Below are 72,089 nucleotides of genomic sequence, written 5' to 3' on the forward strand. Positions count from 1 at the left end.
CCCCAGTTTAAGTCCCTTTTCCTCCCCAGCACTCTTGGTCAAAAAGAAAGATGGTACCTGGAGGTTTTGCGTGGACTATCGAGCCCTCAATCAGGTAACAGTAGCCCACAGTTTCCCTATTCCCACTGTTGAAGAGATGTTGGATGAGCTAGCAGGAGCTACTGTATTCTAAAAGATAGACCTCCGATCAGGTTACCACCAGATACGCATGGCAGAACAAGACATTTACAAAACTGCCTCTCGCACACACGAAGGCCACTACGAGTTTGTGGTCATGCCCTTTGGGCTCACTAACTCCCCGGCTACTTTTCAGGGAATAATGAACTCAATGTTGATGGTATTTTTGCGGAAATTTGTAATAGTTTTTTTTTACGATATTCTGGTCTATAGCAGGACCTTGGAGGATCACTTGGCTCACCTGCGGACAGTTTTAGATTGCTTGCATAATAATCAGTTTTATGTGAAAATGGAGAAATGCGCCTTTGCACAAACTGAAGAGGAGTATCTCGGCCATGTTATGGATGGATCAGGAGTCCGACCCGATGAAGGCAAAATAAGAGTTATCAAGGAATGGAAGGAACCAATTACAGTGAAGCAGCTGCGTGGATTCCTTGGACTAGCAGGCTACTACCGCAAGTTTGTGCGGGGATTTTCACAAATCGCAGCTCCCTTAACTACTCTCCTGCAGAAGGATGCATTTACATGGAACCCCACGGCTGCACACGCTATGTCTAGGCTGAAGGAGATTTTGTCTAACCCACCTGTAAGAACCTGCAACGTTAATTAAGAAAATTAATTATATAAATATGAGAATTAGGAAATAATTCCATAAATGACCCTAATAATTACGAGAAGGCTTAAATAAATATAGAAAGTGATTAAGAATGCTGAAAGTCGCTTTTCGGATGAAAAGTGCAGATACTGGTTCTGCTACTCGGTATAAATGCGTACCAAAAAAGTATCCCGAAAAATTATAATAAGTGCATGAATATTCCTAGAATAATATATAAGACTTGTAAAACAAGTTTCAAGTTAAAATAATGAGAAATGATGCCAGAACTGATACTGGTTATGGAAAAGCGCGTACCGAAAAGGTGCTGCAAAAAATATAAGAAAAATATGATAAATCTTGCAAAATTGAGTAGGTTCAGAATCTAAGTTTGGGATTAAAATGCTAAGCGTAGCTATTTATGATAATATTGTGTGTTTAATTGTTAAGTGACTATATATACATTAGTTTGGCACGAAACCCTAAGCCACACACTCTTCATATGTGACTCTTGAGGGGATGGTCAGCTGGTGCTTGGTTCTATTGTCTCCCTTCACCATTTTCTTGACCAAGTTGTCACCTTTGCTTGAGTTCTTCACCTTTGAGCTTGTATACACTTGAGAGCTATCATTGTGAGGGGGTGAAGGTGCATATTCTGAGTTCTTGCCACTGTGTGAAGTCAGTTTTGAGAGCTGAGTTTGAGAGTTGGGTTGTGGGAACCTTGGTGATGGCATTTTGAGCTTCAAAGTATCACCTTTGTGAAGAAAGAACTCATATTGTGTGCCATTTTCGTGCACCTTCTTGGTCTGCATCTTTGGGAGCTTCAAGTGAGCTCCAAAAGCCTTCTTTTTCTGAGTTTGAAGCCTTGGGTAAGTGTTGAACCTTTGATCATGAGTTTAGTTGATTAAAGATGGTGTCTTGACATGTTTGATGAGTTAAAAAAGTAACCAACTGATATATGAACCTAGAACAGAGTAAAAATGCATGTTTTAACGTTTTAATGGGTGAAAAACCCAACCTTTGGAAGAATATCTCGCGAAATGCAGAAACTGCATTCTGTCGCGAAATATCCGGGTATGATATCCGGATATGTATATCTGGATATGATATCTTGATATTGATATCCGGATATGGGCTTTGAGATATCCGGATATGCATATCCGGATATGATATCTGGATATCGATATCCGGATATGGCCCCGACATATATCCAAATATTCTGGGATTTCGAAGAACAGTAGTTGCATTGTTCATACATAAGGTTATTGGGGGTTTATGGACCCTAGTTTGAGGAAGTTGAACTTCTGTAACAATTAATCTAAGTCAGAATCTAAGTGATTAAGGGCTTGTGGCTTTGTGAGAAGCCTTAAGACGTAAAACCTAAAAGAGAAGCGTTGTCTCTATGTTGTATGCTTGTAGAGTATGGATATTGATATATTGTTGATCCGAAACAGATTGTGAATCTGCTGTGTTTTGGGCTTTGAGCTTGTGTGGACTCTGAGATTGGATAGCTAGCTTACAAGGTAAGCTTTTGTGTCCTTGGTTTAGCGATTGTTTGGTTCCACCATACCCCATGGGGGAATGGTTTATATGCATGCTGTGTTTTCATGCTTTGATGATTGGAATGCTGTTGAAATGTTAAGTGTAAGGGTCTTATAATATGCATGTGTTGTTCCACTTTGACGGTAAACCTTAGTATGTAACGTCATACAAGATGGTGAGACTGGGGTGGATGCAAGTAGCGCCTTGCACTATGTGTGGGTAATAGACATATTCCTGCATTTTCTCTGACCAGTAGATTATATTGACACACATGACATGGTTATCTGTGCATTACACCGACTTTGGAACTTATATATATTGTGTGAACTGCTTTAGAACTTATATTGCACATGTAAGTGAGCTTGGGGTGGAAGATCTTTGAGGACCCCTTGTCTTACTTATATTTCTTTTTAGAGATCTCACCCCACGTTTGGGGCACCGTTTCAGGTTCAGGTAATGCGAGTGTTGAGACCTCTAGCGGCAGGTGGCCGGAGCTTAGCTGATATTGCTGTTTATATGCTGATTATGATTGGATGCTGGATATGCCTGTTGCTATTATGTTATTAGCTTCTTGATTATGTTGTTGCTGTTGAGACTTATGTTGGGCTTTGTTGCCTTATTTGGGTGAGCATGGGATTTGTCCATGCCACTTGGTCGTTAGTACTTTTAGTTGGAGTTGTATAAACTATCAGGATTTGTTCGGTCTACGTATTGTAGTTCCGTGACTAGAGACATATTTATGCTGTTTAATTAATGAGGTATTTCAGTTAGATGTCTTTTGCAATTTACATACAGGCGATGTTTTATGAAAATGATTAAGTAATCAACTTGGCTAAGTATAAGGACGTCATAACTGAAAAGAAAAAAGATATTTTGCATTTTTAAATTAAGCGTGGCTTAATACGATGACATGTTAACAAATCGGGTTAACACGGGGTGTTACATTTTATGGTATCAGAGCACTTTCTAGGGAAAAGCCTGTATATATTGCAATAACTAGGATGCTTGGTTGTGTCTGTCTTGTGTGTTGCTCCATTGAGTTTTATTATGATGATGCACATGTGATCACATTGCGTGGGCCTGATCAACTCATAAAGTGTGTAACTTGTGCAGAGTCATGGTAATACCCAGGAGAACTCACGAGACTATTGAGGGTCAACCCGACCTAATCCTGACTGCATTGGCTGAGATACAGGAGGCCAATAGATTGGCCAACGTGGCAATGATGGACGCCGCTCGTGAAGCGAACCGGAAGGCCACGAAGGATGCTCTTGAGGCGAACCGGCTGGCGAACACGACCATGATGAGGGTCATGTTGGAGGAGATGAGGGCGGGTCCTGCTGTTGGTCAGCTCCCTCTGCCACCACCTCCACCGCCACCACCGCCGCCTCAACCTAGTCTTCAGGGCGAGAGCCAGAGCCCTGTTGGGGGCACTGGTCGACTCACTGGGGTGATGGAACCCTATGTGGAGCCTGCTGAAGACCGTGATGTGATTGATCGCCGGCTTAATGCTTTTTGCAAGCATAAGTCACCTTCCTTTAATGGGTCTTATGATCCTATTGCTGCGGCGAGATGGCTTCAGGCGCTTGATAAGATCTTTCGGGTCATGCAGTGTACTGATCCGCAGAAGCTGATGTTCGCCACGTACATGCTGGAGGGCGATGCCCACGAGTGGTGGATGAACACCTCTCACGCTTTCGAGATGCAGGGTCATGTTATGACATGGCCATTCTTTGAGGATTGCTTTCTGGGTCAGAACTTCCTGTATGATGCGCAGGAGAGGAAGCAGGGGGAGTTCGACAGGTTGGTGCAGGGCTCGTTGTCTGTTGACGAGTACATGGCCAAGTTCAATGAGCTAGTGAAGTTTGCACACTTTTGGATGGCTATGCCTACTCCGACCTTTTTGGCTGCTAAGTTCCGTAGGGGACTTAGCGAGGAGATAGTTGTACCTCTTGCTGGAGCGGCTTCTAGAGACTTCGGGACACTGGTGCAGCAGTGTCAAGACATCGAGGATGTCTGTTTGACGAGTAAGGCCAATAGGGCCAAGATTGCTGATGTGAAAGGAATTGGCAGTTCCACTTCCTGGAGAGATGGGAAGTTTGCTGGAAAAGGGAAAAGAGAGCAGTTAGCTGCTAGGCGGGCACCTAGTCAATTCAAGAGGACTTCTTCACAGCAGGGAGGTTTTTCTATACCTCATTCCACTCCTAGATGTTCGGGGTGCAGAAAGGAGCATGCAGGATGTTGTGCTACCAGTCAGTTGATCTGTTTTCGCTGTGGCCAGGAGGGCCACTACTGTCGAGACTGTCCGTCGTCGACGGCGAGAATGGAAGCGATTCAGGCAGTTCCGTTACAGATGATTCCTATGGCACCTACAGCGGCACCTGTTGTGCCGCCTACCACGGGGAGAGTTTATACTTTAGATCGGCAGCAGTCGGACCGAGCTCCGAACCTTGTCAGAGGTACTGTTTCCATTGGGGATCGTTGTTGATGTTTTGTTTGATTCCGGGGATACGCATTCGTTGTTGTAACCCCGATTATTGTGGACGTGAGTTGCCCATGTTTGTGCATTCTCCACCATTGCGGGTGATTACCGCCACCAGAGAAAAGTGTGATACTACCACTGTACATCGAGATGTCGTGCTTTAGTGGGGTGGTCGTGAGTTCTCGGTAGATCGAATGGGATTACCAATGACTAAGTTTGGAAATCATCCTTGGCGTGGATGGATTATCCAATAGTTGTGTGATGATTGATAGATTGTTGTGCCTAGCGGGTGATGATGTCTCTGTGTGGTTCCACAGTCAGTTCCTCGCCTTTTATCTCATTGCTGCGGGCTAGGAGAGCCTTGTGAGCAGGAACATTAGTTATGTCATGTTGGGAGGTTTGGCGAGTGGGACACAGGAGGATCTCACTAGCATTCCTGTGGTGAAGGAATTCCTTGAGGTGCTTCCTGAGGAGATTATTGAGTGTCAGCCACAGTGGGAGATAGCGTTCTTCATTGAATTATTGCCATGTGTGAGGTCTATTGCATTAGCTCCATACCGGATGTTCCGCCAGAATTGGCTGAGTTGAAGAAATTTTGTTGGGAGTCTTTCGGCGAAAGACTTCATTCGACCGAGCGTGTCTCCATGGGAGCACTGGTCATTTTGTCGTAAGGCAAGATGCCTTACGCCATTACTTAACCGTGATGGTGCTTTGTTTGAGAATGTGAACTTCTCTTTAGGGAAACTGAGTGTGGAACACTTGGAATTGTGGCAAGCCCACGCGTAATCTTGTGTATGCGAGGCAGTGCATGTACAAGTAGTTGGGAGTTGAGTGGTCTCCATGACTCTAGGATTTTGTGATTATTGATATGTGTCTTGAGTAGTTGGCATGTTAACACCATGGATAGTGTTAAGCATGATATGAGTACGATGAACTGTGGTAATATATCAATGTTATTTCACCTTTGACTTACTCTCGATTTTGCAGATACCATGGAGATTGAGGTATACCGTTACTTAGAGTTTTTTGTTTATTATGTTACTGAATTGAAAATTTTGCAGGTGTACGTGAACTGAGGTACGTTACTATGTAAATGAGTATGTTAACTAACATGTATTGGTTGAAATGAACATGATGATGATTTAGTACAGTGAAATGAATATGAATTTATTTGGAAGATATTGTTTATAAATTGTAAGTCTTGTTGAGGTTAGAGTCATGGAATAAGACCAAACTCACTCGTGTGTTGCGTAGTTTTGAGTTGTGGGGTCAGGTCACTTTTTTGAGAAGGTGACTGGTGATCCCATAAAATCGTTTGGTATTCGGATGTCAATAAGGAGTTTCAAGATTTGAAGGTGACTTCCTTGTTTGAGGATGCACTTCTCAAAATTGAGACTATGAGAGTCGAGAATGAGCTTTTGGAGAAGAACCAGGACGGTGTGTCCTGGAATGAGGAAGGACATTGTTTATGCGTGTCTTTTGTCGTGACGCCTGAAGGTGAAGAGAATGAACACGAGAAGCCGTTTGGTAAGCTTCAACCTTTTGAGGTACTGTAGTGGAAGTGGGAAAGTATTTCCATGAACTTCGTGATGGGTTGGCCTAAGACTCAGGCTGGTATTGACTCTTTTTGGGTCATTGTGGACAAATTGTCAAGTCTGCCCATTTTCTTCCGGTAAAGGTGAGCTTCTCGTCAAAGCAGTTGGCCAAACTGTAGTTCGCGAGATCGTGAGGCTTCACGGGATGCCCGAGATTATCATAAGTGATAGGGACCCAAAGTTCACATCTCGATTCAGGGAGGCGCTGCAGAGAGCTTTTGGGACTCAGTTGCTACTGAGTACAACCTATCACCCTCAGACTGCTGTACAGACTGAGCGGACCATCCAGGTCTTGGAGGACATGTTGAGAGCTTGCACTTTGGTGCAGGGCTCAGCATGGGATAGGTACCTGCCATCGGTTGAGTTGGTGTGCAATTGTGTTTTCCTTGCTAGCATGGGCATGGAACCCTACTAGGCGCTGTTTGGTAGGAGGTGTAGAACTCCTACCTGTTGGTCTGAGGTTGGAGATAAAGAGTTGTTTGGCTTGGACCTTGTCCAATTTACCACCAGCCGAGTCAGATGATCAGAGAAAAGAGGAAAGCTGAAGCAGGCGCAGTATCGCCAGGAGAACTACGTTGATGTTAAGCATCATCCACTGGAGTTCAATAAGGGTGAGCACGTGTTGTGATACTTTCACTGTCACAGGTGTTGTTCGGGCACCCGGAGTGAGGAAGCTGAGCCCGCGATTCTTTGGGCCATACCAGTTACGTGGTAGAGTAGGACCTATTGCCTACCGGTTTGCCTTGCCTCCGAACTTGGCCAGCACCCACGACGTGTCTTACGTGTCTCAACTTCGCAAGTCTGTAGCGGATCCTTCGCACATGGTGCAATCGAACGTCGTGGAGGTTCGAGAGAACCTGAAGATCTCCCGTCGACCACTCAAAATTTTCGATCGTGGCGAGAAGCAGCTGAGGAGAATGATCGTTTCGATGGTCGAAATACGATGAACGGGAAGAATTCCTAAAGGGTAATTCTGGGAGCGAGAGGACGAGCTTCTCCGGCAGTATCCTGCGCTTCAAGATAGGTATATTTCTGATTTTGAGGACAAAATCCTAAAAAGGTGAGGTGAACGTAAGAACCTGCACCATTAATTAAGAAAATTAATTATATAAATATGAGAATTAGGAAATAATTCCATAATTGACCCTAATAATTATGAGAAGACTTAAATAAATATAGAAAGTGATTAAGAATGCTGAAAGTCGCTTTTCGGACGAAAAGTGCAGATACCGGTTCTGCTACTCGGTATAAATGCGTACCGAAAAAGTATCCCGAAAAATTATAATAAGTGCATGGATATTCTTAGAATAATATATAGGACTTGTAAAACAAGTTTCAAGTTAAAATAATGAGAAATGATGCCAGAACTGATATTGGCTATGGAAAAGTGCGTACCGGAAAGGTGCTGCGAAAAATATAAGAAAAATATGATAAATCTTCTAAAATTGAGTAGGTTCAGAATCCTGAGTTTGAGATTAAAATGCTAAGCGTAGCTATTTATGATAATAATGTGTGTTTAATTGTTAAGTGACTATATATGCATTAGTTTGACACTAAACCCTAGGCCATACACTCTTCATATGTGACTCTTGAGGGGCTGGTCAGCTGGTGCTTGGTTCTATTGTCTCCCTTCACCATTTTCTTGACCAAGTTGTTACCTTTACTTGAGTTCTTCACCTTTGAGCTTGTATACACTTGAGAGCTATCATTGTGAGGGGGTGAGGGTGCATATTCTGAGTTCTTGAAGTCAGTTTTGAGAGTTGAGTTTGAGAGTTGGGTTGTGGGAACCTTGGTGATGGCATTTTGAGCTTCAAAGTGTCACCTTTGTGAAGAAAGAACTCATCTTGTGTGCCATTTTCGTGCACCTTCTTGGTCTGCATCTTTGGGAGCTTCAAGTGAGCTCCAAGAGCCTTCTTTTTCTGAGTTTGAAGCCTTGGGTAAGTGTTGAACCTTTGATCATGAGTTTAGTTGATTAAAGATGGTGTCTTGGCATGTTTGATGAGTTAAACAAGTAACCAACTGATATATGAACCTAGAACAGAGTAAAAATGCATGCTTTAACGTTTTAAAGGGTGAAAAACCCAACCTTTGGAAGGATATCTCGCGAAATGCAGAAACTGCATTTTGTCGCGAAATATCCGGATATGGATATCCGGATATGATATTCGGATATTGATATCTAGATATGGGCTTTGAGATATCCGAATATGGATATCCGGATATGCATATCCGGATATGATATTCTAATATTGATATCCGGATATAGCCCCAACATATATCCGGATATTCTGGATTTTTGAAGAACAGTAGCTGCATTGTTCATACAGAAGGTTATTGGGGGTTTGTGGACCCTAGTTTGAGGAAGTTGAACTTCTGTAATGATTAATCTAAGTGATTAAGGTCTTGTGGCTTTGTGAGAAGCCTTAAGACGTAAAACGTAAAAGAGAAGCGTTGTCTTTATGTTGTATGCTTGTAGAGTATGGATATTGATGAAAGTAAAATGGCCTTGAAGGCCGTAGCATGTGAGAGGGAAAAACAAAATTTTTCATATGCAGAATTACACATGCAATCAAGAATCATGTTTTATGGCATGTGATGTTACCTTTGTTTGTGAGTTGAAAACTCCAAGACAATCAGTGTTAGGTTTGAAGGGTTCAAACCCTCTAACGTTGATCCACACCACCCACGTCAAGATGCAAGAACGCTTTCTTGAAAGCCACCAATTGACCACCATAGAGAGGCTTGCTATGCACTCAATAGATGAAGAAGGAGGCTAGGTATATGTGTTTAGAAGAGTGAAGTCTCCAGCATGAAAACTTCACAAGAGTGGGAATGGTATATAAAAGAATTGGCTAGGTTCTTTTGAAAAACCTTAAGGAGGAACTCACCAACTAGGCGCACAAGAGAGGGAGAGAATTAGTGTATCAAATCAGAATTTTTACTTTACTTATAATGAAAGTGGCGCACAAGTGAGTGAGACAAAGGTGGAGTTGTTGCAATTCAAAAATCCCAACAACCTCCCATTTGAATCCTCATAAGACTAGGTCTTTATCTAGTCAAAATTCTGAACCAATGGTCATCATATGACCACCAATTCATGCGCCCCTATTCAGCCCAAAAAGGGTCCAGATACATTTGAGCTGTTGCATTCAAGTTTGAACCAACTAGTTCACTGATTCTCTCAACAACCAAATCTGATTGGAGTTTGTTGGTTTGAGAAGATGACAATCATCTCCCACCAAAATGGCGCCCCAAATCAGCCCTTGGAGATCTCCATAGATCTTCTCTTGATACAAGGGATTTGTTCCAACAATATCTCATCTTATCCTTTTGTTATGAAACAACTTTTCATAGCCAATTCAAATTCGAATTCAAACATTTAAATTCAAACGTTCAAACATTTAAATTCTAAATTCAAATTCAAATTCAAATTTCAAATTCAAATTTCAAATTCAAAATTCAAATTTCAAAATTCAAATTTCAAATTTCAAATTTCAAATTTTAAAATTCAAATTTCAAATTTCAAATTCAAATTCAAAATTCAAAATTTAAATATTTGATAATTAATTTAACTAATTAAATTAATTAGTAATGTCTTGGACCATCCAAGCCCATTAACAATACCATGCGCCCTCTCCCTCTTAGGTGGGCTTCCAAACTTCATCTTGGGTTAACAACCATTATTAGGCCCAATACCTTTAATGCTATATCATCATGACATTAAGGTGTTAGTGTGTGACCCATTAGGTCCAACATAGCCACCGACATAAATGGGCTCGGGCCCAACAAGCCCACAACCCATTTAATGACAACACAGAGCACTAGCAATGCTTTGTTGCCCCAGAGCTAGTTAGATTAATGACTTGATCATCCTATTACACATATTTGGTTGCCGTATGTATTTCTTTTCGTCTCGATTACCTTCCCATAAAACCTAGGGTAAGGAAGCGTATCAACCCTTGCGGTTTAGGGTAAACTTTATTCGAAATAGGGAATCTTCAATTTACTGACTCTAAAGGCAGATCATCTCATGATCTCTTTTACTATGCATAGATTCCCGAGTCCCTGTAAATGTCATCCCGATTTCTCCGGTTTACAGATAACCTAATCTCTCACAGAGATTTGACGAATTCCTTCAGCTTATCACCCTAGCCCTGTGCTCTTTCAGGACAAGCCCAACAGTATACCTATGAGTCTCCATGTTTCAGGCAGACGAGGTATACAGTCAAAGCATGCCTTCTAGAACACAGTCTAGGTAATAATTTCTGGTCTAAGGAAAGACATACCCGAATATAAAGAGACTACTCTAATGATACTCTCTGTGAGATTTCCTCATAGAGTCTCTTTTGTGGGTCTGTTCAGTGCGAGCTATACCCGTATAGATCCACCCACGACTTTAGCTAAGACATCTCCATATCTGTAGCTCATGAGGTCTTTACCTTGCATCTGTATACAAGTAGATAAGTCGTGCTAGTCTTACCCGAGATCATTGATCCCCATTCTCAGTGTCTCTAGACTAGGAACATAAAATTAGGAATAAATATCCAGTATCCTTGAATCCTCATGATCGTGATCTCATCACAGATACTCAAGAGATACCTATTTTATTCCAAGGGGTTTATCCAGTTACTCATATAAAATATTAACAGTAATATTGAGACAAAATATGAAACAGGATAAATAGTGCTTTTATTTATTTGCGACAATACAAAGGTCCACATATGTCCTAATCTAATTAAAAGATTGTCTCTAGGACATCCATATACTAACAATTGATATATTGTTGATCCGAAACAGATTGTGAATCTGCTGTGTTTTGGGCTTTGAGCTTGTGTGGACTATGGGTTTGGATAGCTAGCTTACAATGTAAGCTTTCGTGTCCTCGGTTTAGCCATTGTTTGGTTCCACCATACCCCATAGGGGAATGGTTTATATGCATGCTGTGTTTTCATGCTTTGATGATTGGAATGTTGTTGAACTGTTAAGTGTAAGGGCCTTATAATATGCATGTGTAGTTCTACTTTGACGGTAAACCTGAGTATGTAGCGTCATACAAGATGGTGAGACTAGGGTGGATGCAAGTAGCGCCTTGCACTATGTGTGGGTAATAGGCGTATTCCTGCATTTTCTCTGGCCAGTAGATTATATTGACACAGATGACATGGTTATCTGTGCATTACACCGACTTTGGAACATATATATATATTGCGTGAACTGCTTTAGAACTTATATTGCACATGTAAGTGAGCTTAGGGTGGAAGATCCTTGAGGACCCCTTGTCTTACTGAGATTTCTTTTTAGAGATCTCACCCCACGTTTGGGGCACCGTTTCAGGTTCAGGTAATGCGGGGGTTGAGACCTCTAGCGGCAGGAGGCCGGAGCTTAGCTGATATTGTTGTTTATATGCTGATTATGATTGGATGCTGGATATGTCTGTTGCTATTCTTTTATTAGCTTCTTGATTATGTTAGTTCTGTTGAGACTTATGTTGGGCTTTGTTGTCTTATTTGGATGAGCATGGGGTTTGTCTAAGCCACTTGGTCGTTAGTACTTTTAGTTGGAGTTGTATAAACTATCAGGATTTGTCCGGTCTACGTATTGTAGTTCCGTGACTAGAGATATATTTATGTTGTTTAATTAATGAGGTATTTTCGTTAGATGTCTTTTGCAATTTACATACAGGCGATGTTTTATGAAAATGATTAAGTAATCAACTTGGCTAAGTATAATGACGTCATAATTGAAAAGAAAAAAGATATTCCGTATTTTTAAATTAAGTGTGGCTTAATACGATGACATGTTAACAAACCGGGTTAACACGGGGTGTTACACCACCCGTATTGGCCTTACCGGACTTCAGCAAGCCTTTTGTGCTCACCACTGATGCTTCCGGAATAGGCTTTGGTGCGGTGCTCAGTTAAGATAATAGGCCAATTGCGTATTTCAGCCGTAAGCTTTCCCCTAAGATGCAACAATCCTCCACCTACGTCAGGGAGCTTTTTGCTATCACGGAGGGAGTAGCCAAATTCCGGCTATACCTGCTAGGCAGTAAATTTACAATTAGAACATATCAACATAGCATCAGGGAACTAATGGCTCAAGTAATATAGACACCAGAACAACAACGTTTTCTGGTTAAATTACTGGGATATGATTATACCATTGAATATCATCCAGGCGCTATCAACAAGGTAGCTGATGCCTTGTCTCGGATCGACGAAGGGGAATCAAAGACTGACGTGGCAGAGTCCCAACTATTGGCCTTAACCACTCGCATTAACCCTTTATTGGATTCCATCCGACGAGAAGTCCAAGAAAAATTAGAGCTGTGTAAAATTGCCCAGGCCATAGAAGAAAAGAAAGATGGGTTTGAAAATTATACTTCTAAGGATGGCTTGATTTTTTTTAAAGGGCGAATTGTGGTAGCCAGTACCTCTGACATTCGCACCTCCTTATTACATGAATTCTATTCTACTGTGGCGGGTGGCCATGGAGGCATCAGGAAGACATTGCATCGCATCTCCACCCACTACTTTTGGCCCAATATGAAGTTCAATGTGCAGGAATTTGTGCGAACCTGTCCCACCTGCCAAGTAACAAAGTATCAACCTATGTCACCTGCAGGTCTTCTCCAACTGTTAACCATTCCAAAGGCAGTTTGGGAAGATCTGTCCATGGATTTCATCGTCGGCCTGCCACCGTCCGAAGGAAAGACTGTTGTAATGGTTGTTGTGGACCGCCTTTCCAAGTACGCATATTTTTCTCCCTTAACAGGAAATTTCTCAGCAACGAAAGTGGCCTCCTTTTTTGTATCGGATGTTTGTCGTCACCATGGCATTCCGCGTTCCATCGTCTCCGATAGAGATCGGGGTGTTCATCAGTAAGTTCTGGCAAGAGCTCTCGAGGCTGGGTGGCACACAATTGCACTTCAGCACCGCAAATCATCCTGAGAGTGACGGTCAGACCGAGGTCACAAATCGTGGGTTAGAACAGTATTTGCGCTGCTACACAATGGACAATCCAAAGAACTGGATTCAGTACTTACCTTGGGCGTAGTTTTCTTACAATTCGTCATTTCACTCTTCCATTGGGTTTAGTCCCTTCCAAGTGCTATATGGGCACTTGCCACCACCAGTACAGCCCTACGACGGAACGGCTACCACCATCGAAGTCGTGGACGCCTTGTTGAACCAAAGAGACACCATACTCAGACAGCTCCGCGATAATCTGCACCGTATGCGCCATCGAATGAAGACTCAGGCTGATAAACACCGTTGTGATGTCCAGTTTGACATTGGGGACCAGGTATTGGTCAAACTCCAGCCATACCGCCAGAAATCGCTCTGGAACCAAACCTTTTCCAAGCTTCGGAGAAGATACTATGGCCCCTTTCCGATTGCCGAGCGGATCGGGCCCGTGGCCTACCATTTAACCCTGCCGGAATCATCACGCATCCATCCTGTGTTCCATGTTTCCTTATTGAAGGAGTTCCGTAAAAATCCAATTTTTCACCCTCTTTCACTACCACCAGTGGCTTGGGACAACCACCCCGTGACTGAACCGTTGGCCATCGTCAGCTCGCGAACCATACAAAGGAACAACAGCTCCGATCTGCAAGTTTTGGTCCAATGGACTGGGTTGCCGTTGGAAGATGCTTCTTGGATGTCGGTTTCTGAGTTCATGCAAGCTTATCCTTTGTTAGATCTTGTGGGCAAGATCGAGTCTTTAAGGGCGGATACGAACATGGGACATATAAAGCCAGAGATGGGAGGCGGCGACAAGATAGGAAGCGGTGAACACAAAGAGGAGATGAATGAGACCAAACAGAGAGAGAAGGAGACCAATAGTGGAACAGAGAGTCAACGCAAGGGAGCTAGGATCAGGGTGAGATCCAAGTGGACCAAAGATTATTTGATGAAGCTAGTGGGCCAAAAGGGATGAGGCCCAGTAGCCTATTCTGAGAGAAGAATAGAATAGATAAGGAGAGGAAAGTCATTACTTGTATTCGTGGGCCAGTAGAGGAGCCCAATAGAAATATGGTTGTTTCTTTATAATTGTAGTAGCATTACAGTAGAGGGTATCTGATCAATTGTAGTTGAATTCTCATCTTCTTCCCTAAAAACTTTTCTGGAGTTGTCGGCAACCTCGAATTGCCGTAGGATTTCAATAATATACAGATATTCCTCACTTGATTGTTGTTGATTGTATCAGTATGGATAAGGTCGATATCTCTTTCTAAAAAATAATAATAATTTATGGTGGAAGTTACTCATTGTTCCACATGATGGAAAAAAGTTTAAAAAGCAAGGGGTGTTGAAATGACAAATAATCACCATGATAGCAGGAAATGTTCAAAATTGGGTAGTAGCATGATTTAAGAGTGGTAAAGATGATTTGCAGATATGAAAGAATTGCCCTCACCTCTACTCTCGCTGATTGAGGTTTAACGGAGAGTGGTTAGTCAGTTACTAAGTAGTAGCAGTTTCGTGTTTGAATAAATTATACCATGCACAAATTACTTGACCAAATAAAGAAAAGTAATCTTATAAAAGAAGGAAAAACACCTACAGAAGCAAGCTAGAACAGCTCCGTAGATTTGAGTTGATGCAAGCATATGCCGTTTGTTAAATGATTTAAAATATTCAAGAACTCTTCTGTTTATTTTGCATGTTCATAACTTTAGAAAACACAGATTTCACGCCTTGACACAAATAGATAGTCCACTAATCGACATAGCTAGATGTAAACAACTTTATCTCATATAACCTTAAATTATGTAACAATGTGTACCACTGAAATTCTTCTCCTTCTCAAATACCTGACAAGGTGCTGTCAAATTGCTGAATGTTTTAATGACATAACTATAGCCGATTTCTACCAAAAATAAATGAATAACATTTGGTATTTCGAGAGGGGAAAAATGGATTCCAAAAGCAAAAGCTCTAAAGATTAGTGGATGAGGGTCTGTTTCAAGGCCTGGGCATATATAATAGAAAATTTGTAGTAGAATTGTCTACCAAATAAAGATTCTTAAATTCAAACACAAATCATACAGTTCTCAAACACATAATTTTACACATGATTATGCAGAGGAATATATAAATATATTTTATACCAAAAAAATAAATAAACAGCAGAACAAAATTAATATAATTCAACATAGAGAGAAGTCCCATTTTCCATTAATCATAGCATCTGCTACCCAAACCAAATTAGCATAGTACAACCTGAGGTGCTGGATTTGTTGAATCTTACATAGAAACTATACATCACATTACAAACTACCAAGAAAGATAAAGAGAGAAAGGAACACATAATGGAACAAGATCAACCAAAGAATTTAGGGTCATAGCCATTGCTGGATGTAGCCAAGATATAATAAGCAACAATGTGACCTATGGAACCCCAAGCCAAGACATCAACAATGTTGAAGCCAACAGGGTCATTGGATTTGAGGAGACTAACATACTCCTTGGCACGTGTGTCTCCAGCCTCAAAGTGTGTGAGACCATTCTGCTCAGGCAAACCTTGTTTTGCCACATTCTCCCTTTGGAAGTTGAAAAACACAAACCTACCCAAGAAAAGGGATAGGCCAGTGCTCAAGCTTATGACCAATGCAGAGTTGAGTTCTGCTCTCACAACCCCATTAGCAACCCTTTTGTTGGGGGTGAAGGTGCTCACTTTGGTTGAGGTTGTGGACCTCGTGAGAGGTCTCAGACCTTGGAAGCACACGTTGGATGGCTTCAGGTGATGATGGATTTGGTGCTTTTGGATGGTGGATGATAAGGCATGATGAGTTGATATCATGGATGATGCTGAGGCTGCCATTTTTGGTTTTGTGGAGTTTGTGCTACTAGACTTGGAGATAAAACTATGACAAGAGATTTGTGCAGTACAGAAGATGAGATGGGATCATATACTATGAAAAGGGGTGGTTGAAGAAATAGATAAGGTGCTTTGTGATTGTGAACCATGGAATATAGATTTGGCTGATTACTTGGCTTGGTTCTATTGGTTAGTCTTGGATCACATATATTTTCTTGCTTTCTTTGTAGTTTTAAATTGTTGAACGTAGGTAAATTGGTAGCAACTATACAAGTGGAAAGAAAAAGATCTCACTTTGCTCCACGTAAGTTATTTTTTAAAGATGTTTAAATATTTTTATCTCTGATTTTTTCTATATTTTCGATTAATCTCATAATCAATTCAAAGAGCCAAAACTTACGAGAATATCAAAAAAAGCTTTAAAAAAGTAATTAAGGCCGAGTAAACTAAACATACATAATTGTTGAACTTATTTTGCAAGTTGAATGTAACATTGCTTGCGAAGACCACACGATGATGATGTAATGTTACCTATAGTTATATATGACTAAAATCAGGATTGTTAATAATTCAAGATTTTATTTTGCAAGTTGAACTATCTATCTAGCTTTGACTTGAAGATAGGAATTTTATTTGTCTTTCTTTCTCTCTTTTTTTTGTAATATTATTTGTCTTTCTTTTGACTTAAACTTCATAAGGATAAAAAAAAAAAATTATCTATTAATACAAGATAGTTTTTAGAGCCCTTGTGAATGAAAGGAACTGAATTATATGGTTGTTGAGAAATAATTGGTGTAAAAAAAAAAAAAATCCACAGAAGGCGCAGAGATACAATGCGAAATGGATTTGACAATAAAAATTATAATAGATCAGTTAATATTGTGCGTCGATGAACTTGGGCTGTAATTCAATTTGCAAGCTTAATATTTAAAATAGAAAACAAAATGCTGATTTCGCGTAAAAGATTTTAAACCATTAATAGACAAATTAACAGTGAACAATTACAGCTTGCCAAAAAAAAAAAACAGTGAAAAAATACAAAAGAAAAAAAATATTGGAATATAAGATGAGAAAAAATAATCACTGATTTATTTATCAATGATTAAAAACTTTTCATTGATCATATGAATTCACATAAAAAGATCCACCCCATGAAAAATCACTTTTAATTAATAGAAGTGACAGTTTAGATTCCATATTTTTAAATGAGAACACAGATTAAAATTGACATGCCCATTATAAAATGGGCTTTATACTTCTTCGGCCACTGTAGAATAATTTTTTTTGCAGCTAACTCAAGAAAAATGGGCCCTGCCGTTTTTAGAAAAAATAAAAAATAAAGGAAAAGAAACGGCCCGTTTTTTAATGTGAGAGTAGCAGAAGAAGATGATTTTTGCTATGACATAAGAAGCATTTTAGCCTTATAAAATTTAGGGAGGTTATAGTTATTATCTTTTTTCTTACTACTTGTTACTACCAAATCTTAACCGTTGATTTTTGTCAATCTAACGGTTATAATTTATTAGAATTAATAATTAATTAATAAATATGACCCAATAAATTATAACCGTTAGATTGACGGAAATCAACGGTTAAGATTTAGTAGTAACAAGTAGTAAGAAAAAAAGTAGTAACTATAGCCTTTCCTTAAAATTTATCAATATTTTATTTATAAATCTAAACATAATTCAATAATCTATTTTAACTAGTGTATGTGCCTCTATTTCTTTCGGCTTTAATCATTCTTTGTTTGTGTTTCATGCATGACTTTTGAGAATGAAAGCATGGCCAAATTTTAAACTTGCTTGAACAAGGAATATCTCTTTTAGGCATTGTTTGGTAGGTGGGCAATTTTTTTTTCCCGGGAAAAGTTATTCCAGCATTCTAATTTTACCATGTTTGGTAGGAGGAATTCTAAAATTTATTGTGAAAATTTTACTTTCCCTGAATTTGAATTAACTCATAAACATCCCAACAAATAATGCTATTATTAGACTAATCTAAGACCATTTTTATTAAATTTTGACACATTTTAACCTTCAAATGTTGCTCAATTGACAATTGAGCTCCCAAGGATCTTCTTGAGCCAAGGATTCAAATCTTATCTCAAGCAAATTCTTAAAAAATCTTTGAGGACCAAAGGACAAGACTTTCTCCTCGAATAAAAGATTAGTCTCATCCTTTCTCCAATGGAAAAACTCAGTGCATCCGCTGTTCCAATGAGGAGTTAACCTTTAGGACAGTATTCTGAAGATAAGGTGATCGTCAGAGATTGAATGGAGATCCCTCAAAGTTATACAAAAAAAAAAATGTCATCACAAACGTGGAATTACGGGAATCTTGGTGGATGGGATTATGTTGAGTGAATTTTCAGACAAAAGTACCCTCCATCGCAATTCAATTTTGTTGTTTTGAAAAGTTGAAGTTAGTTTGACAAATTCACCATATCTTCTAAATAATATTTTATCATCAACCAAATATAGATTCAATAAATGTATCTAATTTTTTTGATAATATTTTAGCCTACCAAATAATTTTTTTATAATATTCCCGAAAATCTCACTTTACCAAAAATATGGCAATTATAACTCCCCGATAAAAAAAATTTAGCTACGCCTCCTAGTTTTTACTATGTAAAGTTCACTGCTCATTCAATTGCATCACCTAAGATCTTGGCACTCAAGGACAAGAGGGGTAATGACAACTTCTATTCAATGCCTATTTTTCTGACCTTCGAAGCTCACTTGTTAAGCATCTGTTATTATTTTAAAAAAAAACCTATATCCTCAATGAGCAAACATCATTTTTTTTCCCTTGAATAATTCCCTATGTTCCAATCAAACGTTAACAAGACAAGTCCATGAACTAAAACCAAGTAACATCATGATTTATATGTTCTCTCCTAAACTCCTGTACATCTCCATGCTTTGCACACACTTATATAAACACTCCCTACCACTGCAACAAATTGAGAACAGTTTTCAACTTATATCAGTGAATCAAGGTAAGAGTAATTCCGGTGGCGGCCATACTCAAGAAGGCTACCATAAGTGTGATCCCAAACCCCAATAAAAAGGGACTCAGTGTCTGGACTGAAAGATATGCCTGATGTCTCACCAAAGAAATCGATTTCCTGTTCCTTTTCATACCCACTTTTCACGTCATAGACATGCACAAAATCTGCAGGCTCTGCCACAGCCATATACTGGCCATCAGATGTATACCGGATTGATCGGATGGCTCCGAGGTTACCCTTTAGCACAGCTACTGACTTGGATAAATTCCGCAAGTCCCAAATCCGGCAGGTTTTGTCCTGGTTTCCAGTAGCAAAGGTCACACCATCAGGATGCCATGATGCTGCAAATGAGAAATCTAAGTGCCCAGATAAGGGAACAATTGTCTGCAAAATAAAGAAAAGCAGATTAGCAAGATTTTCCAATATAAGCTCTGTTAGGATACAACTAAATAAGAGTTAAGTGATTATTAACCAAAAAGGGAGTAGAGTACTACTTTTCCATTTTGGGAGTCCACCAACATGCCTTCGGGGCTGTCTCCAACAATTAGTAGTAGTTTACCATTGGGACTGAGAGAAGTATGCTGCAGCAAAAGAAGGGGGACAAAAGATATGAAAATAAATAGAAAGCAAAGGAATGCTAAGAAAACAATATCATGACAAGAGAATTATCCAACTGAAAGATTATCCTGATTACTAGTGGCTTGTTATACGAGCATATTCCAAAAAGCAGAGTTATTGGCACTCCCTTTTGTCTATTGTTTCTTAAAATTGTGTTGACATTAAGAATAAAAGTAGTTAGAGACGAGTGGGAATAGACATCACCGCCTCATCCATACTGCCAATGTGTAAGCCATGTTTCATAAGTGATAAGAAGAAACGGAAATGCAATTTCTGAAGGAACCAAAGTAAAGTATCCAGTTATAGATCTTAAGAAGGCAGAGGAAAATAAAAGATAAGAACTAAATCTCAGGGACTCACATTCACTGGCCATGGAAAACGAAAATGCTTAGAAAGCTGAAATTTCTCCATATCGAAGTCTCTGACTCCACAATCATTATTGGAGGCTGTGAAATGAACTGCACCACTAAAAATCAGAAAGCAAGTTCATTAAACTTGGTACCTATATCCTCCAAGGAAATAAAAAAAACACCAGGAGAAGGAAATTTATATACCTAGGACTAGCATAAATCTCAATGGCATTGGTAATGGCATTATCATCATAAGTGGTCCTTGAGCAAAAGCTAATACCAGGTCGATCAAGGTGCTGCATTCCAGTAACAAAGAAGGAGGTCAAATCTTCGATATTCCGTTAATGGTTATAAAACCAAGAACAAATTCTATGAGGGAAAAGTTAGCAGCATCCGGCAGAATAACTAGAAAAAAAAGCACTAGAGTCTGGTAGCAATAATCTAAACATGAATGAAAAGATAATCCAAACAGTGCTTGAGAAGAGAAGCTGAAAAAAGAAAGGAATAATGAAAGAAAAAGGAAGCGACACTAAAAACTCCATTGCTCAGGAAGAAAATAAGAGGAACAAGTACACCTCTATATTAATTTCTAAAGACTGAGTATATTCCTAAGCTCAACATATAATTGGTCTATAATATTACCCAAAAAATCTACTCATCACCATATGTAAGTCAATTTTTTGTGTATGTAAGCAAGGTATACATAGAATTTTTTAAGTTTTCTTAAAATGTTTCATAAAATGCCCTGAGGTCCAGGAGCACAATTTACACTTACTACTGCAACCACTACAGATTACAAAAGTAGACATTCCTAAAAACACAAGCAAATCATCTAATTTACCTTACAAATAAGTTCACCCTGAAATCCTCCGGCAACTAGAAGCTTCTCTTTTACTGCAAGTGTACTGACTTGAGTGTACATAAATCCCTCCAAGAGACTTCCAGGATGTTTCTGACAATGAAAATTGACAACTTGGAAGATTATGACCAAGATTGATCAATTTTATCATATATTTACAATGAATAAGAAGAAGGATGTCATATTCAATTAAACAAACATAATTAAAAGAGAAATTCACCTCTGATGGAGCAATGTGTCCTGAAACATTGAGTACCTCTGACCTTGTGCAAGTCAAAGAAGACCAATGCATTACTGAAAACTGTGACATAACGTATACATCATGCTTCGATGTAGCCCAAACCAAATTCCTCAACTGCATAATCATTAAAAAAAGGCGAGTCAGAAATGATGAGATCCTATCTCTTCAAAGCCTATGCCGAGCTGTTTGAGATTTGCATCCTATGAACAGATTAGGCTACTTTGACATAATATTAACCACATGTTGCAGCTTTGCAGACTACACAAAGCTCTCTCTACCAATCTCCGAGTCATATCTCCTGCTGATTCACAGACCAGCAATGAAGTATTTTTACAGAGTCTGCAGCTAGATATCAGAGGTGTAGACCAAAAGGCATTTCTTTTTTCTTTTTTCTTTTTTTAATTTTCAATCTGTTAAAAGATTTTAAGGATTTTCTCATGTGTCCATTCCGAGGTTTGGAAGGAACAAAGGGGTCTACATTTAACCAAATGCAACTATTCTGAAACTATGGGAACCAAAAGTGCAATTCATCTATTGTCAAATACAACTCCTTGCCAAAATTCTTTAGGCAAGAGACCTAGAGACTGCACCTTCTTTTCCTATTCTTGTTATTAACTTCAACATAAGGTGTCTAAGGTAGAGACAATTTGTAGTAATAGTAATGGTAAGCTCATATTTTGTTCTCGTTTCAAGTTCAGAAGGCTTTCATTGAAGGGGAGGGTTTATACATAAGAGCCCTTCTTCAGACTTCACTTATAAGTTTGAACTTTTGGTTTAGTATTTCTCTGACAGTAATTATGTTCATAACTTCATATAAATAGAATAAACAGAGCCAACATGCAGCAAAAAGTCATGGTGCACCCTTAAAGTTTTATGAAAACCAGAGTAGAATAAACTCACCTGAAAATGAAGAATTGTTGGCTTTACTGATCTTGAATTTTTTCGGAACTCATAATATGAGTATCCTTTTTTGGTGTTTTTGCAATCCTGATTGTGATAGAAAATAATAGACAGGTCAAGATGGTATTATCCTTCTAACAAATGACATGATTGAGGAAAAATTTCTCTAAAATATGAAAAAGAAAAAGGGCCAAATCATTACCTTCCCCGACCTGTCCCCTGAATTGGGGATATTTTCATAATTCTTGTATTGCTCAAGCCTGGTTTGCCGATACCTTTCCCTAGTGATGCTAAGCCTATCCCAAGGAATTCCCTGGATGTCCTGTCCTCTTCTGGATTGAGCAGCTGTGGTGTCTACCACCTTACTACTCTGCAACATCACTACAATATTACTCCTAGAAATACAAACATAACTCTATACACAGTTGACAAGCTTGATGAATCAATCAAGTAGGAGGAAGAGTGACTCAACCACGAATCGAAAATGAGTAATCTTAATACAAAACATACTAATCAACATCATAGTCATAAAACAGGACAAGCTGCAAAATATAAGAACAAGCACATTACAAACCGAGTCATCATATTCATCAACATCAGACTCTATTTCTCTATTAATAGATCCATCATCCATATCATCTTCTACATCTTCCATTTCGTATTCATCCGCCCTATGTTCGTTATCGTCCGATTGGCGGTTTGACATGTTGTGCCCAACAAATCAGAACCTATGATAACAATAGAGGAGAAAATTTAGAAAAATCTGAGGCAAACAACAGTCTAGTGTGAGCAACAACACTTGAGTCCCAAAGTTAAATACATAAATAAATAAAACCAACAAAAAAAAAAAAAAAGAAGAGAAAAACAACCACCAGTAAAATGAAATTCAGCAACCAGTCTAACCAGCCTATAATTTCCAGAGAGTTAAACTATCACCTAACAAGGATCACTGCGTTAAGTAATGATGGAAAACAAGCAACGAAAATATTATTCAATTTTATAACTAACGACGTTTCAGTAATTGGAAAACCATATAACCATGATTGACATGTGCACCAATTAGCTATTCCTATGAACCCTATGAAAAAGATGGCAAATACTAAAACTGATAAATAATCACTTATAGACAACAAAGAATTAGGGTTCCAATAGAATACCCTCCCCTCCCCAAAAAAAAAATAATAATAATAAAAAAAAAAATCATACAAATGAAATTAAGGGCATTTAAAAAAAAAGAACAATTTTCCCAAATTCATCTAGAAATTAAATACCTATAGACAACCCAGAATTCAGGGTTCCAATAAAATAATCTCCAATATCATGTAAATAACTCAAGGGCATTCTTTCTTTGCATTCTTTCTTTTCTTTTCTTTTTAACGATAGTTTCTCAAATTCATCTAGAATGTGACAATAATTGCATAAGAATTATACAACAAACACCCAAAAGTCGTTGTTATCAGAAAACGAAAGGAAAAAAAAAAAGACAAAAAAAAAAGAAATTTAGAGAAATTTTCAGATTTCAAACGATGCAAAGGAAAATGAATCACAAACCTTTGTTTGTTTGCTGGAAGGAGCTGTATCAATTTCAACTCAGAAATGCAAATTAAAGAATAAATATAAATAAGGGTACGCACGCAACTTACACAATTGTGAAATTAATTTTTATTATCATTTTGAACTGTTATTTCCAAGGAAGAACGGAGACTTATAATCTCCGACACGCTTCGATACGGTGTCGGATATGCGGTCAATTTTTTCCGACACATTGACCATTTTGACACGCGAATTTGACCGTGTCCGACACGGTCAAATGACATTTTCGTAATTTTTTTAATTTTAATTTTTTAATTTTTTTTTGAAAAAAATTATTTTTTTAAAAAATTAAAATATATTAATAAAGCTTCCACCTGATCATATCAATTTTATTTTTTTGTCTTTTTTCCCTTAAGTAGATAAGAGATCATCTCAGCATCATTGTTGTCAATTCCTATCACGCTCTTGTTGTATCTCCTTGTCTCTGATCTCTCTCTAATATGATTTGATCTCTCTATCTGATACTATATCTCTCTCATCCCAGTTTTTATTTTTTTATTAAAGCTTCTATCTTTATAACGTGTTGATGGATATTATTAATTTAGTTTCATTTTTTTGTTAAATTATTAAATATTAAATGAAATATACACTATATAAATTAAAAATATTATTTAATATTAAAACGTGTCCTAACGTCTCCAAATTCATAATTTTTTAGGATTGACGTATCAAAGTGTCGTGTCACGTGTCACGTGTCATATCGGTGCTATTTAGGTTATTTCTATTAACGAGATTAAGTCATCTCTGAACTTTCAAATTAATATCGTTTTGAGCTTAAGAATAAATAAAAAATAAGGAATACTTTGAAAATTTTGTAACATGAATTTTTCAAGATGCACTTCACTCTTTTTTTTCAAATTTAAAAACGGTGTCGTTTATATTGAATGAGAATTTTATTATAAATACTATTTTGGATCCTCAATAAAAAATATAAAACTCATTTTAATTCCTTAAAAGAAAATATTTATATTAGTTTTTTTTAGAGATTAATATAGATTTTTTTTAATTTCTGAAGAATCATAATTTTAAAAATTAAAATTTCAGAAGAATTACAAGTTGATTTTTTTGAATGGATTAAAATGGGTTCCGTATATTTTATTGAAGACTAAAAAAGTATTTACCCTTTTATTTTTAGAGAAACATAGAGCTATTTAGATGGATTTTTTTTTTCCTGGAAGTTGTTTTTTTAAGAAAAATAAAATAAAAACATTTTTCGCTATAAGTTTGTTTAGATGTCAGCTTTAAAAAAAAAAACAAATTTAAAAAATTTAAATAACTTTAACTTTTATAAAAAAAAATACTTTTAAAATAAATAAGACATAATTTTTTTTACTTTTTTAAAAGGTTAAACAAACAGGCTCATGGAATCTTTAGAATAAATATGAGAGTATTTATTTTTTCGTTAATATAAATTAATTCCTTCTCAATAAATAAATATAATGATTGGTGTAATTATTATTTTTTATTTGATTAGAATTTTTGAAGGAGGATAGGAGTTGAAAGAAAGAAAAATAATAAAAATAAACAAATAAATAAATAATAATAGGCGTGGGTGATTGGGTCGCGAGAAAAGGATAGGTAACTGATACGTGTCACCAGTATTTTGATTTCCATTTTTCTAATTTTAACTTATTTATTGTCTTTCATTTTTATAGTAATTTACTTTTTGATTGAATTTTGTTTCTACTTCTATGTCGATTAGGGACGGTTGATAGTTTGGGAGAAAAGGACTGAGAAGGATTTGTGTTTGTTTTGTCGTCACTTGTGCATTATTTTTGTGATTTTTCTTTGCTTTTTTTTTTCTTTTTTTTTGAATTGGTGACTAAGCTAAGTAATAATTAGTGTAAATTTTGTATTCAAAATAAAAAATTAGTCAAGAATGATGGCTTTTTGACCCTTTTGCCCCTCATTAATTAATTAATAACTAATTTGCCCCTGATCAAGAACTATCCACCAACCTGCCCCCGTTTAGTCGACTACCTTGCTGTTTTAGTCGAGCAAATGGTCAATCTTCAGAAAGTGGACTACCGCAAATTTAGTCGACTAAAAAATCATCTTAATCGACTACATTTTTGGGATATTTAGTCGACTAAGTATCGATATTTAGTCGACTAAATGTCGACTGAAACCCTATATTTTCCATGTTTTCGGTCTCATTTCGATTGTTGTTGTTGTGTAAACCTAAATAGCTCCCTTTGTTCATGTGTAATCCTCTCAATCCGATTGTATTTCATCCCACCATCTCTACAGACCTAATATTGTGAAATCATTGTCATTGCCCAATTCCAAACCCCAAAATCCGAACCCAAACCCCCAATTTCAGAACCCAAGTCCCAATTTCGTGAGGAAGATGAGCACAAGTCCAAACATGTATGTGACAATGATCTACTATGATGGAAAGCATTATGAAGGCCCCAATGGTGTTCAATTTGAAGGAAAAACGAAAATGTTGAAAATCAAACGGGGCACTACATACAATGAGTTAAAGGAGAGAATTCAGCAAAAATTGGGTTTGCAAGGCAGCCAATGCGTTCAACGGATGATTGCCAGGGTAGAGACAACAGTTGGTAAGGATGCTATTTACTACATTGGTAACGATATATGTGATGATGAAGATGTCGAATGTGTCATAGATGCAATTGTTGACCGAAAATTTCAAAATTTTATTGAGATATATGTTGAATTAGATTGTGGTCAATCTTCATCTGCACCCATGCATACAAGAAGTGAACCGTATTTTGGTCATGAAGAAAGAGTAGTCGATTTATCTGCACCTGCACATGTCATAAGTCAGATAACACTGCGGGAAATAACGGCCGGTTCAAATGGTCACGTACGAATGAAGCGTGGACGACAGGGTCGTCCTCAAACAGATACCCATACGGGAGGTCAACAGTATCAGGCTCTTCGTCTTGTCGCCTTGACGAAGAAGGCCGCTCTTGCCTATGCTTGGTGCGTCTCTCAAGTGACTCATTGCCCTCATCGCTTGGTCTTCTGCGGCTCGTCATTTGTTTAGGGTACCTACAATGAAACATGTCAGCATTTAACTATATGAAACATGTCATGATGGTAATGAAAACTTGCAACATAAGCGCTGTAAACCAAAAGCAAACTTTTGCCCCATACAAACTTTTCAAACAAAAAAATTCACACAATGCAAAAAAATAAACCTTAGTAGATTACGGTTACAAAACCTACAACAAACCTACAAAAAATTCACACAATGCAAAAAAATAAACCTTAGTAAATTCACACAATTCACAAATTCGGACAACAAACAAATACAAAAAATTCCTAAACCTAAAACACAATGCAAGTTAAGAAACCTTACCTATCCTTCAGATTTCACGATTTGGACCAAATTTGGGGGCAATCCACACGCCTAAAGGAAGGGTTTGGACCGTTCTTCAGCTGCTCCTGCGGATTTGGGGTTTGGGCCGCCTCCTTAGTCGATTAGGTCATCCTACTCCCCCTCTGCCGAATGGGGGGTTTTTAAAAACAAATCCGTCGATATTTAGTCGACTAAATATCGATACTTAGTCGACTAAATATCCCAAAAATGTAGTCGATTAAGATGATTTTTTAGTCGACTAAATTTGCGGTAGTCCATTTTCTGAAGATTGACCATTTGCTCGACTAAAACAGCAAGGTAGTCGACTAAACGGGGGCAGGTTGGTGGATAGTTCTTGATCAGGGGCAAATTGGTTATTAATTAATTAATGAGGGGCAAAAGGGTCAAAAAGCCCAAGAATGATGGCACAAAGTTGAGGATGCACCCAAAATCCTATTGTGTAAAGTTGAGAAAATTTTGACTTTTTTTTTTTAAAATTAGGATGAAGTAACAAATTTAACGAGCTTAACGGAATAAATAAACAAAATGAATTTACTGCATAAATTTTATTAAAATTTTGACTAAATTTTTGTCGGAGTTAAATATTTAGAAAAAATTATTAACAAGTTTCTAATATATATATATATATAGAGAGGGGGGACGGATCAATTTACATTAGTATTATACTTGATTTTTCTTGTTGATTTAGCTCACCTTTAATAGTTTTAATTTAATTATTTCAGTTATTAAGTATAAATAGATTAATAATTAAAATTAAATATAAAATTTATTATTTTTATATAAATGTAAATTGATGGTTTTGTAATTTCAAAAAGTTATACAAACACAATAAATTAGATCTTATTGAATAATGAAGTGTTTGAAGTTTATATTTAGCCAAAATATACTAAAGAAAATATAAGCAAATGGTTGTAAAAGAGCTGTTCCACTTAGATGGTGCTTTGCTCACCAAATATGGTGGCGTATCTCATGGATCTTGCTTGGTAATTCAAATACGAACACTTCTTGATTGTAACTGGCAGATTTTGATTATACATGTATTTAGAGAAATCAATCGTTGTATTAATTTTTTAGCTAATCTTTTCCTCAATAATTTTATATTACAAGATGTTGTTATCTTTAACGAATCTCCTGACTCACTGAAACTTCTTCTCTAGACGAACATGATAGGTATTCTCCATCCTCGGAAAGGAAAAGACTAGTTTTTTTGTTTTATATCTTTATTTCTTTACTTTATCTTTTATTTATTTTTATGTATATATAAAAAAAAAAAGGTTGTGCAAACAGATACACACAAGCTGAAGGACTCCTCTAGTTAGATGAAGAATTTGGACCCATTTCAGTACATGGAAAGAAAGAAAAAATAGCAAAGTATGAGTCATAAAGACCTTATTAGAGAGAATATTTTTATAATAGGAATAGGAGAAGCTTTTAATTAACATTGTTGTGAAAAATAATAAAATAATAATAAGAGAAGAAGATTTACCTCGTGATTCATGAACAACCCTACGTGGATGAGACCAAACTTGTTTCGGAAGAGTGACTATTTTGTCATACTTGGCAAAAAAATTTACGAGACTGTCACGCCAACAGTAAATTTTGCCAAAATACCACGCTGCACCCTTAGCCGTCGTTGAAGAAGTCTGAAAATAATTAAGAGTTAAGATAAGATAATGCGAATTAGTTATATTTTCAGACTTCTTCAACGACGGCTAAGGGTGCAGCGTGACATTTTGATAAAATTTACTGTTGGCGTGGCAGTCTGGTAAATTTTTTGCCAAATATGGCAAAATGGTCACTCTTCCACTTGTTTCCAAGATTGCTGAGTAGAACTTCCAGAAACTTGGTGTAGTCATTGTCCTCACTCCTCAACAAATGATTTTAACGGCAAATTTCAAGAAATTAAAGGTTTTTGAATATTGGTTTTTGGTGCTCATAGATTCTTATTTTAATTTATGTGAACTGACCTAGCTACAATATGATCTTGTACTTTTGTCTCTCTTTTTTCCCAAAAATAATAATATGAAAAGTAAAATAAAAATAAAAAACAGTAACAAGTAAAAGGAAAAAAGGTTAACAAAACAAAAACATGAAGACATTTCTTTAAGTCACATCGGAAATGTTGTCTCTATGTAAGTCTACATTAGCTAAAAAATAAGGGACATCACACCCAAAAAAGATATATTTTGTTTAATGTTAAAATAGGATGAGTTTTAGAAAAAAAACACCTTCTCTTTTCTATTTTTTGGGTAATTAAAGAACCTTCTCTTTAATTTTGCCACAACGTGAACATGCTTCACACATAAAAAAGTATATATATTTTGTTTACCAAAAAAAAAAAGTATATATATTTTTCTTTGACATATATTCTTTAAATTATTTAACAAATTAGTTAAGTCTTTTAGATTTCAATCTTAATATAAAGTTTTAATTCTCTAACAGAAAATATATCAGAAATCATTAACTTTGTGCAACTATACTTATAACATCCTTCAATTATTAATCAAGAAATATTACCTAGGTATTGTGAACTCTAATTATATATGCAAATTATACAAAAGATTTGAAATGTTAGTTTTACTTATATTTGTTTTATTTTAGAATATCCAAGTACAAACAATTTAATAAACATAAGGTATTAAGTAAGGAAAATAAAAATATTGCAAACAAACTATAATTACAGTCTAGTACAGAACTTTATAACTAAATAAAAATATAGAATTTTTTGGTTAATACTTACATTATCTACTTTAGTGTTTTTTTTATCATTGTGCCGTCGATTGAAGTAAAAATAATCACTATGCCCTCATTTTTAAACTAATTAAAAAATTGGCGTTTTCCCTAAACATGACACTAATATGCTTCTGTTTGACAGTTGATTGAACCTCATATTCGAGTATGCAACCAATATACTCGAGTAAATTTTATGGGGTAAGATTGTATGCATATGTTGTGATTTTCTAAGTACAAACAATTTAATAAACATAATAAACATTTGTTTTATTAACCAATATACTTATATTTGTTTTATTTTAGAATATCCAAGTACAAACAATTTAATAAACATAAGGTATTAAGTAAGGAAAATAAAAATATTGCAAACAAACTATAATTACAGTCTAGTACAGAACTTTATAACTAAATAAAAATATAGAATTTTGTGGTTAATACTTACATTATCTACTTTAGTGTTTTTTTTATCATTGTGCCGTCGATTGAAGTAAAAATAATCACTATGCCCTCATTTTTAAACTAATTAAAAAATTGGCGTTTTCCCTAAACATGACACTAATATGCTTCTGTTTGACAGTTGATTGAACCTCATATTCGAGTATGCAACCAATATACTCGAGTAAATTTTATGGGGTAAGATTGTATGCATATGTTGTGATTTTCTACCCGAATATGTAGCAAAGATACTCAAGTACACAACTCTTGTACTCGAGTAACACACGGTCTTTTTAAATCGTCTCTGACTCTGCTTGAAGCTCAAACCATCACCACCAACCTTGCTGCTTCTTTTCCCCTTTTTGCTATCCTCGTTGCTTCCCTTGGTTATCCCCAAAATCGCTCCTTTCTTCTTTCTGCTTCTGAGTGATTACAAATTATAAACCTCTAGGTGCATGGCATCTAGCCATGCAAGCCTACTACCATGTGGCAAGAGGCAAACATTTAATTTTTAAGAAGAAGCAAAAACATATGTAGAAGCATACAAAAGATATATGCTCGGAAGCATGCTACGGATATGGATGTTTCATTATATATGCATGTGTCACATCCAATCAGGCTTAGTCAACCACCTTATTTTTGCAACTTCAAAACAAATGAAGAAGATGAACAAATTCACCAATGCACCCACCTTCTTTGGTAAGGCACACAACACCTGATTTTCCTTATGGCAACTTCTTTTTGACCGGTCAAATGCGAATGTGATCGGGGAAACATGACGAAGAGCTGATTTATCTTTTGCCAACGCAAGTTACTCAAGTACATAATCTCTGTACTCAAGTAACTAATTTTTTAAAAATCCACATAATAAACAATACTATAGTATACATTCTAGGTACTCGAGTATGTACTGTTTCACGAAAAATACTCGAGTATGTTGTGCTCTACTCAAGTACATAACTCAGTCAACAGTCAAATAGGGATAAATAAGTGAAATGTTTTGGTACATGTAACACCCTCTCCTGTATGCATCCAAGAGAGTCGTTTGCCAATCGTTATTCGAGTTGTGGAAACGGATGAAAACTTTTTCTAAGAAAAGATCTTTGAGAAGTTGTTGTGGAAAGCTGAATCTAAGAAAATTTTTGATGGGAAGAACTTAAAATGTGTTGCTGATAAAATGGTGAAAATTTTTAGAAAACCGTATTCCTTTAAATATTAATATAAAATCGATTTTTCACAATATTTTTGTACAGTTAGCGAAATCTGAATGTAGACGCTTGGGGCTTCGCATGCATATAAAATAATAGTAAATCGGAGGTCATTCGCCCCTTGAAACGTAACTCATAAGTTGACCGTAAACTGTTAAAATTCAGCATTAAAAATAATCCCTTTTCGCAAGACATTTTCAGATTTTCTTAAAATAGCTGCTGTTCGTAGAAGACTTAAAGCAGAAATAAATCATAGTTTTACAGTCATCCAAAAATCATCAAGTACCACATAATACAGTCATCCCAAGCTTAAAACAGTCAACAGAGAATAAATCCAGACAGCAACAAAAATATAACAGAGTTCAACGTCCAAGTCCTCAAATGCTTTTACGTTCTCCTGCAATTTAAAATATTGCAGCCCCAAAGGGGTGAGAATAAACCCAGTAGTGTGGCAACAAAACCAAATGCAACAGTATTAACTAGGCACAAAATCATAAATAGTCACTTCAAACATCTAATCCTTTTCATCATATATCATAACGCGTATATAACGCCCTTTTTCCTTTACGCTCATAGCACCGTCGTGCGCGTAGCATCACAGTGGGTATTCCTAATGGCTCCCATGAAGGTGAATCCCACTGTGGAACCTATGCGGACTGAAGCCAAGTGTCCCCTCTCCTGGTACCAGGCATGCCTATATGATGCATGCTCAGTCACATGTCCTCAGTACAAATATATGTATATTCAAGATGTCATGAATCACGTATACATGCCATGTTATGCAATCGCACCCAACAGAAAAATGTATTATGATGTAAAATGCATGCATATTTCATATCATCCTTTCATATTCTTACCATTGGCTCATCATCACCATAACGTACATAGAACAAATGTGAGCAACACATCACAATTCCATACACTAGCCAATAGTCACAGAAGGTAATACCGCCTACACATACCTCGTACGTCACAATTAAATGTACCAGACAGCAGCGTATAATCCAAAATTTACGGCTTTTGCGCACCTAATATACATTGCAACAAAATTAGAATATGTTTCAGCCTTCTCTATTAATTACCAACAATTCTCCAAACCTAAAGGTTCATGTATCCATTCGGCCAACAATGTTATTTTCCTAAAATATTCTGACTTTCAAAACAGTCTTCCCAACGTTTAACAGTGAGGGTTTCTCAAGGTTCCTAAGCATGGCAGAATCGATTTTTGACATAGAAGTTACTCAAGATTTTTATTCATACAATTTCCTATTTCTATACTCAGAGATGCGAAAAAAGAGCTTATTATTCTGCTGTCTACATAATTCTAGATGGAGTTTAGCACACAATAAGGCTGGTCCAAAACAGAACGGGTTTCATCATACAAGGCTCATAACGTTTATTCAAATATTTGGCTTAACAACACATGGAGTATGTGAAGGGAAACTAAACAACATGCTGTATATATATAAGTTAAATAAAACTTAGTTTATAACAAGTTTTATCAAGACAGAATCGGTTTCATCTCAACAAAGCATCAAGGATGATTTCTTCCAAAGCTCACGAATTCATTCAAGGATCGCTACAAGGGACCTAGGCATGCTGTCCAAATTATTTTGCTTCAAAAATTTTAAAGGAACACTAGGCCATCATCAACAACCCCATCATTTAACTTTAAGATCATTACCAAGTTCTGAAATAAATTCTAAGCTTTCATGCTTTCAACTAATACCCAAGGGCAAAACATGACAGAATCCATAAAGTAACTAAGACTATATCCTAAGCATGCTTCTCGGTTTCAACAAAGGGAAGAAGAAGGGGGATTTTGGGCCTACCTCTTCACAATACACAAGGAAAACCGGTTTGAATCAAAAGAGCAGCAACTCAATCCCTTAAGTTCCACCACAACTCCACTCTTCAAGTTGATGACCGTGTACAAGAAAACGAAGGGAGGGAAGGTTAGCTCGAATCATCCTTCACATATAATGGAACGTCTTTTAGCAACCAAGAGAATAAGTAGTGAATCAGGGATACACTTTACCTCTTGGAATTACCACGCATAGCCGAGTAAGAGAATGAGGGATTTGTATTTGAGACTTGGTGATTCCTTAAGGGTTCCACGGTTTAGAGAAGAAGAGAAAATAATACAATTTCTGGTTGGTTCCCTTTTTCTAATAGTCTACGGCATTGAGGGGGTGTTTAAGAGTGATGAGAAATAGAGCAATGGTGGCTGAACAAAGAGGATTCATTTAGATTCCCTTTTTAACTCCATTGGCTGCATGGCTGGCCAAAAGTTGCAAGACTTAGAGGTTTTAAATCAAAGTTCTGATTGCTTCTCATACACTCTATGCGCATGCAAGGCTTGATGGAAGATGGTGTTTGCCACATGTTGAGCATGCAAGTTTAAGGTGAAAGGACATGTGACCAGAATTTTGTTTTTCTCTCCTTTAATTTTCTTAGCGCATGAAAAGGCACAAAGGATAGTTTTAAATCTGATTGAGTTAGAGTGTTAAAGTGTAAGATCAGAATTCCATCCTTCCTACCTATGTAGCGTGACAAGTGAGGGCTGGATGACATTGTTTATCCAATAAGGTTGCATGCAATGCTGGCTACTTGTTATCTATTGGTTGCATTGCCTTAAGGCTGATTGCCTTTGGAAAGTTCAACAAGCAACTTCAGCCTTTTCCTTGGTGCAGTCCAAGCGCGTAGAAGGGAGGGATTTTAGTGGCTAATCTGCCCACTTTTAGATGATATAAATCAGAATTTCTGCTCACACTACCTATACCTACGCGCACACGTGGAGGGAAGATAAGGATAACTTTCCATGTGTGATCACCTACCAATCAAAGACTAACTTATGGAGTTTATTTGGATATTATCAAGATAATACACAATGAGATTTTTGGGCTGCACTAAGACCCTCTTTGCAGCCCTTATGTTCGGCCCACAAGCATAAGAGAAGGAAACAATAACACTAAAATGACAAGCCCAATGGATTACCACTCCAAGATTATTCTAAGACATCCTAAAGTTCCACGTCTCCTAAGTATCTTTAATTTTTTTATAGATCGATTTTCTATCATGCTTAAATACTTTACTAGTATTTCACATGCCTAAGGTACATTCGCATATATTCTAATAATTCAAGTAATTTCTCTACTTCTAACCATAGGAGTCAAAATTAAACACACATTCCATGTGATTCGAATTTTCAATCATGCATGCTTATGCCTTATAATAATGTATATATATTTCTTAATTACGTGGGATGTTACAGTACAAGAGCAAAGTGCTATTTTTTTTAATTAGGGACAAAAGGGTCGATCACCCCTACTTTAGTTCTATCTCCACGTCTGAAACATACACACCTAATGAAATTTTCATCTCATTAAAAATAACAATTTGAAAGACTTTAGCAGAAATGTATTGTTTTCTATCATAACTTAAAATGGAAAAATCATCTATGATTTTAAATGAATAATATTAGCATCATAATATTTTGAAACAATCTAACATCACAAATACATATATAACATTATATGCCAATATATTTTCGTAAGCATGGAATTTTTTATTTATTAAAGCTCTATACCTTGCAAGTGTAACATCCTTCAAATATTATATAAGGAAAGATACTTACGTATTTTGATTTTTATTTTTATACGTATATTATACAAAAGACTTCAAATATAAATCTTACTGAAATTGTTTTACTCCAAAATTTCAAAGTACAAACAATTACACCAATATAATAAGGTATTACATAACCCTTACAAAATACAAATACTACAACCAAAATATAAATATTGTCTGGTACAGAACATCACAACTAAATAAAAAGTGTAGACTTTATTTGCTAATATTTCTCCCTTGTACGCACACAACATCTACTCGAGGCTATGTCTTCCACATCTGAAAACAAACTTTTAACAAGATTTTTATCCCAACGAAGATAATAATTTAAAATATTTTCACAAAAATAGCCATAACTTAGTATGAAAAATCATCCATGATTTTTAATAAATAATATTGTGGATAAAATTAATGTAGTAATGGTAAAATATAATTTACCTAATAATAATTAAAGAAAACATTCCTATATGGAATGTCTTGTTATTTTGTTTATCATAATTTATGATTGATTTATATATTTTTAAAATGTTGTTTATAATAATTTCTAATTGAATAATATATTTCAGAATACTATTTGTAATAATTTATGACTCATTTATATATATTCAGAGTTTGTTATTGAATATTTGAATTATACATTTTGAAATATTGTTTATAAAATTATATATTCTTTGAATATTATTTATGATAATTTATGATTGAATTATATATTTTAAAATATTATTTTTAATTAAATTATTATTATTATTATTTTCTTTATGATTTTACAATACTTACATGCTTCAATCTTCAATGTTAAAAATTATCCAAATTAACTTTTGGGAGAAAAGAGCTTGGTGTGCATGACAACCATTTTATTTCCTAGCACTGTTTCTGAAAAGAAATAATTCTTTTATATTTTTGTTCCTTGGAACAGTTTGATAACGTGTTCTATTTTTATTCCGAGAATGAGAATTGTGTTTGATAACATAACAAATAATATAATAAAAAATAATTCTTATTAAATATAAAAAAAAATTGGATCATCACCTTTCTTTCCATATGGTGTGATTGTGGCGGCGGGGGTGGTGGCGACGATGACAGTAGTAATAGTGGCGGCGGCGGCGGCAGTGGTGGGGATGGTGGTGGTGGAGGTGAGTGGCTACGACAATGGTGGTGGGGACGGTGGTTGGTGGCATATGGGGTTGGTGGCGGCGACAACGGTAGCGGTGACATGGTGATGGTGGTTGTGATAGCATCATGGAGGTGGTGGTAGTGGTTGCGGCGGTGGCGGTAGTGGTAGGTGACAGTGGTTGTGGCGGCGGCGGTGGTGTAATGGTGGCGACGGTAGTGGCTGTGATGATGGTAGTGGTGGTTGGTGACGGCGGCAGCGGCAGTGTCGGTGGTGGCTGCAGCAATGACAGTGGTGGTGATGGTAGCGGTGGTGTTGTGGTGGTGGCAGTGGCGTGGTGATGACGATGGTGGCGGTGACAGCAGTGGTTGCGATGATAGTGGCGGTGGTAGTTGTGGTGGTGGCATGGTTGTAGTGATGGGTGGAGGTGGTGGTGACATCGTGTTGGTGAGAGTGGTCACGACAGCACTAGTGGTACGACAACTGCGACAACGATGGTGGCGGTGGTCGTGTTGGGATAATGGTGGTGGTGGTGGTAGAGATGGAGAGTGATTAAGAGAGATAAGTGTTTCTCATTTTGTAACTGGGAACAAAAAAACAGAAATTTTCTGATTTTTTTTTCTGTGTAAAGAACCTTGGGATACACCACCCCAAAAGCCAACTCAAAGGGTGGGAGTGCTCAAGGCCTTATAAACTCCACATTAATTGCACATACAACTAATGTGGGACTATATATCTCAACACGTCCCCTCACGCAAGAGCCCATTGGGCTTGAAGAATGGACGATGCAACAGGCCCAAGCCTACCTGTGCTAAGAACGCCACACGAGAAAGCTGGGGGCGGCGAGGCTCTGATACCATGTAAAGAACCTTGGGATACACCACCTCAAAAGCTAGCTCAAAGAGTAGGAGTGCCGAAAGCCTTATAAACTCTACATTAGTTGCACATACAATCAATGTGGGACTATATATCTCAACAGTTTCCCAGCACAACAAATAATCCAGTTCATCCCGGTAACAAAAAGAATAAATCAATTTAAAAAAAATTGATTTCGAGAACGTCGTGATATGTGCACCCTTAACTGTAGATAGATAGATCCAATAAGAACGCAGTTGAACAAGAGATGATATAGCAAACGTGTGATGTTGGAAAACAACCATGCTTGATTAACGGACAGAACATGTCCACGTGTGTGTTGATCACAGCATCATCCTCCAATGTTCCTAGTTCCTGCACAACAAAACAACAACCCTTCACAGTTCACACAGACACACACTCTCTCTCTCTACTGGTCAACTTTGCTCTCTTTCTCTCTCTCCACCATGTCCAAGGTGCTTAAGAAAGTGTGGGAAATGGTGTGTTCACCGAGATCCAATTCGCCACCAGAACTTGCATGTTCGGATATGGGTGTGTTAGAGCAATTACCAAGTGACATATTCATGCAAATTCTGAGGCTTTTGGGTCCAAAAGAAGCTGCAAAGTTGAGCGTTGTTTGCAAGGCTCTGAGATTGCTTGTGTCTGATAATCGTCTCTGGATTCATTTCCTTCAGACCCCACAGGCTGAACCCTCTTGGGATTCTGTCTTCTTTGCTGAGACCAGCTTGAGCTCTGGCCACCCTCTTCCGTGAGTAATCAAAACAACCCCACCTTTGTTCAGGGACTTGCAAGTGATTGATGGGTTTTTTGTGCTTTGATTGGTGTTTTGTGCTGCTAGTAATTGGAATTTTGTACTTTGATGGGATGTGCAGCTAATGATTGGAATTTTGTGCTTTGATGGATCTTGCATGTGATTGGTGTTTTGTGCTGCTAGTGATTGAAATTTTGTGCATTGATGGGTCTTGCAAGTGAATGTTGTTCTGTGCTATGATGGTTGTGCTGCTAGTGCTTGAAATTTTGTGCTTTGATGAGGTTTGCAAGTAATTGGAGTTTTGTGTATTGCTGGTGATTGTAATTTTGTGCTTTGATGGGTCTTGCTCGTGTTTGGTGTTCTGTGCTTTGATCGGTTGTGCTGCTAGTGATTGAAATTTTGTGCTTTGATGGACCTTGCAAGTGTTTGTTGTTTTTAGCTATTATGGGTCACCCACGTTATTGCTGTTTAGTGCTTTGTTTCATGGATTATGTAAGTGATTGTTATTTTGTGCTTTGATCGGTCGTGCAAGTGGCTGGTATTGTGTGCTGAATTTGATGGGTTGTGCAAGTGATTGGTATTGTGTGTTCAATTTGATGTGTCTTGCAAGTGATTGGTATTTTATGCTCAATTTGATGGGTCTTGCAAGTGATTGGTATTGTATGCTTAATTTGATCGGTTGTGCAAGTGATTATTATTGTGTGCTCAATTTGATAGGTCTTGCAAGTGATTGCTATTTTGTGATTTTAAGTGTTTTATGTTCCCTAAATTACAGAGCCTTTGTTGGTGAGAGGCCCCAGTTATCGTTCAAGCATATTTATGGCCAGAGAGCACAAGTTCCTGGTGCTATTATCATCGATGGTTAGACTTGATCTTATATTCATGTTACTCGTGATGATTATAATTTTATTTTAAACATTTCTCTTTGTCCCTTCCCTTCTTCTTCAGGCGGTTCTGGCTATTGCAAATTTGGTTGGAGCAAATACGCTTGTCCATCGGGGCGATCGGCAACATTTTTGGTAATGATTTTGGTTTGGATTAGCACTAACTGAGGCTGTTCTTGGTTAGAATGAAAATAGTTGGTTTAAAATGTCTAGTTTTTGCTGTGTTCATAGATTGTCATTTTTCCTTGTTCTCATTTTGACTTCAATTAAGGAGAGTGTTAAACTGCAGAAAGCATTTAAGGAAATACCAGGCATTGCCTCTTCTGTTTTTTCAGTTTCCTTTCACTCATGCTGCACCTTTTCCCTCCTTTATTATATGCAGGAATTTGGCAACATCGAGTCTCCAATGTATACTAGACTTCGACATTTTTTTGCTACTATTTATAACAGGTATATTGCACTGCCCTTTATTTATAACAGGTATTGTGTCATTCTGATTCTCGTTGGTTGAACAGTTACAGTTAACACTTGATAATCTTTCAAGTGAACCTTTATCGGTCTCACTCATTGCACTTGTGTACTTGCTTATCTATTACCATATATAAATGAATAGTACCAGATCAATCAAGTTATGGGAAAAGGCAGTGATTTTAAATGAATATTTAATTATTGTCACTAAAGAAATATTCATGCTTGCATTGTGTAATATATTGGATGCTTTTTCGGCAGGATGCAGGTGAAACCGAATAAACAACCAGTTATTGTTTCTATACCAATATGCCACTATGATGGTCAGTTACATTTTATGATTTACTTCAGTGATGCTAATAGAAAAGAAAAAGGACTACATTGAGAACTCCAAACATAATTGTTAAATAATGTACAGTATTGCTTTAGCTGTCATATTTATTTTTTTTCTTTGTAGCACATAATTATTCTTTAGTTCTTTTGTACTGCAGGCAGTACATAACCCTTGTACTCTGTATAATTTAAACATAAATGTAAGCAGTTTTTCACTTATTTATTATTCAGAAAAGGGTTTTGATAGGAACCAACTGTACAATTGAAGAAACAACTCAGAGAGAGTATATTAATATGAATCAGGTACAATGTCCGGTAAGAAGATGACAGTAACAGAGACAATACAACTCTATGAGCAATTACAAGAATAGTAATGGAAAGATACAATAACAGTAATGAAAAGAGAGACAGTAAAGATAGGTTATAGAACAATTCGAGAGCCTCCAGTCTCTCCCAATTCACCCAAGAGGTGCCCAAAAGTCCTAAGTCCAAAGATGATTCCCTCAAACACTCATTCCCCCTTTTAAGCACTTTCCTCACAACTAACTTGCTTTCCCATGCTTCCATTCTGTTTTGCTGAGTCAGCACAGCCAACAACATTTTCATTTGGGCCAATTACTACTTTGGGGCCCAAACCATGGTGGGTTCATATCAGGTTTCTCCCTAGATTCTCACATACAAAAATATACCACTTAGTCATTGGTTCTAATTGAATCCTATCAATCTAGTGGTTGTGTGATCATACTTTGTATCGTGATGGTGTGTCATGATGATGTGCATAGAAGGGAGAAGCCTATTTATTGGTCACAAATGTTGCTTGGACCTTTTCACATTGTACAACACTTCCCATGCATCTTGTCTTCATGTAGATGAAAAATAAAATATTTAAGTTAATAATACATAGTTTTCTTACATATATGATTCTCCAGCTGTTCAATGTTCATCTTTTGCCTCATTCCAGATACTGAATCAGCCAAAGCATCAAGACGACAGCTCAAAGAAGCAATTTATGCTTCCCTTTTTGACATGAATGTTCCTGCTGTTTGTGCTGTCAACCAGGTAAGATATATTAATGTAAAAAAAAAAAACCCTGGATAAGTTAACCTACTATAGCGATAAAAATATATTATAAGATACATGCACCTGTTTAATGAGTGTAACCCCATATTCTTTTTTTAAAACATTTTTAATCTCTTTCAAGGGCTTACATGTTACTGCACCTATTATCTTTATATTTCCACCAGTTTCACGAAGAGAACATATGTGTCCATTCTCTTATAAGTTCTCTTGGTCTCTTGTGGAAAAATAACTCTGAATTCTATTCTCATCTAGATTCTAGATGCTGTAACCTTTAATATTGCTGATGGTATCTGATGACAGTCTGGTTAGTAAGACCCTCCTAGCAAACATGTTTCAACCCATGTTTGTTTCGTAATACATTTCATAAAAATAAACATTGTTACTTGGTTATTAACGTAGTAAGTAATTCTTTTATCTGGGTTTGTGGGGCTGGCTTTGATCAAGTAGAATAAAGTAGCATGCCTAGGATTATAAAAATGTTTACTTTTTGAAAATCTAACTTCTCTTTAAATTTTTTTTTGTTTTGGTGGTGATAAAGCCAGCTGCTTCAGTAATCTGGTAAAAATAATTTTGATGTTAAGGTTCTTCTCTGGAATAATCTAGATAACAAAGTGGAAGAAAAGTTCCATGAAGAAGATTATGGATTTGGGTTGTCAGTATTAAGAAAAGTGCTGGAATAATGGAAGACAACAAAGTCAGTTGAAGGGAAGACAAAGTGAACTTACATCTGGATGGGATTATGCCTACAAATTGGACTTGAAAACTATAACAGTGATGAAGTTAGTGAGAAGAAGATGAAACTGGTCATTTCTAAACAAAATTATATCTACACTTCGTGTAATTAAGGCTATATTGTAGAAAAATATATCTTGTTTATGTTATTTCAAATGTACAGAAGTCCCTATATATAAGAAGACATGCATAACATTAAGGGTAAGCAATTGAGGAAACAAAACCATAGAAGTCAGGAAGCCATTAAGCATATTGCTCTATCTCAGGAAACTAATGAGATAACCTACTAATTATAGAATATTAATCAGCTTGCCTACTGATTAAGAATACTTACTATAAGAAGAAGAGGATATGCTCAAACCATTGAGATATTATTCTGATTCACACAAATGACATATACTTATCTGCACTATATGTGTTTTTCTGTTGGTTGTTTGTTTCTTATTATTCTTTTTATTTAGAACTCAAAATATCACATCTACCTATACTCAAACAGTCTTAGAACTCTTTACCTGTGATTGGTGTTGGGGTCTAAGATTGTTAAGTATTTCTTGAAGATCTTATATCAACACAGATAACATATTTCTAATACAAGCGCCACTCGGCAAGGAAGTGTCTTTAGCCATGGAAAAATGGAAGTTTTTCCACTCTTCACAACTTTTGATCATAAAATCTACCCATAAATTCCTGAGGTTGGCTCTAGTGATTCTCTTGACCAAGTTGTCTTTGGGAAAGCAGGCTTCATTTTGTTGAATTTTGCTTGAATGAATGTAGAAGCTGTTATTTTATTTTCTTGGTTAAAAATGACTGTAGGTGCATAATTACTGATGAGTAGGGAGTTGGAGACTACTTTTATTTCTATTCATTGAATATACATGGAACTTGTTTTTACCATACTTGTTAGTAGCAGTTAGCGGCCGACCCCAAAAATGGTATAGCGGTGTAGCGGCTAGCGGTATTGCCGATACGGTGAAGTATTAATTCCACATATATTATACTAACAGTCTAATACTACACAACTATAAATGCTCAAACATAAGAAGTCACACAAAATCAAACACATAATTCCACAATCAATGTCAAATACAAGGAACATAAACGAAGGATCCAAAATTAAACACAAATGAACAATGAAATTGTCAAATAGTCAAATACAAAAAGTGAACTAATGAATAAAATCATCATCATCTCCAGATTCTCAATCAAATTTCAACAAATCTTCTCCCTCATTTTCATCTTCACTTGAACTAATGGTATAGCGGTGTAGCGGGTAGCGGTATTGCCGCTACGCTGCTGCCTTCTGCCCAGCGTTGCGTAGCATCGCAATTGTAGCGGTCGGCCGCTGCTACCCGCTACTGTAGTGGTTTAGCGGCGCTACCGGCCGCTACTGACAACCTAGGGTTTTACTATATTTACCCACTGGTTAATTAGGATTTGATTGTCTATTTCTATGTACTTTTTTTCTGACGAAGTTGTAAGCTAGTGCTGCCAAAAAACTTGATTAAGTGTAGTAGAATCATTATTGAGTCGATATACAATTTGGTTCATGGGAGATGTTACTTGTGTTGCTCTGGTTTCCAAAAGTTTCTGTCTATACAAATTGGTACGCGAAGGGGTGAACTTGTTAGCAAATTGACAACTTCGGGATCAATTTATTAGAGTGGAAACTTTCGGGGACTAAATCAACACAAATAATACCTTTCAAAGACCTAATTGTATAACTCATTGTTATTCTTTGTCAATTTAAGAGTCTTGACCTAGGAGAAAAGGACCGCATTTACAACTATTGAAATCATTGTGTATAAGATGAATGTACATTGTGCATGTCTTTTACACAATGATGCAAGGGTGCTTCTATTATTTCTTGTCATTTCCATATTTACTTATTATCTATTTTTGTAAAATGTAGGCAACTCTAGCCCTGTATGCTGCGAAACGAACTTCTGGAATAGCTGTTAATATAGGTTTTCAAGTCACATCTGTAGTTCCAAGTATGCTGTACAGTTTTCTTTTCTCTTGCTCTTTCTTTGTCTAAATATAATTCTTAATGTATGCCTAACAATTTATTTCTTGCATGAAGTACATCAATGTGTTTCTAAGTGGGGTTCAGTTGTAGTCAATGCTTAAACATCATGTCTTTGTTTTAATGTATAGTTTGTTTAACTTTGTATATCAGAAGCAAATGATTTATTCTCTATTTTTTTCCTTTTTTTTTTCTGGTTTGAATTTGACCTGCATTATATTTTCACAGTTTTAAATGGTAAAGTAATGCGCAAGGTGGGTGTGGAAGTTGTGGGACTGGGAGCACTGAAACTTACAGGATTTCTTAAGGAGAAGATGCAAATGAACAACATAAATTTTCAATCTTTGTACACTGTTCGCACATTGAAAGAGGTATTGATATTCTTCTATGTGTCTGAAATTGAAATATTTACAGTGAGGAGATTTTACTCATTGATGTCAATCAGGTTGTATGTGGTGCCATGTTATACCTAAGAGGACAGGAGTGACCCTTCATTGCTTATAAATGTAGTCTCCATCTCTTAATGATGTCACCATATATGTTCTGCTTTCTTCTAAGCTCTCTTAAGTTGGATTAGATCTTGGAATATAAAATATTTGGCATTGTTGGAAGCTGCTATATCCTTTGTCAAACCTGTTATAACAGCAGCTGTGCCCCTTGTTTTGTCTTCAAGGAAAGATGTATCAGTATTCACTTTTTGGAACCTTAAGGCTGGGGGATCAAATGCCTCATGATAAAGAGAGGACCATGGGGTCCGTGTCTGGCATCTGTGAATGCTACAGGGTCATTAAATGGCTTTGGAGTAGTTTTCCTGCTAGTCAATAGCTCTGTAACAAATGAGAAGATCTAGAGAGAAAACCCTTATTTTGTGTCAATCATTAGTGTTTAGCACCTTATTTATTATTAAAGAACAGAGATGTGTACAACCTGTAATACAAATGTGAAATACAACTAATATAACTATGTACAGTAAATAATAATGAATATAAATAAATGAAATAGCTACTATTTCAATGTTGTCAACTTGTCATCAAGTTCTAGCATATAGATCATATGCAACAAGCTTGTTAGTAATGTAGTGTAGCTAATTCGAGGACCTTTGAGAGACTTAGTAAATGCATGTTCTTCTGTATGATTCAAATTATTTGATGTTTTGCCGGTTGTATGGCAACAGAAGCTATGCTATGTTGCTCTTGATTATGAAGCTGAGCTATCAAAAGATACAGAAGCATCATTTGAAGCTGTAGGAGAAGGATTGTTTACACTTTCAAGAGAGAGGTTTCAGACAGCAGAGATCTTATTCAAGCCACATCTTGCTGGAATGTAAGTTTTTGTATTTCTTGCAATATGATACAACAGATTGACTATGTATATTTGCTTCAATTATGTAAGTAGTCTACCATGACTGCGGCCTGGCCCATAAATTAGCATGTCATATCATCACCTAATTGGATGGACAGATTGCAAAAGTGCATTTAAGTTGAAAATCAAATTCGTTTTTCTTTCTTTACTCTTGGATCCCAATGAACTTGGGAGTTCCCCCTTTGCATTCTATTAGTTAATTTGTTAATCATAATAACAAAACAATTCTTTTTTAACAGGTAGTTTGAATCTCAAACACACAAGTGAGGAGGTTTTGTTAAGCGCAAATAGTGGGCATAATCTAACCTATGATAAAGTCTTCTTTGATTGATATCTCTTATTAAAATTGACTATACCTATTCTTTTCATTTCAATTTTGTTTTAGTTTTCCATTTTCTAATCTTTTTCAATAATTGATACCATGTTTGATAAAAAAACTTCAAAACTATTTTTGTATTTGATGGTTGTTACCAAATTTAAATTATATAATTTTTGACATTGTATTCTTCTGGAGGTATTTAACTTAGTTGCAATAAAATTATTCACATAAAAAATATTTCTTCATGGGGCATTTCTTTTCCTCATCTTTAAAGCATGCATTGCATTGCAACTTCTATAAGATTTTACTGGAACAAATTCAAATCATTGGTTTATGTTCAGTAAAATTCCGTTCTGTCTAGTTCTAAAATCGTCACTGTTTTTAAGTTGCATTTAATAGTGTTGTGTAGTTTTAAGTTGAACTGCATAAAATCCATGTTAGTTATTATCACGGTTTATGTCCACTTATCCTAATTGATCTTCTCTTTCTTCTTTTAGTCCTTAACGTAAGAAACATTATGTAATTTGAAAAAGGAAAAATGAGTGAATCCACCTGTCTAGGAGTGACAACAGAAAAGAAGGTATGTATCTAAGATATTAAAGAGAGGAATGGGAGGAAAACTATATACCTAAACTCATGAAGATCTTTGTCTCGTGTTGAATGGACATGATTTGTGGTTACCAACTTACCATGTAGAATTCTTTTCTCCTTGTTAGTTTGTTTTTTATATTTTCTGTTGGTAGTTTAAGCTTATGTTACACTTCTTGGTATAGGCAAGCCATGGGTTTGCACCAGGCCATAGCTCTTTGTATGGACCATTGCCATTCTGCAGAATTAGCAGGCGACAATGATTGGTACAAGACTATAGTTTTATCAGGGGGATCTGCATGTTTACCAGGGTTGGCAGGTGAATACCCTTTTTTATTTGAGACATGACCTTTTTATATCTTTGCAACATAGCAGAAAGATGGAATGGAACTAAAGTACAGAAAACACCTGGGGTGATGAGCTATTTGTAATAGAGTTCTAATTCTACTACTTTTGGGACCATTTTTGTGCAGAAAGGATAGAGAAGGAACTCCATGCCTTACTTCCTCCATATGTGTCCAATGGAATTAGAGTCATACCCCCTCCATACGGTGCTGATACCCCATGGTTTGGAGCAAAGATTATTGGCAATGTGAGTTCTCTACTACTTCCATGATAAATATTCAAATTTAGCTAATTGAAACGTCATGGGGTTTGAATTCGGAAACAGTCCCTTAGCAAATATGCAAGGGTAAGGCTGAGTGTTAATGTAGCCTCAAATTATTAAACCTTCTTGCAGAACTGAGTTGTCTTATGGATTCATTTCATTTTTGGTTTCACTATACATGGTTTGTGAGGCAAGGCTGACTGTTTCTGAATTGTGTACAGTTGAGCACCTTTCCTGGTACTTGGTGTGTGACAAAAAAGCAGTTCCGTCAGAAGCCTAGACTCAACCTCATATGGTGAATATTTTGATCCAAAATTTATTTTTCTCAATAATGTAAATTATTATGCACCCTACTCAAAAGGGGCAGGAACAATAGGAGTGAATTTTAGCTACAGTTATTGTATTTATAAGTATTATGATTTCTTTGTTGAGAAGAAGCCTATAATAAACATTTGGCTTGTTAAGAATAATGTAAAAGAAGAAGCATTATGTTTGTCTTATTATGTAAAAAGTGTGAAGAAATTGTTAATATAATTGAAGAACAGATCCATAAGTTGAGGGATTTAATGTACCAAAAAATTGCAATGAGATTGGAATGAATTCTCTGGTTTGATGCTTGACTACCAAGGTCTTTAGTCATTTCGATGAAGTGTATATGCCATTTCCACTTCATAGTTCTAAACTAATGCTGTTCATTTTTCTTTGTTGGTAGACTTGTACCTTTCAATCCTATATTGAAGTGAGATTCACCCTTTAAGAATGTCAGAAAACTTGTAAGAGGACCTACTTTACAATTTTTCACCTTGAATTTGATAATTAAACTTTGTCCATAGTTGAGGATGACAACGTCTGATGAACTAGAAACAATGCTTATGCAATGGTTCTGCAACTGAACCAAGCATCTTTTCTTCATAGCCACGCCCACACAAATGCAAGTAATTGTTCACTGTTATAATCAAGGGGATTGTTTTTCTTATGTTGCACAAAATAAAACAATCTTTCTACACACATAATTTTTACATGGGATTCACTTTAAATTTTTCCTCTTTTTTCTATTCTCTCTCCTCTATTTTCCTTTTGTGAGTGTAAGAAAGTTGTTTTTATCTTATGCAACATAAGAAAAATAATTCATTATAATCAATAGTGTAATACATGTTTTGTACAATGGAATAAAAAGTAAATGCTATCTATGCCTCAACAGGATGGTCACATGTCCTTACTAAGAATATTTTCACATGAATTTGTTGATGAATGATGTGTCACATTGTCGCATCACATGGCACAGCATTAATTCATAGTTAAATTATAACAAACAAATCCTTAAACAAAAAATTGAATGATGTTACCATTTGGTATGGATGACGTTTTATAAAGTGTTAAATTATTTTTAAACAAACAGGAGAGGAACATGTATGACTGGAGCGAGAATAAGTTGTTCTTTACTATAATATAATCAGAAAAGATAATATTATGCTTTTGTTTGTGCTTTAGAAAAACCGTGTCATACTTTTTATCATTTTTTAAAAAATACGAAAGAGAAAAAATAGAATAAGCTGCCGTTCATTCCTAAAATATGATTTATAAGAAATGAATTTATTGAGTTTTTTTTTTAATTATTACTACCTTTGAGTTTACTTATCATTAAGAGTATGAATTCCTCATATTTAATACTTTATATTTATTTTCACCTTTGTATGGTTATAATTTTTCATATTTAATACTTTCAGATTAAATATGGAGAATCATAACCATACAAAGATAGAAATAAATATAACCATTGGATCACAGAGATAGAAATAAATATAACCGTTAGATCAACATAATCAATCTAACGATAAAATTGATTAGTAATAATCCTAATTAGTTATTACAATATCCTACCTATTATCATATTTTAACTCAGAAATGAAACAGAGCATAGTAATATGCCTTTAGAAGCCTTTGATCGAGATTTGACTACTAAACCATTTTCATATTTTTTAAACCTATCTATATTCTCAAAGTGGAGCATTTCATTCCATGAATTTCGCAACTCTTTCTTTCAGCAACTCACCAATCAGTTGGTGCATATCTTATTTTTATTTTCAGTGAATTATAACTTTATAGTAAATAAAATACTTTCAGGCAACTTTATTTTTCTTAAGCATTTTAGTTATAAAATCTTAAGATAAAATAAACTAATTTAAAATAACAGAGATGCTTGGATAATAAGCCCATACTCTTTACCAATCCTGGACTACCATTTGCAACCCCATTTGTATTATGAGTTACCCACCTATCATAAGTTGCATGCTAAGAGACCATATAGGTTTCATCATGAATATTAATTAGACAATAAGCACTCATTCATGTTCAGTGGTTGGTACATATCTATATATATGCAAATAAGAATAGGTTATTCTACATACCTTTGTCTACTACTCCCCAACACCATTAGATCAAAATCTCAACTACCTTTATCATTTTTCTCTCCTATTGAGATTCTGATCTAATAATGTTGGAGAGTGGTAGGGAAAAGTAAACAGAAAAAAAAGATAGATAAAATAACCTATCCCATGCAAATATTCTAGGCATAGATAAATGTTTATTCTTATTTCCCTCCCACTTTAGCAACATTGAGGAAAGATGGATGAATGAAGCAGCATCCCTTTAATTAATGGTAACAAATGGCTCAACAAAACTCAACTCCAAGCCCAAGTTCCTTGCATGCAAAACCAGTCTCATGCATCTTTGTCTAGTGGGGTATGAAGCATTTTCATTCATACAATATCAGGCAGACACCCTTTTTGTTTTGGCTCAAGATGTAATTCACACACAAAATACAGAACATTTTTTGTTTGGTCCTCACACAAGCTTATTCTATCACTAATTATAGCATAAGTTCACCCAATTATAAATAAAATGCATTTGCAGAGTATATAAGTCTGAAGTCCCAAGCAAACTTACAATATGTAAACAACACTCAGATACAGCAGAGTTGACTATATTAAGTAGTAAAACACAAAAGGATAGAAACTAATCTTAAGCATATGTTAATGATCTCAGCTCTAGCACAATCAACCGGCAAAGACAATAGTGAACATGCTGTATCATAAAAAGCCTGCTGATTATACATCAATATAATGCAAGAAAATAATGAAAGTTGGGTATTGTAATATCAGAATAACAAGATTAAGAAGCAGGCTGTGAGCATCAGCAGCAGAGATGGACAATGTACGATTTGATTATTTCCGGTAGTATCTTTGGCTGACTCCGATGGTGGCAATGCAGGACAGGCAAGACCTTCCTTGCCTTCGCGACACTCGCTAGAAAAGAGGCCAGGAGGGTATCTTCCATATAGATTAATGTAACTAAACATGGTTGAGGCACAATCAGTGGTTAAATCATTTAACTGAGTGGCATAAGGGCAAGCAAATTCTTTAAATGCCCCACAACAGTCTTTGGGAGGGTACTTGGGTCCTTTGCATTTGCTTGTGATTATTGTGTAGTTTAAAAACTCAAAATTCACAGAACAACCTGCAGGTGCAAGGTGAACAAACAGTATCATCAGACTACAGCTTAGCTTTTGTCAAAATTGGTGTGCATGTGTATGTGTGTGTTTAATAATTCCTTTTTGGGGTTCAAGGGAGGAACCACCACTGAGATGTGCCTTGGTGAATCCCACAAGGGGAAAATTTTGGTATATATTAAGCAGCTGTGAAAAGAGAAAGAAGATGCTCCTGTAGCATCAAGTGGTGATCACAGCACCCCTCTTACAAACAAACCAAGACAGAAGTGGTAACCATAACTATAAACAACATCTTGAATTCCTAATATGACACGAAAAAGAAACATTACAGTCACTTGATTTGTGCATTTGATCAAGTTGATATTACAAACTATTCTCTTTTGGTATACATACACATATACCAGTTCAAATATTATACAACAAAACCACGTGCTGCATAACCAAGAAAACCACTATAGATCAAGTACTGATACAAGTAATGGACTAGGTTTACATAAGTAATGAATGTATAATCAAGCATCCTATTAAACATTAATGACTGAAATAAGCAATAATTAGCATTGAATTAAGGGTTAAAAGTTTGTTCTTTTAAAGGATGTAACTTATGTCCTTTTATCAATTTATAATTATGTACTAAGAATAGTACATAATTATAATATTAAAGTTGTACTTTTTTCACTTTCCATGCCAACAAACAGTGTCTAAAGAGAGAGAAAAAAGTACAACTTCAATATTATAACTATGTACTATCCTTAGTACATAGTTATAAATTGCTAAACGGACACAAGTTACATCCTTTAAAAGGACAAATCATTTCCCCTTGAATTAATGTAATAGCTGCCGTTCTTTAACTGTTATCCAAAAAGAATGTGCCTAGTTCTTTATATAGTTTTGTGGTGTAGGTAGACAAGAGCTTTCACAATAGCTATTAGCTAGTGTATGGTACCAAGAAAATGAAGATCTAATCACATTTAAAGTTATAGTGCTAGTTCTTAATAAACAATGCCTAACCATGTCATAATTTTTGTTTGATAAAGCTACAGGAGTATAGAGCAGCACAAAGGTAATGGTTCATCCATGATAATTAAAAACGAAAATTCTGCCAAAACTCCTTCAAACTGCTAGTTTTGGAGCTATACCTCACCATTAGCCCATTCCAAAAGCTAATGTATGTATGTGAATATAAGTAGATAGCTTATTCCTTTCTGGACTAAATAATCATTTTTGGTCCTCTAAAAAAATTTAACCTCAAATTAGTCTTCCACAAATTCAAAATAGGGTTTATCGTTTCTCCATCAATACGAGATAAAGTCATCTCCATCAACCCCAAAACTATGTCGTTTTGGGAGTTGGGCGAATTAACGAAGGATATTTTAGGAATTTTGATTTGTTTTTTAAGTATATAAATTTTACGAAAACATCCTTCATTAATTCCCTCAATCCTCAGAACGACGTAGTTCTGAGGTTGATGGAGAAACGATAAACCCTTCACAATAACATAAAAAATGGATGTTAAATGGAGTTTGACATAAGGACCATCTTGATGCCACTTTAGATCTTTGGAGAAGCACAATGTTAGTTTAGTCTTTCTTTCTGCAGGAAAATGATGTTTTCATTGCAAACCCAGCTTCTTCCTCTTATTTTTACTTTTCTGGGCAATTGAAAGCCTAATATAAAAGAATAAATTGCATAATTTGCAACTGAAAAGATCTTTCATCAGTGTTTCCCCATCTTCTTTACTTACTGTTAATGAACTTTTTTTCTTCAATCACCAAAATAAATAAATAATTAAATAAACGGTATAAACAGAAAATCCATTTCCACAAATAATAATAATAATAATAATAATAAAAAAATCCGACCAATGAAAATACAGCATTACATACATAGATTTGATATACTTTTGTTACCCACGTAACATATACATATAGGTTCATTTAAATAAACTAAAAAATAACTTGAACATAATAATATATATTAGAGAAAAAAAAAAAACTGATATGTGGGTAGATCCAAAAGCATAAGCAGAAAAAAAAAAAGAAAAAAAAAAGAGAGAGATAAAATGTTGAACAAATTATAAACCTTTCATAGCCTGAAGAAGATTCCGACCCGTATGCGCCTGAGAATCGAAAATGGTCTCTGCAATTAAAAACCCCAGATAAAAAAAACGGATTTTTCTTTGCTCAAATTGTGAAATTCGACAAAACACAAACTCTAAAGTCAAATTCAAAAGAAGCTGAGAACTTAAAAAAAAAAAAAAAAACTTACCAGAAAGAAAAGTGGAAGGTGAAGAAGAAACAGAGAGAACCATGATTAGGAGAAGTGAAGAACAAAGGTAAAGTCTTTGATTGAAAGAAAAAGCCATAACAGAAACCAAAGGGTAGATCCAGTTGCTGCAACAACTTTAACTGATGATGATGATGATGATGCTCTTTCTTCTTTCTTAACTCCAAAACACAATGAGTTTTTCTTTTTTTGATCTGAAGCTTTTAATACTAAGAAATAAAAGAAAATAAAAAAATAATACTAAAAAAAAAGTAAAGAAAATTGAGCGGTATTTGAGTTCAACAACTAAACATTAGAAGTAAACAAATTAAGAAAACGTGAAGAGATGACAGACAGATAGACACAATCCTAAGATGACAGCAGGAATACGCGCTAAGCTGCTTTTGTTGATAGATGGTGTCACAATCAATTTCACATTACTTCTTTATTCTATTTTTTTTTTTTAATCTTTTTAAGGATGTGTGATATTGATATAAACCATAACCAAAATTAGAAGGCATAACATGAATTATGAATTATTATTGTTAAGATGGTTTTAAAATAGACCTAATTAACTAATTGATTATTGTTGAATCAATTTAAAATAGCGATTTAAAAAATAAAAAAATTAATTGTTCTTGATTTTAAATTGATTAATGACAACCAATCAGATAATAAGAATAATAAATTTTAAATTGTAATAAATATAATCTTTTTCTTAATTTATTGATAAAGAATATTATAAAGAAAGTATTTAAAGAATGTATTGTTAGTATTTTTCTTGTTTAAAATAAGGGGAAATTGAATGAAACTTAAATGAATTTCATTTCATATTATATATATATATATATATATATATATATATTCTCAAATTTGTGATGTGATATGAAATTAACTTATTATTAATTTTTTTATTATTTAGATTTTGTGTTATTAAATTCAGACAAATCAGTATAGCTTGTTATTTAGATTGAGAGTATTGGTTAATAGGTTCACTGCCTGAGTTTATACAGAAATATGTAATAAATATAATAATAAAAATATTATATCACACATTTGAGCGTGACCCTATTTATAGCTTATTCACCGGTCTGAAATTAATTGAATTGCATAGCTGATTTCTTGACTAAATCGGAGTGATTGACACTTGATAGTTTAGTTTTCGGTCGGTCAACAATATTCCGGTCACTCTTAAAAATTTAAAGTGAAAAATTTCCTCAATTTTATCATAAAATATTCAAAATATATATAAAAGTTGTTAAACTTGAATTCCTTTTTGATTTTGTGTTGGATGATAAAAATTTCTCCATTTTTGTTAGGTTAAAGTAAAAAAAAAAACAGTCACTTTGTGTTAATCTTTCCTCAATGTAGAGGTTGCTTATTTTAAATTCTATGCACCAAAAAACGCTTTTTTCACAGTTTATGATCCATAAAAGCAAAATGTATATTTTTTTTCCTATTGTTAAAAGTGTTTTAAATGAATTTGAAATTAACAAAGTAATATTAATTAATAACTGTATATATTCCTCCATATGAACTGTTAAATTTTAGGTGGCACTGCTAGTTGATGTTTTTGCAAGACAATTTTTTTTTACTAAAAACGCAAACGGTGAAATTTATGTTTCATTTGCGGTTCAAATGGCTTCATTTTAAGTGAAAAAGCCAAATAAAAAATAAAACTAAATAGCTTTTTGTCTCTTACAGAAAAATTATTTAGAGCAATTTTTAATTTATATAAAAAAAATCTTGAATGCATTAACCTAATTGAGAATGTACTCACCAAAATCTGGTTTTAGGATGTCGGTGGCAAATCAAAATGCACATTGGGGGTGTTACCATAGTTCCAAACTTTTAGTATTTATAATAAGTGTTGACTTTTTTTACGGTCAATGTAGATGATTTATCTATATTGAGCCCAAAACGATATCGTTTTAAGACAGAAATTAAGGTATTTTTATAATTATAACTTGATTATAATTTTTTAAGAGTAAATACCTTTTTTAGTCCCTGTCAATATCTACGAAGTCCTTTTTAGTTCCTGGCAATAAAAAAGGACCAAATTGGTCCCTGAAATTACAAGAAAAGGGCCATGTTAGTCCTTATGTCAACTCTCAAATATGTAGAGTGGCCCTTTTCTTGTACTTTCAGGGACCAATTTGGTCCTTTTTTATTGCCAGGGACTGAAAAGGACTTCGTAGATATTGCCAGGGACTAAAAGTGGTGTTTACTCATTTTTTAATTTTTCAACTCAAAACGACGTATTACTACAGTAGCATCACCATGCAAGTGTTGCAGAATCGAGAGAAAGAAGATAGTTGAAGTAAGGATTAAAGAATATTTCTTGAATTAATTATGAAAGCAAAGATGATGAATCCTTATATACAAAATGTTTCTAGGAACTACCAGCTAACCAAAACTAACATAAACCTAACTAACTAGCTAACAGAAAATGGACTAATTGACTAGTTAAGTTAATGGGTTGGGCCTCAACAAGCCCAAATCATTTTAGATTTTAGTCTGGTAACACCCCCCCCCCCCCCCACAAGCTTGGGCTGGGGTATGAACCTCACGAAGACCAAGTTTGTCATGAAGAGCAGTGAAGGATGAAGGTGACAAAGCTTTGGTGAAGATGTTCGCTGTCTGGTCAGGAGTGGAGATAGGAAGAAGATGTAAGAGACCTGATTGAATCTTCTCCCGAGTGATGTGACAATCAAGCTCGATGTGCTTGGATTGTTCGTGAAAAACTGGATTGTGAGAAAGGTAAATAGCCGAACGATTGTCACAGAAAACCGGAATTGGTTTCTCCCGCGGGATGCAAAAATCTTGAAGAAGATAGGATAACCATTGTAGTTCACAAGTAATGGCAGCCAAAGCACGATATTCAGCTTCAGTGGATGACCCAGAGATAGTAGTTTGTTTCTTTGATCTCTAGGAAATAAGAGAAGAACCAAGGAAGATGCAAAGTCCAGTCACTGACCTTCGCGTGTCAGGGCAATAAGCCCAATCGGCATCAGCAAAGCCACTGAGCTGTAGAGAGGAGTTAGCAGGAAAGAATAACCCTTGGGCAGGAGAGGCTTTGAGATACCGCAGGACACGATGAGCAGCCTCAAGATGAATGGTGGTTGGAGCAGACATATACTGACTTAACTGATGGACACTGAAGCTTATATCTGGACGGGTGGTGGTGAGGTACAACAAACGTCCAATGAGTCTGCGATACAGAGAAGCATCAGGTAGAGGCTCACCAAGATCACGACGAAGACGCAAAGAGGAATCCATTGGAGTGTTAGCGTCCTTGCAAGCTAATAGACCAGAGTCAGAGAGTAGCTCCAGAGTGTATTTACGTTGATTGAGGATGATTCCTGATGAAGCACGAGAGACCTCAAGGCCCAGGAAAAATCTGAGTTTACCTAAGTCTTTGATCTTGAATGTGGCATCCAGAAAAGACTTGACTCTGTGAATTTCATCCATACTGTCACCAGCAAGTATGATGTCATCAACGTATACAAGGAGTGCTGTAAATGAGTGATCCTGCTTTCTGGTAAAAAGGGAGAAATCAACTTGAGACTGGGAATATCCAAGAGACAGCAAAGCAGTGGACAGTTTAGAGTACCACTGTCTACTTGCTTGCTTGAGCCCGTAGAGAGACTTGTGGAGCCTGCAAACAAGTGAAGAATTGGAAGAGTGTGATCCAGGTGGTAAAGCCATGTATACCTCCTCATGTAGGTCACCATGGAGGAAGGCATTATTGACATCGAGTTGCTCTAAAAACCACTGTTTGGAGGAAGCAAGAGAGATGAGCAATCAGACAGTAGTGAGCTTGCCACTGGACTGAATGTATCAAGATAATCCAATCCTTCAGTTTGGGTATACCCTTTGGCTACAAGGCGTGCCTTGTATCTCTCAATGGAACCATCAACATGAAACTTGATCTTGTAGACCCACTTACACCCAATGATGTTTTTGCCAGGAGGAAGGGCTACAAGAGTCCAAGTTTTATTGAGTTCAAGAGCTGAAATTTCAGCCTGCATTGCTTGGCGCCAGCAATCGTGTTTGGAAGCCTGTAGATAAGTATTTGGTTCTTTGTGTGTGGAGATGTTACAGCAAAAGGTTTTATAGGAATGGGAACAGTTATCATAAGTCAAAACAGAAGATATAGGATAAAGACGAGTGGAAGAAGAATTACCTGAGTGAGATGGAATAGATGATGTAGCTGATAGAGTACAGTGATAATCTTGCAAGTATGATGGTTGTCTCCTCAATCTAGTGGATTTGCGTGTGGGAATAGGCATAGGCTGTATGAGTTGGTCAGTAACAGGAAGTGATGGTAAAGTGGGTACTGATGGGGTAGATTGAGTATTGGGATTGGCTAGGGGCATGTCAGTGTGGGGAATGGGGTTTGGTGGATGCATTACTGTTGGTGTAGGTAGGAAGAATGATCAAAGTCATCTATATGTGTATTGGGGGAAGCATGAGAATTGGGAGGGACAGAAGCATGGTGTAAAACAGTGAAAGGAAACCCAGTTTCAAAAAATATGACATTTGGTGACAAAAATATTTTTCTGGTATGAATGTCAAGAAGGATGTATCCTTTGACACCCTCTTGGTAGCCCAAAAATACTGATTTGTGAGCCCTTGATGAAAATTTAGTTCTGTGAGACAAAAGAGTAGATGCATAAGACAAGCAACCAAAAACTTTAAGATGCAATAGGGTAGGAGGCTGTTTATACAGAATTTCATATGGAGTTTGGTATTTGAGAAGAGGTGTGGTTGTTCGGTTGATGATATGGATGGCATATGTAACGGCAAAAGACCAAAAAGGTAATGGCAATTTTGACTGAAACATAATGGCTCGTGCCACATTTAAAATATGTTGGTGTTTTCTCTCAACAACACCATTTTGTTGGGGGTTTTCTACACAACTCTTTTGATGAAGGATGCCTTTCTTTTGATAAAATGAGGACATAGAAAATTCAGCCCCATTATCTGATCGAATGCATTGGACAGTTATGTGAAATTGAGTTTGAATCATAGTAATGAAATTTTGTAAGGAGGGTCGAGCATCAGCCTTAGATTTTAAAAGGAGAGCCCATCTGAAACGAGAAAAGTCCTCAACAATGGTGAGGAAGTATCTATGACCATGGATAGAAGGGATAGAATAAGGGCCCCAAATGTCAACATGAATGAGTTGAAAAATAGAAGTAGTTGTTGTGTTACTGATAGGGTAGGATAGTTTATGTTGTTTAGCAAAGTGACAAGCATCACAAGGGGAAACATGTTTAGCAGAAATGAAAGGAAATTTTATTGCCATATGATTCAAAATGTAAGAAGATACATGACCTAGTTTGTAATGCCATAACATGGAGGCATCAGTGTTATTAACAGAATGAAGAGAAATGGGAAAAACAGAATTCTGAAAATTGAAGACAGTAGGTTGGCTCTTTGGAGTTTCTGTACTTGTAAACTTCATCACATATAATCCATCAGTTTGATCAGCTGAACCAATCATCACATTGGTATTCATTTGTTTGATAAGGCAATAGGAATCACGAAAGATTAGATAGCAAGGGATAGTTTTAAGTAATTTGGTAACAGAAACTAAGTTCACATGAAAAGAAGGCACAAACAAAACATCAAAAAATGTCAAAGTGGGAGATAAAACTATTATGCCAGCATATTGTGTTGCGGAATGTGATCCATCAGGTAATGTGATGGAGATGGGATTAATTTTGGAAAGATTGGAATAAATGGAGGATGAGGAGCTGATATGGTCAGTGACACCTGTGTCAATGAGCCATTTTGAAGAAAAATTACCTGTTACAACTGAGGTATGAGCATTCAATGCAGTGGTTTGGACCAAATTAGTGGAACTAAATGGAGTGTCTTCTTTGGAGGAACTCAGATGCAGACCTTGAACCAAATTCTGATACTCTTCTTGAGAAATGGTCATCATGCCATCCAGAGCTTCAACTCCTTCAGGATTATCAAAAACATCTTGAGATGCAAAGTTAGCTTTCAGACCTCTAGGCTTGAAACCAGGAGGATAACCATGTTTCTGGTAACATGTGTCAATGGTGTGATTAGGCTTCCCACAATAGGTGCACACCCTAGTTGGACCATGATCAGCAGAACCCCTACCTCTTCCAAATGTAGGAGCACCAGAACCCCTGCCTCTTGCAAATTGGGGACGTTGCTGGTTATCAGAATAACTGTTGAAGGCTTTAATGTCATCATTCAGATCAACTAAGAGCACAAACTACATTTGTCTCTCTTGTTGAATGATGAGAGAAAAAACTCGAATCAAACTTGGAAAAGGATCCAGAAGCATAACTTGGGAAAGGACATGAGCATATTGCTCATTAAGTCCTTTAAGAAATCGAACAACCTGATCACGATCTCTGTAAGTGCGCATTAAGGTATAACCACCACATAAACACTGATTAGCACAGCGGCACCTAGGCAATGGCTTGAGGTTATCAAGCTCATCCCACATGATTTTCATTTGAGTGTAATACTCAGTTACAGAGCGTTCACCTTGTTACATGCGATACATCTCCTCTTGTAAATCAGAAATGCGGAAAATATCAGAATGAGAGAACTTACCACAAAGATTTAGCCATGCATCACTGGCTCGATCAATCCAGAGAATGGATTTAGCAATTGAACTACTAATGGATCGATGGATCCAAGAGAGGACAATCATGTTACAACGCTGCCATGCAGAGAAGGAAGGATCATGTTCTGGTGGTGGAGCAATTGTGCCATCCACAAAACCAATTTTATTTTTGCTTAATAGGGCATAGTCATGGATCCGGACCAGGAATGATAATTGCGTTCATCCAAAGGGGGAGAAACAAGCACCAAGCCAGGACTCTCGCTTGGATGCAAGAAGAAAGGATTGCCAGGGTTTGTGTAAAAATCCGGAAGTGCATTGTTGGGATTTTCCATGAAATTGAAGAATCAAGAAGATAAAGAAAGATGCAAGAACAAGGAAGAATCAGAGATGCGAACAACAAAGTTTAAAGCGAAGAAAAATCTGATACCATATTACAATAGTAGAATCACCATGCAAGTGTTGCAGAATCGAGAGAAAAAAGATAGTTGAAGTAAGGATTAAAGAATATTTCTTGAATTAATTATGAAAGCAAAGAGGATGAATCCTTATATACAGAATGTTTCTAGGAACTACCAGCTAACCAAAACTAACATAAACCTAACTAACTAGCTAACAGAAAATGGACTAACTGACTAGTTAAGTTAATGGGCTGGGCTCAACAAGCCCAAATCATTTTAGATTTTAGTCTGGTAACACGACATCGTTTTGGGAGCGAATATAAATAGTTTATCTACATTCACTGTACAAACATTAAATCCTTATAATAATAATAAAATTAATACTGAAGTAACCGATTAATATTATTAATAATAATTCTATGTAAAATAGTAATAGTTCCAAATTTTTGTTATGTAATAATGTTAATTAAATGTATTATAAGTGATCATGTCACACATTGAAATAGATAATTTAAATTGTTTACATTATAAATTTTAACTATTCAAACATTAAATAAATATGTAAAGTTTGTTATGTTATTCCTGTAATTTTGTATTCACATATCTCAGACTTTTGGAATATGTGTTTGTGTAAAAATAGAGAGTGCAAAGTTGAAAGAAAAAGAAATCAATAATCATAGCCCTATGAAGATAGTAATAATTGTATGTACTCATAAATATACTCGCAATGGCAGCTATAGTTTATTTTGTTGAACACAATCAAATAGTTCTTCCTCGACTTGTGAATAAATATTTTATTTGGACTCTAATTTTGTGCGGATCAGATAAATATCCTCATCAATATCATTCGACTTTTCTCATGGGAAAGAAGAATTAAATATTATTAATAAATATACAGATAAAAGAAATTGTAAAAATAAGGGGAGAAGATATAAGGTTAGAAGGTAAAATGTATATAAAAAAATAAAGTTAGAAGGTAAAACATTCATTTTAATAAAAAATAAATAAAATTAGGAGATATTTGAGTTCAACAACTAACAATTAGAAGTGAACAAATCGGATGACAGAGAGACAAACACAATCCTTAGATGAGTTAATTAGGTGACGAAAATAATATGCGCTAAACTGCTTTTGTTGGTAAACTGTGTCTCTATCCATTTCACATTATTTCCATTTCACTAGTTACCATGGGCTTGGGATCACTTGATCGGGATCCTTAAGCAATGCGTTTTACAAAAATGTTTTCTATTTAGGTTTGTTACGTGACTCATTGCTGAGTCATCACCGTAAACTTCAGTGAGGTCTTGTCATTGTAACTTTTCTTCATTTTCACCCATACAATACAATGGCTAAGTTTCAATATCCTGCATTTCTCTCTTTCTCTGATTTTCCCTTCTTTTCCTCCTCCCTCTCTCGATAAATCTATTAAGGTAGCAGCAGAATACATCAAAATGTTACCAATAAATTAACCAGAAACCAGCATAATGGACTACATAGAAATCAGGCAGGATCTAATAAGTACCAATAAATTTACAACAACCTACCACCCAAGCTAATGGACAGATCGAAATTACCAATAAATGTAGGGAAACTTATCTTTGTTGCTTTTGCAGTCCGAGGCAAAATGGCTACATAGGGATGAGTTTTGGTATAACGAATTACCATAAGTCTGCCCACATGACACTGTTCAAAGCTCTATATATATGGCCAAGAGCCAACCATAATGAAAAAAAGGAGGGAATCACCATTTGCCTGTGGATGAAATCACAAGGTTGCTGCAAGAAATGAGACCAGATTTCGTAGGAGCTACACCAAAACCTATACAAGGCTGAAAATAGGATGAAAACTCTTTCTGATATGCAGTAAAATTTGAGCCTAGAAACTGGTGTATATTAAACTTCAACCATATAAGTTGAAATCATTGGTTAGGTAAATCAATGAGAAACTTGGTCCTCATTTCTATGGACCATATAAGGTGCTGTAAAAGATCAGCCAAACTGCATCTCGGTCAGACCTACCCCCCCCCAATTGCAAGATTCACCCTACATTCCATGCATCATAACTCAAGAAAGCTTTGTTAGCCTCACAACAACCTCAACCTTTTCCATCAGCACTGACTGAGGATTTAGAACTCCATGTGTTTCCAGAGGAGGTCCTTCAATACTGCACGACAACAAATGGAGCATGTGATGTGTTGATCCAGTGGAAGAACCAACCAGATTTAGAGAATTCGTGGGAGATGACATACTAAATTCTGCAGCACTTTCCTACTTTTCACCTTGAAGACTAGGTAAAATATTAAGAAGTAATGTTGGACACACAAGCATAGAGAATATTTCCCTATAACCAACTCAAGTAGTGTAACATCAGTTTTAGAGGGAAAAGCTGTTAGGAAATGAGGGCCCCACAAATGCTTTGGGTTATTTCCTAATTTTCTGTCTATGCATTGTAATTTCGTTGTACCTTATTCTAGTATCATTTTATATCAGAACTTGCAGTAATACAAACTTCCAGAACCCCAGTGATAAATTTGAAGGGCAAAAATATAATTAAAACTTCATTCCAAAAAAAAAAGATTAATTCAATAATTACCTCCATCCCACACTCGCTAGTCGTGTTTAACGAGGAGTGATTTTTTTAATCAATAATTAATTTGAAGGGCAAGGTTCAACAAATATTGAGCCTTTAGTAAAATTTCTTGGATGCTACTTGTAGAAAATCAGAATTCAAATATTTTTCGTTTTTATTTCCTATTAATTGGGATTGATTATGATTGATTATGATTGATTGTGATTGATTAGAATTGATTGTGATTAGGATTGATTAGTCATCGCTGAGTCATTCTTAGCTATTCTTTCTTGTATAAATACTCCTCATGTAATTTATTCAATATCAATATACAAAAACCCTTTTTTACAATATGGTATCAAGAACGGGTTCGTTCCTACCCAAAATCAGCCACCTTCAAGGCTGAAATCATCCAAAAACCATCCAAACACAATCCAACCTAAACCCAAATCCCAGAAACCATACCTACAGACCTACAAACGAGAAGGAGGAGTCGTCATTCAACTTAGAAGGCTCCGACGAGTTGAACGCCACCGGACCCGTCGCTGTCAGATTGCCCACGCGCCGCCTTCCCGGAATTTTTTTTCCTGCGCGAGCTGCCCAAATCACCTCGTCGGCCTCTTCTCTACCTGTTCCAGTGGTCAGATATAAAATCAGAGCAAATTTTTTTTTGGGTCCACGGTCAAACCTTCTCTTTCTATTCATGGCTTCCTCGAACCGTTCTTCTGCCCCAAATTCTCAGCCCTCTCGAGACAACTTAGGTTTGCAGATCACTAGTCACCGGTTGAACGGTAAGAATTTTCTGCAATGGTTTCAATCGGTTAAGTTGGTCATCCAGGCAAAGGGTAAAATAGGCTATCTCGAGGGAAAAATTAAGAAACCTGCAAATTGGAAGCCAAAAGGACAGAATAAAGGTCGTGCATATCATGTCTCTACTGATGACAAGGTTGATGAGCCTCGTGCATCCTCTGACTCTGATGGTGTCTTTCTTAGCAAGACTCAGTTTGAACAACTTCAGAGACATTTGACTCAACCTCCTAAGGCCACTAGTAATGTGGTCCAACAAGGTACATCTTTCCATGTTAATAGTCAAAATCATTGGATCGTTGATTCTGGCGCCTCTGATCATATGACAGGTAATCTTGGCTTGTTTTGTTCATACACTCCATATTCTGAACCCTCTTGGGTCAAGATCGACGATGGCAGTTTTTCCCAGATTGCGGGACACAGAACCATTAAACTTTCTGAGCTGATTAATTTGACATCAGTTCTTTATGTTCCTTCTCTGGCTTGTAATCTCATTTCCATAAGCAAGCTGACTTCTGAGTTGCATTGCTTTGCTAAATTCTTTCCATATGGTTGTGTTTTTCAGGAACAAGACTCGGAGAGGATGATTGGCCGTGCTAGAGAGGATGGTGGATTTTACTACTTTGAGGAGGATGTGACTCATGAAGCTGTTTCCGTAGAAAAAAACTCGATGTTTCTTTTTGATTCATGTAATGATGTTATGTTGTGGCACCGTAGGCTAGGCCATCCCAATTTTATTTATCTTCAGAAGTTGTTACCAAACTCATTTATTAATAAAAGTCCTAGTTTGTTTTCTTGTGATATTTGTCAACTTGCCAAGCATGCTCGTGCTCATTATCCTTCTAAAGTTCACCATGACTCTTCCCCATTTTCCTTAATTCATAGTGACATATGGGGTCCAGCCCGTGTTTAAAATATTTCAGGTGCTCGATGGTTCATTACCTTCATTGATGACCATTCCTGATTTTGTTGGGTATATCTTCTAAAGGACAAGTCTGATGCTGCATCCGTTTTTAAAAAATTTCATGCCATGGTTCAAACCCAATTCCAAGTTGCTATACAAATTCTTCGTACAGATAATGGCAAAGAGTATTTTAACTCTATTCTTGGAGAATATCTTTCCCAACATGGCATCCTTCACCAAAGCTCGTGTCCTGACACACCCCAACAAAACGGAGTTGCGAAAAGAAAAAATTGACATCTCCTTGAAGCTGCTCGGGAGCTTATGTTTACCACGAGTGTTCCTAAATATCTTTGGGGAGAAGCAGTTCTCACTGCCTCTTATCTGATAAATCGAATGTCATCTCGCATTCTAAAATTTCAGTCTCCTCTTTCTAGTCTTTTCTGTACCTTCCCTTCCTTCCGAGGCGTCTCCTCCTTACCTCTTAAGTTATTTGGTTGCGTTGTATTTGTCCATATTCCCTCTCATCAACGGTCTAAGCTTGATCCTAAGTCTCTCCAGTGTGTCTTTATTGGTTATTCTCCTACTCAACGTGGTTATAAGTGTTATTCACCCTCTCTTCGTAAGGTCTTTGTCTCTATGGATGTCACCTTTTCTGAGAATGAACCTTTCTTTCCCTTGACTTCTCTTCAGGGGGAGTCTATAGGAGCAGATGAAGATCAGTCATGGGAACCTACTGATGCCACAGTATTCCCTCTACTATTTGAAACAGGGGGAGCTACAGAATCCTCATCATCAGGAGCCTCTTCAAAATGGGGACAAGTTTATAGCAGGCGAAAGCCTCCTCAAAGTGTGAATAACTCAGAGCCTCTACACTGCCAGGATTCTGAACCATGTTCTAGTTCCAGCACCCCAACACTTGAGTGCCATGATGAAAATAAACTACACTTGCCTATTGCTCTCAGAAAAGGTACTCGATCTTGTACTACTCATCCTATTCCTCATCATATTTCATATGGAAAGTTGTCCCCAGGGTTCCGTGCTTTCAATACTATGTGGGAAAGTAAAAAGATACCAAGAAATATACATGAGGCTCTCGATGACAAAAAATGAAGGGATGTTGTCTTTGAAGAAATGAATGCTTTAAAAAGAAATGGAACTTGGGAGATAGTGACCCTACCCAAGGGAAAACAGGCAGTAGGATGCAAATGAGTGTTTACAATAAAATTCAATGCAGATAATAGCATCAACAGATACAAGGCAAGATTGGTTGCAAAGGGTTTCACGCAGACTCATGGGATAGATTATCATGAGACTTTTTCTCCAGTTGCTAAATTCAATACCATTCGAGTTCTCTTATCTCTTGCTGCCAACCTAGATTGGCCTCTGCAACAGTTAGATATGAAGAATGCATTCCTAAATGGTGACTTACATGAAGAAGTCTATATGGATCCTCCACCTGGTTTTGAAAAGGGAAATGGATCAGTGTGTAAACTAAAAAAGTCTCTATATGGATTGAAACAGTCTCCCAGAGAATAGTTCGACAAATTCACACAAGTAGTCAAAAGAAGAGGCTTCATTCAAGCACAGACTGATCATACTCTCTTCCACAAACACTCTAAGGATGCTAAAATTGCTATTCTTATTGTATATGTAGATGATATAGTTCTTACAGGTGATGATATTGAGGAATTGAACTCCTTGAAGAAATATCTAGCAGCTCAATTTGAACTAAAAGATCTTGGCACTCTCGAATATTTCCTTGGTATGGAAGTTGCTAGGAGTAAAACAGGCATCACTCTCACACAAAAGAAATATGTTCTAGATCTTTTGTTGCAAACAGGAATGTTAGGGTGTAAGCCTGCTGAGACACCCATGGAACCTAATACCAAGTTAGGTATTGAAGATGGGAATGAGGTGGATAAAGAACAATATCAGAGATTGGTTGGTAAACTAATTTACTTATCTTATACGCGTCCTGACATTGCCTTTGCGGTGAGTATAATTAGTCAATTCATGCACTCACCCAAGGAGAAGCATCTTAGTGCAGTCTATAGGGTGCTTAGATACCTCAAGAACACTCCAGGAAGAGGATTATTCTTTAAAAAGGGGTATAAAATGACGATTGAAATCTACACTGATGCAGATTGGGCAGGCTCATCAGTAGACATGAGATCTACCTCAGGCTATTGCACCTATGTGTGGGGCAATCTTGTTACTTGGAGAAGCAAAAAGCAAACAATGGTTGCAAGAAGTAGTGCCGAAGCAGAATTTTGAGCTTTAGCTCATGGAGTTTGTGAAGGAATCTGGTTGAGAAGACTTCTTCAAGAGTTGAAGATTTCATATTCCCTACCAATAAAACTATATTGTGACAACAAAGTAGCTGTTAGCATTGCTCAAAATCATGTGCATCATGATTGAACAAAGCACGTGGAAGTTGATCGTCACTTCATCAAAGAAAAATTAGATGATGGAAGTGTGCATATGATGTATGTTCCAACCAAAGAGCAAACTGCAGATATCCTTACCAAGGGCCTACACCGTCCAGCATTCGAAGACTTGATTGGCAAGTTGGGAATGATCAATATTTACCTCCCAACTTGAGGGGAGTGTAGAAAATCAGAATTCAAATATTTTCCGTTTTTATTTCCTATTAATTAAGATTGACTAGGATTGATTGTGATTGATTATAATTGATTGTGATTAGGATTGATTAGTCATTGCTAAGTCATACTTAGCTATTCTTTCTTGTATAAATACTCCTCATGTAATTTATTCAATATCAATATACAAAAACCCTTTTTTACAATATCCCAAGGTTCTTTACATGGTATCAGAGCTTCAGTGACCATAAGGTCACGAGTTCGATCCTCACCGCCCCCCACTTGTGGAATTAAATTAAAAAAAAAACACAAAAGAAGGTAAACCAAAAATTGGGCCTGTGCAATATCCACACTTCAAGCCCAAAGGGCTCTTGTGTGATGGGGTGTGTTAGAGAATAATATAAGTCATTAAAAAGGCCCTCACCTAACACCTTAAGGTTTTGGGTTGAATCGGTTCTTAACATGGTATTAGAGTCTCGCCGCCCCCCACTTTCTCTTGTGGTGTTTCTTAGCACAGGTAGGCTGGGTCTGTTGCATTGTCCATTCTTCAAGCCCAATGGGCTCTTGTGTGAGGGGGCATGTTGAGACATATAGTCTCACATTGGTTGTATGAGTCAACTAATGTGGATTTATAAGGCATTGGGCACTCCCACCCTTTGAGCTAGCTTTTGGGGTGGTGTATCCCAAGGTTCTTTACACTACTAATTTCTTATCAACATCAACTTGGAAGCTGGAAAGGTATCCAGACTCCAGACAAATAGCTATATATCCCAACGAAGGGACATTATGAACATGTTTTTGAGACAAGAGGATAACTAAAATGAAGAGAACAATAATGAAAAAAAAAGCAGAATATTTACTAGCAACACATGCAAATGAAAAATGCCGAAGATAGCTTATATAGAAGTAATCAGCACTAAATTATAAAGACGAAGCTAAATATGAAACTAACTACTCGCACATTGACATCCTATCCTATGTTGATTTCATCCTTCCATGGAGGCCAAGAAAACATCTGAGAACTAATTCAACCCAAAAACTTAAGCTGTTGAGTGAGGTTACATTAATGGTTTTATATATTTCAACACGCCCCCTCACACGAGAGCCTACTGAGCTTGAAGGGTGGACAATGCACAGGCCCACCTACCTGTGCGAAGAAAGAAATTCCACTTGAAAAAAAGTTGGGCGGGGGGCGGTGAGGATCGAACCCGGTACACCGAGGCTCTGATACCGTGTAAAGAACCAATTCAACCCAAAAACTTAAGCTGTTGGGTGAGGTTACATTAATGGTTTTATATATTTCAACAAAAACTATTCTTATGCATTTTTATAATCTTCTAAGATTCCTACTAAGAAATTCCCGTTTTCCAAAGGTATTTTAAAAAAATAGTAACTTCCCACACAAATACAGATGTTTTATACAATCTCTTAGGATTGCACCAAGGAAGTTAGAGTCACATAACAACTCTTTTTTTCGTTTTATTACAGTGACAACATGAAGGTTTGCATTCCACATAGCCCCATTACTGTTGCACCATAGTCCCAGCCCCATTAAAAGTCCCTGCTCCACCAAGAGCAGTAGCTTCCCACTAACACATATGTTCTCACATATTCTCACCATATGTTGGGTTTCCTGTATACATATTTATCAAGTTGAGTAGGTCTTTCTCATGGATCCCCTTCCAGCAAGAAAATAATACAGTACTAGAATCCATAAGAAATATTGAAATCAAAACTTTTGGGGACCATTAACTTCAAAATAGCCAAGTATAATAATAGCATCAAAGACTTGAACCATCTCTTTCTAGTTATTCTTCTGTCAACATTTTTCTAGTGATTTAGACATCAGTAGCAGACTATTCCAACCAAAGAAAATCAGCTCTACGAAGTTACTAGCATAGGGAGGCATAACTACACTAAAATCACAGAATTAATGGGCTAAAACGTAAATCAAAATGCACATTGGGGGTGTTACCATAGTTCCAAACTTTTAGTATTTATAATAATAATAAAATTAATACTGAAGTAACCGATTAATATTATTAATAATAATTCTATGTAAAATAGTAATAGTTCCAAACTTTTTGTTATGTAATAATGTTAATTAAACGTATTATAAGTGAACATGTCACACATTAAAACAGATAATTTAAATTGTTTACATTATAAATTTTAACTATTCAAACATTACATAAATATGTAAAGTTTGTTATGTTATTCCTGTAATTTTTTATTCACATATCTCAGACTTTTGGAATATGTGTCTGTGTAAAAATAAAGAGTGCTAAGTTGAAAGAAAAAGAAATCAATAGTCATAGCCCTATAAAGATAGTAATAATTGTATGTACTCATAAATATACTCGCAATATTCAGAAAATTTTATTTATGTTTGCATAATTAGTGATTGGGTTCGGGAGGAGCGTCTCCGATTTTTTTTTTTAAAGATACTATGAATAGTTTTACATATTGTAAAAGTATTTTTTTTAATAACCATAAGGTAAGCTGCTTCCGGAGGCAATTCTTTTGGTGCTCCAGATCTCATGTGATCCTTCCATTTAGGGAGTGCCACTTGGACAAAAATTTATTTTTTATTTCTCCTCTTTTCTCTCCTCAATAATTATTTGATTTTAATTGGTCCCCACTGAGTTAATAGTGGTCCATGAGCACCAAAATTTCTCTCCTTTTAGAGTTTTAGTTATAGTTTTGAATCTCCTTTAAAATGTTAAATTTTTAACTCATGATTTGTTGTGATATTTAGCCAAACCGAGATGATAAATATGCAAGAATTGAGGCCGCCGGAGGAAAGGTGATACAATCAAATGACCATTCATTGACTACTTGTTTTTTTCAAAAGCTAGTGTGTGCAACCTAATATATATATATATATAAAATAAAGTTAGAAGGTAAAACATTCATTTTAGTAAAAAATAAACAAAATTATGAGGTATTTGAGTTCAACATCTAACAATTAGAAGTGAACAAATCGGATGACAGAGAGACAAACACAATCCTAAGATGAGTTAATTGGGTGACGACAGAAACACACGCTAAATTGCTTTTGTTGGTAAACTGTGTCACTGTCCATTTCATATTATTTCTTTACTTTTATTTTTATCTTTTTAAGGATGTGTGTGTGGGTGTGCGCGCATGTGGGAGTATAATTATAACCAGACATTGTTCTTTTGTATTGAGATTATTGTGCTACAAATATTAGCATGTAAGACTATTTTAAGATATATAAATCTGTATGCTAGTGTAGTTGTGTATATCTTTATTTTAGTGTAAATATTCCCACAAACGGGATGTTACATGAATTATCGTGTCCATTTGTAATTTCATGTGTATTCAGTGATTAAATCGGTTATTGAATCACATTTAATTATACTTAAAACAATTTTAATAATTATTGAACAATATTTTTTTTTTGTAAGTAATTATTGAATAATATTTGATGTCATATAAAATAATCAATCATAATTGACGAATCAACGCATTCTATACCTTTTTCAAACACTATTCAAGAAATTGAACAATAATTAAAATAAAATACAAAACATGTACCACCATATGAGAAATTGAACACGGAAAACTATTGTTGAAACCAACAAACTAATAAGATTTGCTTGCGTGACATTTTACTCGACTAACCTCGGATTATATAGCAAGCGGCATATCAAATCGGATTAAATATTTAAAAAAATATTTTTTAGTTAAAATACAAAAGTAAAATGACATCAACTTTCCTTCTTTGTTTGAAATTTGAATTAGTACCTCCTCCATGTGTTTTGAGTCCATGCTAAGCCCATTTCTAATGACCAGCCAACCCACATAAAGAAAAATTAATTAATACTATAAAAATAAGGTTGACTTCTTATGCCATTGACCCTGATCTCAAGAACTTCCAATGTTAAAAGACATGGCAATTATGACCCACCAACTAAAGCTTGTAACCGTAAATGAGTCTATCATCTATCGACAACGCAACAAACACAAACCTAGGATGATGACATTGACATTGTCCATGCAAAAGAGTAAGAGCCCTACATTAGCGTAGGTATGCGTGCGTGCATTGTCCTATGATGTAATTAGCAATCTATAAATGGAATCTAACTTAAGCTTTAGAGTATCTTTTTTCAAGTACCCCACCACTTTTCATCGTGATCAGTCTTCAATTCCTTCTCCAAATTCCTCAACAGTTTTTTATTTGTGATAATCAGGAGTACTAAAGAATCCTTACATTTACAGATAGAGAAAATAGACTATTGTCACACACCATATGGTGATTAATTATTCCAATGTCTGACAAACATTTTTCAAAAACCTTTACGCCCAACACAAAGGAGCGATTGATTAAACTTTCTGCACTGTAACCTTTTCTATTATCTTTCTATTCTCTACACTATCTAAAACGGAATAGAACATCTCGTCCATACAAAACTACAAATTTTGTCACCTATTTACTATGAAAAATGAGAAAAAAAAAAAAAAACATTTAAGATGAAATCCACATTATATATTTATAAAAAAAAAAAAAAAGTGGACTGTGTACCATCCCAATTCCCCACGCCTCTACTCAGGATTCCTCGGGTTCAATCTACATGTGAATTTGCATGAAGTCTGCTATTTGATTAAAATATTCTTCTGTGGTGCCAAGGACTCCTGTTGCTGAAACTTAGATGATTCAACAGAATAGCCTTCTTTGCTGCAAGAATAATTCTTGTTAACTCTAAATTTTTCAAGAAACGACAGATATGAACTCATGTTCAAACATAACAGAACTTGTGAACAGAGGTGAAACCAGACCATGTTAGGGGTGGGCATGGTGTAAAAGTTCAATATTTTTATAATCATTTTACTGTAGATTGAACCAAAGTTGCAAGAAAGTTTTTCATCTTTGGGGGTGCGGCTGTTATGTGATTGTGGTATAATTAATCAGTTGGAAGTCTCAGCATTGGAGATAAAAATTTGGGTATGAACTCTATGAATTCAATTTGGACAGGCTTGACCAATTTAAGTTGACATGTAAACAATCTAATCTTAACTAATGATTCTACAATTTATGATGTCATATTCCAGTTGCAAAAGCAAATGATTCAGGCAGTCTCACTAGGGCCTTGTCTAAATGAATGAGGAATTGGAGAGCACAGAATCACAAGCCAAGTGGCTTGAGTTAGTGGTAAGGGATTTGGAATAGTTTGCAGGGAGGCTTAAGACCTGTTGTGGTCATGTACTTGAGAAGGGATTAACAAAAAAGTAATAAAAGAAACCAACAACATGACAATAGCAATAAGAAGGGAAACACAAAGCAAGATGAAAGGAAAACCAACTAGTACTACACACTCGAGATCTAATCCAGATCTTGTAGCTGTAATTATCAATTCATGAACAAAATTAAACCATTGCATGCTCACTTATCCAAAGATGCAGAAGTATTCTTAAAAAAACAAGGGGAAAATCCTCCTCTACCAGTTTATCTTCATTCAGATAACAAAGTTTATTAATATCAACCCCTCATAGAACAGCCTGATAAATATCGTAATCAAATATAAAAAACCAACTTACTCGACATTTTGACTTCTGCAAGTTCTCCATCAACTCAGCAATCTCAAGCTGCTGTTTCACTGCATCGTGTAGTACCTGCAGTAAAAGCACAAATTTTAAGCACCACACATCAGATCAGTATAACCAAAAGTTGTACATGACTGATGAAAGTATAGATGAATACCCTCTTTGTCTTTTCAAGGTCAAACTCAACAGACTTAATCCTATCCAAGGAATCCATAAGCATTTGCTCCTTCTCCATAGGCATACCATCAGGTTTGTTATTAAGTTCCTCAAATAATTTTTCTAGTCTCTGAAGACGTTGTGCACATGGAAGAATATGATCTCTTTCAGAGGTTGCTTCAACAACTGCTGGATGGTTGTTGAAGTTACATTCCCCGGTAATTGAAGGGTGATCATTGTTCTGTGTTCTCCAAAATTCAAATCTTAAACTGCGGAAAAATGCAACTAGTCTTTCCATGAAAGAAGTCAGCACTCTTGCCACATATAAGGAATTCATTTTCTCTATTTTTTCCTTAACAATGCTGAACCAATTGCTGACTGAAATAACCCACAAAAAATCAAATTAGTGTGAACTCA

The 72,089-nt window shown here is 36.1% G+C and overlaps 5 protein-coding genes across 11 annotated transcripts in view; 1 reads left to right on the top strand and 4 right to left on the bottom strand.

The window, feature by feature from the left end:
* Window positions 1–15,538: 15,538 nt before the first annotated feature.
* On the bottom strand, window positions 15,539–16,290 carry LOC133298819 (photosystem I reaction center subunit V, chloroplastic). Its single transcript, XM_061498186.1, has one exon. The coding sequence runs from the start codon at window positions 16,214–16,216 to the stop codon at window positions 15,716–15,718; it is 501 nt and encodes a 166-aa protein (XP_061354170.1). The 5' UTR covers window positions 16,217–16,290; the 3' UTR covers window positions 15,539–15,715.
* Window positions 16,291–18,987: 2,697 nt separating this feature from the next.
* On the bottom strand, window positions 18,988–23,857 carry LOC133298810 (uncharacterized WD repeat-containing protein C2A9.03-like). Of its 4 annotated transcripts, none has more exons than XM_061498168.1 (10): window positions 23,749–23,857; window positions 22,772–22,925; window positions 22,400–22,567; window positions 22,198–22,284; window positions 21,277–21,411; window positions 21,039–21,149; window positions 20,402–20,493; window positions 20,208–20,313; window positions 19,724–19,810; window positions 18,990–19,613 (listed from the first exon to the last, which is right to left on the bottom strand). In XM_061498168.1, exons 2-10 carry the CDS (start codon window positions 22,901–22,903, stop codon window positions 19,200–19,202), a joined length of 1,332 nt encoding a protein of 443 aa, XP_061354152.1. In that variant the 5' UTR covers window positions 22,904–22,925; window positions 23,749–23,857; the 3' UTR covers window positions 18,990–19,199. The 4 variants fall into 4 exon arrangements, with proteins under 4 accessions (XP_061354154.1, XP_061354152.1, XP_061354151.1 ...); XM_061498167.1 differs by lacking the exon at window positions 23,749–23,857 and adding an exon at window positions 23,469–23,637; XM_061498169.1 differs by lacking the exon at window positions 23,749–23,857 and adding an exon at window positions 23,134–23,223.
* A 13,623-nt stretch (window positions 23,858–37,480) lies between these two features.
* On the top strand, window positions 37,481–46,905 carry LOC133298816 (actin-related protein 8). Of its 2 annotated transcripts, XM_061498178.1 has the most exons (12): window positions 37,489–37,883; window positions 38,662–38,747; window positions 38,835–38,905; window positions 39,153–39,220; window positions 39,500–39,561; window positions 40,533–40,630; window positions 43,293–43,374; window positions 43,635–43,777; window positions 44,581–44,729; window positions 45,861–45,994; window positions 46,149–46,267; window positions 46,504–46,905. In XM_061498178.1, exons 1-12 carry the CDS (start codon window positions 37,582–37,584, stop codon window positions 46,579–46,581), a joined length of 1,392 nt encoding a protein of 463 aa, XP_061354162.1. In that variant the 5' UTR covers window positions 37,489–37,581; the 3' UTR covers window positions 46,582–46,905. The 2 variants fall into 2 exon arrangements, with proteins under 2 accessions (XP_061354163.1, XP_061354162.1); XM_061498179.1 differs by lacking the exons at window positions 46,149–46,267; window positions 46,504–46,905 and having other exon boundaries at window positions 37,481–37,883; window positions 45,008–45,988.
* A 2,306-nt stretch (window positions 46,906–49,211) lies between these two features.
* Window positions 49,212–52,438, bottom strand: LOC133298818 (GPI-anchored protein LLG1). The gene is made up of 3 exons (XM_061498185.1): window positions 52,059–52,438; window positions 51,873–51,929; window positions 49,212–49,798 (listed from the first exon to the last, which is right to left on the bottom strand). Exons 1-3 carry the CDS (start codon window positions 52,153–52,155, stop codon window positions 49,440–49,442), a joined length of 513 nt encoding a protein of 170 aa, XP_061354169.1. The 5' UTR covers window positions 52,156–52,438; the 3' UTR covers window positions 49,212–49,439.
* Window positions 52,439–70,197: 17,759 nt separating this feature from the next.
* LOC133298808 (phosphatidylinositol/phosphatidylcholine transfer protein SFH13-like) overlaps window positions 70,198–72,089 on the bottom strand; it is a 6,335-nt gene continuing 4,443 nt past the window's right edge. For all 3 annotated transcript variants that reach the window (XM_061498165.1, XM_061498162.1, XM_061498164.1), the window contains 3 exons: window positions 71,674–72,050; window positions 71,511–71,585; window positions 70,198–70,650 (listed from right to left, as the gene is read on the bottom strand). In XM_061498165.1, the coding sequence (XP_061354149.1) occupies window positions 70,630–70,650; window positions 71,511–71,585; window positions 71,674–72,050 (473 nt within the window). In that variant the 3' untranslated portion in view covers window positions 70,198–70,629. The remainder of the gene's footprint in view (window positions 70,651–71,510; window positions 71,586–71,673; window positions 72,051–72,089) is intronic.

This window comes from Gastrolobium bilobum, unplaced genomic scaffold, assembly GCF_033153095.1.
Source record: "Gastrolobium bilobum isolate Gb01-03AN ecotype WA unplaced genomic scaffold, APGP_CSIRO_Gbil_v1 utg20712, whole genome shotgun sequence".
In the NCBI taxonomy this organism is placed as follows: domain Eukaryota; kingdom Viridiplantae; phylum Streptophyta; class Magnoliopsida; order Fabales; family Fabaceae; genus Gastrolobium; species Gastrolobium bilobum.

Excerpts from the sequence above, each read along its gene's own strand:
- LOC133298810 (XM_061498170.1), bottom strand. The coding sequence starts at position 22,903 with ATGTCAAACCGCCAATCGGACGATAACGAACATAGGGCGGATGAATAC. Across the intron at positions 20,494-21,038 it reads AGGGTGAACTTATTTGTAAG|CACCTTGATCGACCTGGTAT; the intron begins GTAAATTAGATG and ends ACTGGAATGCAG. Across the intron at positions 19,614-19,723 it reads TGGACTCCCAAAATGGAAAA|ACAATTGTTCCCTTATCTGG; the intron begins GTAGTACTCTAC and ends TTTATTTTGCAG.
- LOC133298819 (XM_061498186.1), bottom strand. The coding sequence starts at position 16,216 with ATGGCAGCCTCAGCATCATCCATGATATCAACTCATCATGCCTTATCA.
- LOC133298816 (XM_061498178.1), top strand. The coding sequence starts at position 37,582 with ATGTCCAAGGTGCTTAAGAAAGTGTGGGAAATGGTGTGTTCACCGAGA. Across the intron at positions 38,748-38,834 it reads TGGTGCTATTATCATCGATG|GCGGTTCTGGCTATTGCAAA; the intron begins GTTAGACTTGAT and ends CTTCTTCTTCAG. Across the intron at positions 38,906-39,152 it reads GGCGATCGGCAACATTTTTG|GAATTTGGCAACATCGAGTC; the intron begins GTAATGATTTTG and ends TATTATATGCAG.
- LOC133298818 (XM_061498185.1), bottom strand. The coding sequence starts at position 52,155 with ATGGCTTTTTCTTTCAATCAAAGACTTTACCTTTGTTCTTCACTTCTC. Across the intron at positions 51,930-52,058 it reads ACCTTCCACTTTTCTTTCTG|AGACCATTTTCGATTCTCAG; the intron begins GTAAGTTTTTTT and ends TTTTAATTGCAG. Across the intron at positions 49,799-51,872 it reads TCTTCTTCAGGCTATGAAAG|GTTGTTCTGTGAATTTTGAG; the intron begins GTTTATAATTTG and ends TTGCACCTGCAG.